General features: G+C 42.4%; 1 long non-coding RNA gene across 1 annotated transcript; it reads left to right on the top strand.

Moving 5' to 3' along the window:
* The first annotated feature begins 25964 nt into the window (after nt 1-25964).
* On the top strand, nt 25965-60963 carry LOC132249403 (uncharacterized). Its single transcript, XR_009460891.1, has 3 exons — nt 25965-26193; nt 53308-53780; nt 60521-60963. It is a non-coding gene; the product is annotated as an uncharacterized LOC132249403 (long non-coding RNA).
* The last annotated feature ends 11126 nt before the right edge of the window (nt 60964-72089 follow it).

The raw sequence follows: 72089 nt of genomic DNA, 5'->3' as shown, positions 1-72089 counted from the left end.
CACCTCCACTTGTGGGGTGTGCTTTATAGTGGAGGCCCTGGAGTGCCAAATTAGGGAGCTCCAGGCAAGAGTGCAGAGGCTGTGCACCATTAGGGATGTAGAACAGAAACTGGACGCCTATTTCCAGACTCTCCACCAGAAGAATGAAATGGATGGAGTAAAGATGGCTGGCGATGCCAAGGAAGAAATTAAAAACCACCATGAAGTCCAGCCAGGGGTTGCCTGAATGAAGGTACTCTCCAGCCCAAAGAGGCACTATACTAAGGTGACCACCCCCTGTAGCTGCACAACCAGTTCAAACTCCTTACATCAGCAGAGTCAGATGAGCCATTGGCTCCAACATTTGAGGGTGGAGGGCCACCAGCAACCACACCCAGGAGAAGGCATAGAGTAATCATGGTCATGGGTCACAGGCCTTGGAGGGAAAGGTGCATTGGAGAGGTTAACAGAAGACTCCAGCAATGGTACCATTGTGACAGGTTCGGTTTCTTCGACCATGGTCTACACTTCAGGGAGAGAGGCAGCAGCTTGTTGGGAAGGGATGACCTCCACCTCACCCTGAAAGGGAAGAAGCTCTTCTCAGCCAGAATGACTAACCTACTTGACAGGGCTTTAAACTAGGATTGCTGGAGGACAGGTGGTCAATTAACAGTTCTAGCCCAGGTCATGTCAACTACAGTATTAACAGGTCAGGTAACCCAAGGGAACCTACTCTGACAACAGCCAAAGGAAAGATCACATCCCAGTGCATAGGGAAGCCCAGGGCTTCCCATGCCAGGCTCAGCTGCCTGTACACAAACTCCAGGAGTTTGTTTTTGGGAAACAAGCAAGAAGAAGTGGCCCTTCTCCTAAGTAACAAAGTTTATGATCTTGTTGGGATAACAGAGACCTGTTGGGACTCCACCTATAACTGGTCCATAGATATAGAAGGCTATACGTTGTACAGGTGAGAACACATTGGGAAGAGGGGTGGGAGTGTAGCTCTCTACGTGAAAAAGCAGTACACTTCCCTTCAAACAGAGTTCAGCAACTAAGAAGGGCATCTTGAGACCCTCTGGGTTAAAATATGGGGAGAGCATGGGGAAGGGGATATAGCTGTAGGAGTCTATTATAGACCTCCCAACGAAGAGGAAGAGATGGATTGTGAATTCAGTAGGGAACTGGCTGAGGCTGCATGCTCCCAATGCATGGTCATCATGGGGGACTTCAACTTCCCCAACATCTTGTGAGAAGAGCACATGGCCAAATCTAACTGGTCCGGTAACTTCCTCACTTGCATTGATGAGCTCTACCTAACACAAGAGGTCTACAAGCTAACTAGGGGAGAGCCACTGTTGGATTTGGTTCTGGCCATAAGGGATGATCTGGTGAGTGACCTGAGAATCAAGGGGAATCTTGGTGACAGCGATCATGAACTGATCACTTTCTCTGTCCAATACAGGGCAGGCAAATCCCTGTCAAACAGAAATCCTCAACTTTGGGAAGGCTTACTTTCACAAACTCAGGAGACTGGTCAGTCAGACACTGAGAGACCATGGCCCCTTAGAAAGGGGAGTCCATGAGGAATGGCAAAGCACAAGGAAAGTCCATTCTGTCCCACAGGAAATGCAGTCAGCAGGTTGGGGAACCCCCTTGGCTCAATAGGGAACTTCTGGACCTCCTGAAACTAAAAAGAGAAGCCTACACCAGATGGAAAATGGGAATCATCACCAAGCAGAACTACACAGCACTAGCTCACACCTGTAGAGAGTGGACCAAAAAAGCCAAGAAAGAAACCAAACTCAAGCTAGCCACGGGAATCAAGGACAACAAAAAGTTCTTCTTCTGATATGTGGGAAGTCGGAGCAAGAACAAAGGCAACATTGAACCCCTGCTAAACCAAATGGGGCAGCTGATGTCTGACGCTCAGGAAAAGGCCAATCTCCTAAATGACTACTTTGCATCAGTCTTCTTGACATAGATCAAGTGAGGGAATACCTCGAGAGGCTCGACATCCACAAGTCAGTGGGCCCAGATGGAATGCACTTCAGAGTCCTGAAGGAGCTGGCGGACATCATAGCACGCCCTATGGTGAAGATATTTGAGAACTCGTGGTGCTTGGGAGAGGTACTGGAAGACTGGAAAAGATCCAACATGGTCCCAGTCTTCAATAAAGGAAAGAAGGAAGGTCCAGGAAATTACAGGCCAATCAGTCTGACATCCATCCCTGGAAAGATCCTGGAGAAAATCATCAAGGGTTCCATCAGCAGCAGGCTAACGGAAGTCAAATTTCTGAGCGCCAGCCAACATGGCTTTGTTGCTGGACTGTCTTGCAGACCAAACTCATCTTCTTCTATGACCAAGTGACTCATTGCCTGGACAAGGGAGACAAGGTTAATGTCATATATCTGGATTTCAAGAAAGCCTTTGACCTGGTCTCCCATGATGTCCTCATGTTTAAGCTGGAGAACTGGAGCCTCGACCATGTCATGGTCCAATGACTGGGGAACTGGCTCCGGGGGTGGACCCAAAGAGTATTAGTTGATGGGAGCAAATCAACATGGTGTAAGGTGACCAGTGGTGTCCCTCAGGGCTCAGTACTCAGGCCAGTACTCTTCAACATCTTCATTAATGATCTAGATTCAGATGTCAGATGCAGACTGGCAAAGTTTGTGAATGACACTAAACTATTCAGAGATTCATAGACATCAGGGCTGGAAGGGACCTTGGAAGATCATTGAGTCCAGCCCCCTGCCCCAGGGGCAGGAAGTCAGCTGGGGTCATAGGATCCCAGCAAGAGAGACATTGAAATGTCTCTTGAAGGAGTTCCAAGTAGGTGCTTGAACCACCTCCAGTGGCAGTCTATTCCAAACCTTGGGGGCTCGGACAGTAAAGAAGTTCTTCCTTATGTCCAGCCTGAAATGGTTACAGAGGAGTACATGACCATTTGATCTTGTCATCCCTTGGAGCGCTCTGGTGAACAGACATTCCCCCAGATCCTGATGAGCACCCCTGATAAACTTATAGGGAGCCACCAGATCACCCCTGAGCCTGCGCTTTTCCAGGCTGAAGAGTCAAATAGCTCTCAGCCTGTCGTCATAAGGTCTGTTTTCCTGACCTCTGATCATGCATGTGGCTCTCCTCTCAACTCTCTCAAGCTTCTCCATGTCCTTTTTGAATTGTGGAGCCCAAAACTGGATGCAGTACTCCAGTTGCGGCCTCAACAAGGCCAAGTACAATGGGAGAATGATGTCTTGGGATTTGCTCAAGAAGCATCTATGGATACAAGCCAACATTTTGCTTGTTTTACTAGCTGAAGCATCACATTGAAGGCTCATGTTCATCTTGTGGTCAATCATGACCCCCAAGTCCCTTTCATCTGAAGTGCTAGCCAGTGTAGCACTGCTGAGCCTATAAGCATGCCGCAGGTTTTTCCTCCCAAGGTGAAGAACCTTGCATTTTTCAGCGTTAAATGCCATAAGGTTCTCATCTACCCATTTCTTGAGCCTGTCAAGGTCAGCCTGAATCACCCTCCTGTCCTCAGGTGTGGACGCTTTACCCCAAAGTTTGGTATCATCAGCAAACTTGGCCAGTCCGCTTCTGATGCCAATGTCCACATCATTAATGAAGATGTTGAATAATATAGGCCCAAGGACAGAGCCTTGAGGGACCCCAATGGTCACAGGGCACCACAACGATTGACTTTTGTCAACCACCCCTCTCTGGGTCCGATCATGTAGCCAATTCCTCAGTCAGTGGATCGTGGAGAAGCTGAGGCCACAGTTGGCCAGTTTTGCTAAGAGGTGATCATGGGATACCAGATTGAAAGCTTTTTTAAAGTCAAGATATATGATATCAATCTCTTCCCCCTTGTCTAGGTGATAGGTCACCTGGTTGTAAAAGGAAATAAGATTGGTCAAGCAAGACCTACCCATGACAAACCCGTGCTGGCTATCCCTCAGGATATTGCCATCGGCCAGTCTGTTGAGAATGGTCTCTTTGATAATCTTTTCTAGGATCTTCCCCAGGACAGAGGTCAGGCTGATGGGCCTATAGTTTGCTGGATCCACTTTCCTCCGTTTTTTGAAGACAGGCACCACATTGGCCTTCTTCCAACCATTGGGCATTTCACCAGAGTGCCAGGAGTTCTCAAAGATCCATGCCAGGGTCTGGGCTATGTTGCTCACCAGCTTCTTGAGTACCCTGGGGTGTAAGCTGTCAGGGCCAGCTGACTTGAAGGTATCCACCCTCTCAAGGTGTTCCTTCACAAGGCCAGCTTCGATGGAAGGTAAGGAATCTCCCTCACCCAGGACTTCCTGTCCCGTAATGGGCAGGGGCGTCCCTTGGGACTGGTGAAAGACTGATGCAAAGAACCCATTTAGCAAGTTGGCTTTTTCCTGGGCATCGGTTGTCAGTTGTCCCATCTGGTTTAGCAGGTGCCCAATGTTGTTCTTGCTTTTCCTCTGGCTCCCCACATATCTAAAAAAGGACTTTTTATTGTCCTTGATACTTGTAGACAGTTGGAGTTCAGTTGCAGCCTTGGCTTTCCTGGTTTGCTCTCTGCAGGTAAAAACCAGTGCAGAATATTCCTCCTTGGAGGTGGATCCCATCCTCCATCCTTTGTAGATATTTCTTTTTAGATGCAGGAGGTCCACTAGTTCCCTGCAGATCAATGGGGGCTGCTGTGCCCTTTTGCTGCTTTTCCTCCAAGATGGGATAGTCTTTGCTTGTGCCTCCAAGATCACTCCCTTGAGGAGCAACCACTTTTCCTAAACTCCCCTCCCCTTTAGGTCATGGTCCCTTAGGGCCTCACTTACAAGCTTCCTGAGCTTGTCAAAGTCAGCTTTCCTGAAGACAAGGACTTCTGTATTGCTGACTAACTTGCCAGCTTTATGGCGGATGAAGAAGGTGATCAGCTCAGGGTCACTATCACCCAGCTTCCCTTCTATTGTTAGGTTGCTGATAAGGTCATCCTCCATTGCCAGTACGAGGTTGAGCAGTGCTTTACCTCTCATCAGCCTGTAGACTTCTTGCATCAGATAGAAGTCATCCACACACATGAGAAAACTTTGTGACCATTCGGATTTGGCCCAGTGCACGTATGATTCTTCAGCCTGGAGAAGAGAAGGCTCAGGGGAGAGTTGGTGGCAGCCTATAAGGGGATATGCACCAGGATCTAGGAGAACAGTTGTTCACTAGGGCGCCCAAAGGGATAACAAGGTCTACTGGCCACAAACTTCTGGAAGACCAATTTAAACTGGACATAAGGAAAAAACTTTTTTACAGTCTGAGTGTCCAGGGTCTGGAACAGACTTCCCCCAGAGGTGGTGCAAGCACCTACTCTGGACTCTTTCAAAAGGTGTTTAGATGTTTATCTTGCTGGGATCATTTGAGCCCAGCAGACTTCCTGCCAATGGCAGGGGGGCTGGACTCGATGATCTTTTGAGGTCCCTTCCAGCCCCTAATGTGTATGAAATCTATGTCTATGATATGAAAGAAAAGGTAAAATGAAGCAGTGAACAATGAAACTAAAGAGGAATGTTTATTTGATTTTGAACCTTATACTTTGTACAAGTAGCACAAATACACCTAAGAACTAGGGCTGTGTGAAACAGCACCATTTCATTTTGATTTCTGTTTCACCATTTAGATGGGACAGTTCATTTCTAGTTTCATTTTGTTTCAAAGCATTGTTCCATTTTGTTACATCAAAACTGTTTTGCTTTTCTGATGCTGTTTCAACACTGTTTTGCCATTGTGCCCATAATGGGGAAGCACAAAACTGCCTATAACTTTGTCATTTTTTGGCAAATTTGGATGAAAACAGCAACTATGGTAGCCCCTTCTGAGGGCACAAAGCTTGCCAAGGTTCAAGGAGATATATACAGGGATTTCTGGGAAACTGTACCTCAAGCTGCTGACAAGCAAAACTAATGTCACACGTGTGTGTTATAGCACAGGAGGGTGAAAACTGCAGGGATGATAGCCCCTTCTGAGGCCATGAAGTCTGCTAGCTTTCAAGAAGATAGGTGCAGGGGTTTCTGGGAAACTGCACCTCAAGCTTCTGACAAGCAAAACTCGTGACATATGTGACTGTGTGTGTGTGTTAAGGCACACCCTCACTAGTGCTGGGGCCTCTACACAGTACCGTAGTGTGCCCCAATGAGGTCTTCTCCCCTACAGTCTCAGTCCAGTCCACCATTTTAAATGACAACAGGTAATAACGACTTAGTGAGCAGCACAGTAGCACCAGCAGTATCTCAGGCAGCCAAACTGTCACAGTCAATATCAGAGCAATCCTTCCCCTCTCTTCCCCCTCCCTCTCCTTACTTTCTGTTTCCCTGCAGGCAAGCCCAGCTTCAAAACTTGAAACATTTTGAAACTTGTAAAACATCTCTAATGCCCTCATTTTGTTTTGAGGCTGTTTTGAAGCCCTTCATTTCATTTCAATTTTACTGTTTCAAACTCAAAACAGTTAAAACAGTCAAAACGAAACAGCTGGCAAAATTTCACACAGCCCTACTAAGAACTATAAGACAGGCTCTGAAGTATTAGAAAAAAGACAGATAGCTTTTTCTTCATTAGCCCAGTATTTAATATTCCTATTAATTGAGGTATATATTTTACTTGTATTTCTTCAAAAATCATTATTTCTAATCTTGTTTGTTTTAAATAATCTATTTCATTCTTCTTCCCACAATAGCATATTCTGTCTGAATATGGGGTCTGACACCACCTGCTCATGACAACTTCAAATCTCATTATAGAGAATCTCAATCTAGTGATGACATCTCATTGTTTGCAGTTTTGTACCACAGACAGGAAGGTTTCTAGACCAAAGGAGTGTTTTATTAATCTTTTAAAAAGGGGAAATTCAAGACAGTCTCATTGCTAACATATCCACCTGCATGCTCGCATTTTTAATTTTTAAATTTATGTCTTGTTTTAAATGTAAGGGAAACACTGGCTCCATGACTGTCAGTACATTTCCCAAGTCATTTGTTTGGAGAAGAATATAGAGCTTATTTAACCATACAAACAAGAGCTTATTGGGTAAAGGAGAGGCTTCTAGAATGTACTTTTTAGGGTGTCTGGTAGGTATAAAAAATCTAATTTTTATCCAGTAATTTAAAGTTCTTAATTGAGATACAGTGCTCACATTTATCATCTAACTATACAGATAAAAGAGTCTGTATTATTCTATAAGGGGGTGGGGATAATCTCACATAGGATGTATCTATATGAGACACTAAATGCCCAGTAAATTAATTCTACTATGTATTTGCACATCACAGCAAAAGCCATGCTGTTGTGCTAAAGCACAGTAGAATTAGTCTATTGTGCATTAGCATCATATAAAAGACGTGTGCTGGTGCTACCATGCAATAGCACCGGTTACTGTGCATTTAGTTAACACTTATTACAGGCATTAAACTTAATGCTCAGTAACCATGGTGTGCTAATGAGCATTAATTTCTTAAAGGGCACATCTACATGAGATGCATTAATGTGCCTTATCTTAGTGTACTGCGCAGTAGAGGAGCGAGTCTACGCATGCATGCCCTTACTGCACAGTAAACTAGGATAATCTAGGTTAATGTGCAGTAACATACATGTAGACACAACCTGGCACTAACTTAATGCTGGGTCTGCCCTGCCACTAGGGGAGTGACCTGTGTGCAGCCCCAGAGCTCCTGACTGGGAGCTTCTCCTGCCCTGGAGCTGGGATAGCTCTCTGGCAGCCCTTAGTTGCAGGCTATAAAAGCCTGCAGCCATTTTGTGCCCTGGGGCATACTGCACAGGCAGCCTGAGGGAGTCTGTTTTCTAACCAGGAACACTGCAAGTCCTATGTGCCTCCTGGACATGACACAGGCAGCCTCTGCCAATCCTGTCACCTGGACAGAGATGCTTCTGGGTCAGGGTAGGTGAGTCTTGTAAAGGGTACAATTGGACCTTCCTGCTCTGGTGGCTGGTGGAGGTGGCCAAGGAGCAAGAGGTGCAGGCATAGGCCTGGCAGGTGGAGGATGTTGCTCGGGAGGAGGTGTGCTGTGCCAAGCTCCTGGCCCTGAAGCAGGAACACCTGGGGATTCTTTGCAAGCAGATTGCCATTGAGCACCAGGCAGCAGAGGCTGTGGATGATGACCATTGGGTCCTGGGCACCCTCCTGGACTTGGCAGTTGTGTGCATGCCCTTCACTGCCTGGCCTCCATTCCTGGCACTTCAGACTTCCTAGCAGCCAACCACCACCCTGGGTCCCTTGCCACCCTCCTAGGGTAAGCAGTGGGGCTGGGCCCAAGGCCACATGCCTAAGAATGCAGAGGTACCAGGTGCAGCACCACAAATGCATGTTGGCCTTGCCCTCAGGCAGCCAGAAGAAAAGCCTCCTGCCCTGGAGCAACACTGGCTGTCATCACCCATGGGTGATCCTACCATCCACCATGATTGCTGTGGCCCCCAGACCCATGGGGGAATGGCCCAAGGCTAGGGTGCTGGCTGCTACCCCCAGGTTCTGCCCTTTAGGTATCCCCACCCCATAGCCCCCACCCTGGAGCAAAAAAAGGCTGAGACTTTTGTATATAGTTTGCACATTGGAAGTGGGTTTCTTATTGTTGGATGGTGGGGAGGGTGGTGGAGGGGCTCTGTTTGTTGTGGAGGGGGCTTTGTGGTTTAGGAACGGAGGGGCAAGAGGCCTCTATTTGTTGAGGGAGAAAGGAGGAAGGAGGAATGGGGTGGGGGAGTTGTGAGGGGAATAAAGTTTTTCTTTCAACCATGTTCATGTCCTGAGAGTGGTGCTGGGGGTGGGCAGGGGGCATGTGGGCAGAGAGGCAGGTGGGCTAGAGTGGGGAATGCTGTAAGAGGTGGTCTGCCAGGGCTGCCCACATCCAGTGCCCTGGCCCCTCTGGCAGGTGCACAGCTTGCCTGGGGCCTTGCCAGAAAGGACCCACAGCTGGTGTTGCCATTGTAGCTCATGTTCCCACTGCCAGGCTACCTCTGCCTGGTGCACCTCCTCTGCCCAGGCCTCCCTGAATGCCTCTCCCCAGGCCTCACAAACACTGTGTAGCACACACACTGAGACTACGATCTGGGGGAGGTTTCTCTTGGCCAACTCAAGACAGGCCATGAGGGACCAGCAGCAGCCTTTGAGATGGCCAGAGGTGCACTCAATGAGGGTGCAGGTTCACTCAAGGCACCAGTTTAAATGGGCATAGCAGGGGTCCAGGTGCCCTGTGTAGGGCCTCATCAGCCATGGGGGTAGCGGGTAGGCTGGGTCCCTGACAAGGAGAGGTGGGATGACAAGAGCAGGCCAACAGGACAACCAAGGCAGCCAGGAGGATCTGGCAACCCTGTTCCTGGATGCCAGGGTCAGGGGCTGGGTCAGCCATGGCTGAGAAGTGCAGCCGGGGCAGGAGCAGAGTGGCCACATGCTTCCTGTGCCCATGCCACGCTGCTTCTCTCACAGAGGAAGTGTCTGTCCAGACTGCACAGAGTGAAGCTCTGTTATAAAGATGGCTGCCACGTGCTGGCAGCTGGGAAAGGAGGCTAGCACTCCCCCCAGTGGCCACAGGGGGACAAGACAGGTCTGGAGGGAACCGGCACTAACTTTAGTACCAGTTCCCTGCACATGTAGACACCTGCCAAAAATCAGTTACTGTGCATTAGGCTAATGCACAGTAAATTTAATCGTGACTAATTGCATGTGTAGATGCACCCAAAGAATCCGTTATCTAATCATTTTAACTATAAAACTATGCTTTACTGGTAAATTCTCTGAAAAATCATTTTGTCCTTAAAATCCACTATAATCTTCCTATTCCAAAGGGATGGAATCCCTATTTTTATAGTAAATCTCAACTACACCACAGGTGGAAAGTATATTTTGACATAGTGGACTTGATAGAGTCCCATGCTTAATAGTTTCTGTCTTTGGCATACGCTTATATTACTCCAGTAAAAAATCTCATCCAAACTAGACAGATTACATCCAAGATTATACTTGTTAGGTATTTTAATATTCCCTTAATGTTGTGACATTCTACAGACTGGGAGATAATATGCATCCTGAGTGCTGTAATACACAAGTACAGCATTTGGGATTACTGATGAATGCTTACAACAGAATGCTTGAATTTATTGCTAAGCATTTTTAAACTTGTAGAATTAAGTAAAATCATTGACTTCACAGGTTGCTTACTCCAGGTGATACCCACTGGACTAGTCCCTTTGCATTAATTGGATCATATTTATTGGAAGATAATATAAATGAAATTCTACAATGTAAATATCATTTTTAAAATATGCAATAAATTTCAGGTCAAGGCAATCAGAATTTCAGAAATGTTTGCAAATACAGCCTCAAATCAAATACCTTTATATCAAAAGGAAGGAAGCAGATTAGATAGGCTGAAAACAATAAATTCAATACTATTCATTCAGTTCTTGGTTTTTTATCTATATCATCACCTCTACTGAAGGTTGGAATGTGCTCTATCTTTATCTAAATGTGGGAGGATTCTGATTACATTTTTAAAAATGCACCACAGATGAATTGTTTTTATTCATTATTTAATAACATCACAGCTTTCCTCCACTTTGTCTAGGGGGGCTTACCCCCATCCACCTTCTTCCTGTGTATAAATTACATGGGGAAACAAAGCAAAATGTAAATGACTGTTAGAGTGAAACAGTGGATTATGGCAGGGAATTCTATGATGGTCAGAAACTATGCTTATCCTGAATCATAATATGTTCTAGTTGACAAATGAGGGGGAAAAAAACCTTGCTTAAAAGCTATCTTTGAAGCAAAAGAAGAAAACATTTCAAGAAAAATATTTTCTCTCAAGTTTTCCAAAATCCTCATTTAGAAACAACAAAACTGATAAAATATAGATTTTAAATATAAACAAATAGAAGAATTCAGTTTTCAGAAGTTAATTAAATCTTTAAAAAAAAAACTCTCTGCTTACAGGATGCATAAACACATGACACTACATCGCTGTAGCAATGCACTATGGTGATGTAGCATCCACAGATGTCTACACATAACCGGAGCTACTTCACTGTAGTGGTGTGCCCTGCCATTATAATGTGACTCTACGGCAAAGTAGCTGCTAAAAATAACCATGTGCCATGCATGTGGCACAGTATGGGTGGTTACTGCTGTGGTGGGCCAGTAGGGGGCACTTCTGCATTGAGCCACCCACTTCACTGCACCCGATCACCTTCCAGGCTCCGCGTGCCTCCCTGGGGGTGCCTCACGTCTGACCGACCCCCTTCCTGAAGCACACCCACTAGCCTTGGGGTTCCACTGCCACCACCTAGAGCTCTGGACTTAATTCTGGCTCTGTACACCCTGGGAAACACAGGCCTAGTAACCCACAAGGGTACTTGATTCACTTCAAGAAGTTGGGATGCTTCCCTCATTTGGAAGCACAAGTAGTGGTCTCCATTAGTCTGCCGAACCAAGGGGACTCCAAGGCATAATCTAGACCCACTCCCAATAAGTCTCCCACAATAGGTACAAAGGAGAACTTTGTTGGTTACAGAGGGTAGGGTTAGAATAAGGTACAGGGTAGAGTGATGTCAGAGAAATCCCATAGAGCAAACTCCCCTGGCTGGGTAGCCTTTCGATCACGCATCTGAGTTACTGCAAGCTATATATCTAGTTAGATCTCAGGTAGCTTACTCACAAGTGTCATCCAGAGGCAGTTGGAGATTTCCTCTGGAGGCAGGCAGTTCCTTGATCATGAGTTTTGAGAGAGAGAGCAAGTTTCAGATGGTACAGCTCTTCTCTGTCTCTGAGTCTCCCTTATGGCTGCTGCCCCCTCCTCTTGGGCAGTCCTTAATTTATACAGCCCTTGTCACCTCATTTACCTGGTCTAATGGAGGCCAGCACCTGTTGGCTGTCAGCCAACCAATTTGAAATACATCACTAGTTGCCAGGCAGACTCTAGCCCACCAGGGAGGAAGCACCTCACCCAGGTATGTGATACTAGTCACGCAGGCAGAGGGAACAGGTTTCCCCCCTCCCTCAGGAATGTACCCAGCTCAGGTTACCTAAAAAGATAGGATAAAGGTGTGTATCCATCGTAATCAAATTGTCACAGAGCAGGGTTATTGGGACAGAAACAAAGGTGGCTTTCTGCCACAACTGCACCATGCTTTAGTGCTTCCAAAAGGAAGTACTAAAGCATGGTGCAGTAACAATGTCACCAAAGGGCAACGTGTAGATGTGCCCATAGTGTTACAAATCAAAAAACTAAATTAATATATATTTTTGCATCAGAATTCCTTTGTATGCTGGATTATTGTTACAATAAAAATAAACTTTGTTCAATGTATCAGTATTTAGATATATTTATTAGGGCTGTGCAACATTTCACTGGCTGCTGCTTTTCAATGCTGATTTGACTCATTTTGAGCTTGAAACAGCGAAATTGAAATGAAACGAAGGGCTTTGAAACAGCCTCAAAATGAAACAAGGGCAGTCAAAACATTTTGAAAGTTTCTAAATGTTTCAAGTTTTGAAGCTGAAGTTGGGCTTGCCTGCAGGGAAACAGAAATTAAGTGGGGGAGGGAGAGGAAGAGGAGGGAAGGACTGCTCTGACATTGACTGTGTAGCTGCCCAGTGACTGTGATCCTTCCCTGAGGTCCCTTCCAATCCCAGTGATCTGGAAGAAGGATGGAAAAACAGCATAAAAGGCAGCATTGTTTGAACTGGCCTGCTTTCTGCCTTGGGGTCAGTTACTGAGAGAAGCTCAGGAGCATTAGACAACTAAAGCTACTACTACCATTTATTTCTTACTTGTTAGGCTAGCAAGTGGGATTCTGCAATACCTTTTGCTTTCTTTCTAGACCCTTTTATTTTATTATTATATTCATTGATTGATTCTTTTCAATTACATAATTATATTGCATATTATAATATAGAATTCATATAGGAAAACACACATATACATTTATATATTCTTATTTTATTTATTATATTGCATATTATACTATACAATTTATATAGGAAGACACACATATACATTTATATATTTTTATAAAGACAAGACAGTATGAAACACACCATGAAGTGTGGTGGAAAGGCAGCTGGCAAGCCTTCAGGGAGAGGTGGAAGAGGGATAGAGGGAAAGGTGTAAGTTCCCCCCGGCCCTGGCCAAACTGAGAGACAGACTCTTTGCTACAACAAGCAGGCATGAGGCTTCCATTAGTACAGGCAGCAAGGAGAGGGGAGCAGTGTAGTGCCACTACCTGTGCCTGAGTCTGTGTCCCCACCAAGAGCATTAGCCAGAACCCTCCCCCCACCACCATGACAATAAGCAGCAGCAGCAGCACCATCATGACAGTCTCCTCCACCCCCATTTCACTTCCCATGCTGAGCTATCCAGTGCCAGAGGAAGAGCTGGAGCTGGATCTGAGTGCTGTAGCAAGGGAAATTCTGGAGAAGGAGGGGGAATCATCTGAGTTTGTGCTCCACATCCCTCAAGTTTCCCCTAGAGCCAGGTCTCCTTCCCCAGAAGGCACTTCAGAGGAGGCTGAGGTAGAGGTTGCAGAAGCAAGTGGCTCAGCTAAGTTTGCTCCTCCTGTTGCTGTGTCTCTGCCTGCTGAGAAGGGGGAAATTACAGCATCCACATATGTACCTGCACCCCAGAAGCTAGTGGGTAGTATGGTCTGGGACCATTTTGAGCTAGGAGATGATCCCATATACGCTATCTGCCTTCACTGCCAAGCCAAAACCATCTGGGGCAAGGGAACAAAACACATGAGCACCCCAGGGATGCTGATGCATCTCTGCAGGCACCACCCCCTTGCCCTTGCTCCTCCTCAGCCTGGCACGTGTGGGAGCATGCCCAAAGGGAAGTCCCCCTCTCATTCCAAAGACCCTGTTCCCCCAAAGCAGAGGCAGGTCACCCTGGAACAGTGGGGGAAAGATGGACAGAAAGCGGGGCACATTGCAAGCGGAAGCAAGATCACTCAGAGAATTGGGGAGATGCTTGCTGTGGATGGCCAGCCCTTCTCCTTAGTTGAGCAGCCAGGGTCCAGTCAGCTCATGGCACTCATGGCCCCATCATACCAAGTGCCCGCATATACCACCTTCAACAAGATGGTGGTGCCCTCCCTGAATGAGGCATGAGGGGAGTACTTGAGGGAGGAGATGCACAAGGCAGGTCCACAGGTGGCCTTACACTTCGCCTCAAATATCTGGAGCAGCTGGGGTGGAGATCATGCATACTTCTCCCTCACAGGGCACTAGTGTGACCAGTCAGACCATCAGTGGGCTCTCCTTCAAGTTTAGGTGCTGGATGAGCCCCTCACAGCAACAGAGATCATGGGGTCTCTCAGAGCTGGAGTGGGCACTCACTACATCACCAGGCAGCAGGGGAAAAACATGTCCCTGCTGAGCTTTCATGCCAGGATGAACTTGGAGGTATGGGCTGGGGCTATGGGGAAGGAGAAGACCCCAGGTCCTGGGTATGACCACTAAAGCTTCACTCTACCAGGGTTGGGGAGGCCTGGGGGGACTGCTGGCAGTGCAGCAGCCCCAAGGAATGTGAGGACTAAGGATCCCCCTGGTGAAAGGTGGGTAGGAGGTGCCATAACCTCCAGCCACCACACATGCACACAGTCCTGGCTGGAGAAAGCCCAGACCTGTCACATCTTTGACAGACCTGAGACTTTCTGGTTGCAATGGAGTTGTGAGGTTCCAGGTGAGCTCATCTTAGCTGCCTGGGATGCCAGCTGTCAGGTTGAAAAAAATCCTTCGTTAGGCTGAGAAAGCACCTGCAGTTGGTGTGTGTGCTGTTCCTGGATGGAAGGAATAGTAAAGAAGCCAGAGGCTGGCATGCAATGCAGGCAAGAAAGCCAGTCAGTGAAAATGGAAATGGAGGTATCAGGGGCTGAGGGACAGGCGGGGGGGGAGGGGGGAGGGCGGGTATGTAACAGCGCAGGTAAAAGTGCAGAGGTACCTGGGGAGTCAGATGTCTGGCAGATTGTAGTGTGTCAGAGTTAAAATATACCAGAAAATATCACCTGAAAAATTATTCTGTACCATTTTTAAAATCCCTAGCTTCAAAAAGCAACACTTCTACAAATTATATTACAAAGAGATGAGCAATATTGCTCATATCAATTTGTTGTATGTTCCCTCTGCCTGTGTTGCACAAAATATAATTAATGCTGTAACTGTAGTGACCAATAAGGAGAGAGACAGTCAGTCATAGATGATATATTTAGTCAAGATCTACTTTCTGTCTCTCAATATAATCTTACCCATAAGAAAGAGGGCTTAAACATATAATTTAATTGTACCTGGTGCTGGAACATTGATCTAACAGTGGTGTTGCTTTCTGTTGCCAGTATATTTTTGGCTGATATTTAACACATGATTTAGGATCATTCAGATATATAGATATATCAGTCATAGATATACAAACACACACACACACACACACACACACACACACAGTTCTGGGTGCCGCACTTCAAGAGGGATGTGGCTAGCATTGAGAGGGTCCAGAGGAGGACCACTCACATGGTCAAAGGGCAGTGGGGCAGGCCCTATGAAGAGAGGCTGAAGGGCCTGAATCTATTGAGCCTCCACAAGAGAAAACTGAGATGGGCTCTGATGGCCATTTAGAAACTCACCAGGGGGGACCAGCAAGAATTGGGGGTGGCTCTGTTCCCCTGTGCACCACCTGCGGTTACTAGGAATAACAGCCACAAATTGTTAGAGAGAAAGTTCGGGCTGGACATCAGGAGACATTACTTTACAGTTAGGGCTGCCAGGCTCTGGAATGGGCTCCCAAGTGAGGTGGTACTCTCTCCTACCTTGGGGGTCTTCAAGAGGAGGCTGGACAGATATTTGGCTGGGGTGATATGACCCCAGCACCCGTTCCTGCCCAGGGCAGGGGGGCCGGACCTGATGATCTGTTTAGGTCCCTTCCAGCCCTAAGCACTATGACACTATGATAGATAGCTAGATAGATAGCTAGATAGCTAGACAGACAGACAAACAGACAGACAGAACTGGATGTTGTCTGATATAGAAAAACAGTCACATGTCTTTCTTCATTAATATCCACTCTGACCCCAAACCAGGCCACACTCACTAGATGGGTATAAAGGGCTTTACATGAAGTGGATTTTATACTGAATATCTTTGTTTCTTGCTTTTGAGGTCCCCAAAGACATGATAACTACAAAGCAACCCTGAATAACAGGAATGTAGGAACAGATGTTATTTAGGCACTTTCATATACTAAAGACTTCTAAGAATCCCTGATGCCCAATTATCTAAACAGTTATTCTTAAGTTTCATTCAGTGCATGATAAATGTAGTCCCTTTAAGTTGAATTTTAAAAAAGAAAGTAGTTAGTGGCAAGTGATGTCAATCAAAAGAGACACATAAACACAATGGGTATCACTTTATCTCACAGAGCACACATAACACAACCAAATAAGTCTGTATTTAAATGAGATCAATTAATTCTGTAATAATAATATAAGTACCATGTGCTCAGAGGCTAATTATTATCTGATTATTTCAGTATTATACACTAAAGCACTATAATGAGATGTAGAAATTGTATGTTATATGGTAATAAATCCTTTTATTCCAAAGTAAGTTCAACTATAATTAACAAGAAAATTAAGGCCCTGTCTATATTCAGACTTGTGACAATGTTTGAATCTATTTTCAGATATGGTTATTGTTGTAAAATAAGTTGAATCATAGTCTCTAAAGTCAATGAAAATTTTACCCCCACACACACATAAGTAGTGAGAGAAAGGTCAAAGAAATTGTAAGTCCCTTCTTACCCTTCTTAAAGATATAGACTGTATTTACCCTGACCTCCACAAGTTCTCTAAGAGGATAGCCAGTGGTTCCAAAGTTACCTCAGCTAATTCCTTCAGTACCTTAGGCTGCACCCCATCTGGCTGTGCCAACCTGAAAGAATCTAACTTCCCCAAAGAAATTCCTAACTTGTTCTGCCACTTCTCTAGGCTGTTTGAATCCTTCCCTATCTTTGCTGACAAATGTGCTAATCATCTAGAGCACTTATATGCGGGGAAGCTGCTCCGACGCACTGTAAATCCAGCAGACTCAATTAACCGAGTTACTGACTCTCAGGAGGGTAGGCTTAGGATCCATAATGACCTGGATAGACTGGAGAAATGGTCTTCAATCAATCAGATGAAATTCAACAAGGACAAGTACAAAGTCCTTCCCTTGGGATGGAATAATTCCATGTACAATACAGACTGCGGAATAACTGACTAGGCCTCAGCACTGCAGAAAAAGGCCTTGGGTTACAGTAGACCATAAGCTGGATATAAGCTAACAATGTGGTCCCGTTGCAAAAATAAATAAATAAATAAATAAATAAATAAATTTTTTTTAAAAGCCAACAGCATACTGGATTGTATGAACAGGAGTGTCACCTGAAATTCAAGGGAAGTGATTCTTCTCCTCTATTCAGCACTGGGAAGGCCTCACCCAGAATACTGTGTCTATTTTTGGGCCTTGCACTTTAAGAAGGATGTGGACAGATTAGAAGAAGTCCAGTAGAGAGTGACAAAATTGATGTGAAGCCCTGGGAAGTATGGCTTATGAGGAAAGAGTAATTTTAGGATAGAGATGGGCTTTTTTCTGTGGCTTCAGGGGACAGGACTAGGAGCAACAGACTCAAGCTGTAGCACAGGAAATGTAGTTTTGATATTAGAAGGAACTTTCTTACTATAAGGGTGGTCAAGCATTGGAATAGGCTATCTAAAGAAGTTGTGGACACTCCACTCCCAGAAACTTTCAAGAGCAGGTTAAACAGACACTTGGCTGGGATAGTTTAGTCAGGGATGCTCCTGCCTTGAGCAAGGGTCTTGACTAGGTGACCTCATGAGGTACTTTCCAACCCTGCTTACCTATGACCCTGATTTGGAATGTTGCTGGCATCACTGAATCATCAACCTCTGTTCCTTCCTTAACCTCACCCCCTGAATCCTGGGTTAATGACAATGAGTATATCCAATTATTTTCAGGAGGGAAAAAAAGGTCACCACCAGCAATTTCAGATTCTCAGAAAGAGGCTTTTATAGGTTTCTTTCCAAATTATATAGACAGTTCATAATTATTTTGAGTAGACACCCTTTTTTCTCAAGGCTGCACCCTCAGTAGGATTCCAAAGTGGTGATCATACTCTCATACAACATGCTATTCTTTTATTTCTTGTCTACTGATAAAAAGCAGCTGTAGTATGGTTCATAAAGACCAAAGACCTAGTGTGACTTCAGGTATGGGGAAGAAGATGACCATCTGCTCACAATCTTCCCTGCTAAGTGAGAAAACATAACAAATGTCATCACTCTGGCAGCCAAACTTCAATCTTCAAATGGCAAAGTAAAAGACTCTTTCAAGGCCAAATAAATCATTACATTGGACTCTCAATGTGGATTATGCAACTCAACAGTAAGGGACAATCTATTGCAAAGAATGAAGTAAAGTGTAAATTTTTGAAAACAAGCGACATCAATGTCTTGACACTACAGGAAACCCATGTAGCAGCTCCCAGACCCTGTACTAAGATCTTTGGTGTTACGTTAGTTGTGTCACAATATCATCCTAAATGTGGCCCTCACATTGTATGTTTGTAGTGGCACACAGGATGAGGTGATAATGTTGATCAATGATAATGACAATGATCTATCATCATCAAGATTGGTAAAATGTATGCGGTAAATGTGTATATGCCTCCATGTGCATGTTGGCTATATAATGTGTTGCCAGCACCTAAACACCCATTAGTGCATATCAAGACTTTGATAGCCACCATACCATGAATGAAAAATTGAACAAAAATGAGAAGACCTGCCGTACTGGGCATCTGCAGAAGAGTGCCACCTGCTACAAGATGCCAAGCAGCCTGGAACATTTGGATCAGCGCAGTGGAGGATGTCATACAATCTGGATATCTGCTTCATCTCCCATAATGAAAGTGGCATTCTGCTCCCAGCAGGACTTTGGGTACAGATAAATGTACATTTTAATCATTTCAAAAGGGAAGAGGAAATTGTTGCCTGGGAGCGTGCAGCAGCTGTTGTGATCTGTTACATCAGCATGACCCTGTAGTGATAAAAGTGGCTTAAACCACCCAGACTCACCCCAACACAAGCACGATTAAAGTTGGAGTGATTTTGCAGTGCTTCTACTGCTACATATGTAGACCTAGGTGCTGCATAATAACAGCTTGTATCAGTGTCCTTTGATATTGATACAATTAAGTCTGTCTCTATTCTTACAAGGACTGGATGAGGTAGGACTGAGCTATACCTGAGACAGCTTATCCATCTACAACTTGGCAAGATAACTACAGGGGATGTTGCAGCTAATTAACAGGGGTGTCTGGTGGCTCTTGAGTCGGGGGGGCAAGTGCCCCCCCCCCCAACAACAGTCAATGACCAGGGTGGGGGGGTGGTATCCCTTGGCGGCCAATCCTGCTGACTGGGGAGGTTGGGGGTCCCCCGTGGCCAATCTCACTCACCGTAAAAACAGCTGCACTGCTTCTGGAACTCCCATGGCCACTTCCGGAAGCAGTGCAGACACTTTTGCTGGTGGCCCCGCTCCCCAGCCAGCACTCACGGTGGGGGGGGGGGAGGGGGCTAATTAAAATCATATTCCTTAGGTCTATCTCAAATCTTTCTGGACTCAGCTTTTAACTGTCCTTGCCTATCAATACCAGAGCAGAATATTTCTAGTTACAAGACCCCAATGCTAGGACACCTTACTGAAGATTAGACTAAGCCTGGCCATATTCATATCCATGTACAAAAACTCTGTTTGATACTACCTTGAGTTTTTTCCCCACAGAATTTCAGAGAAAGAGGAGGGAAAAGGAGAAAAAGAAGCCCCAGGACCTCAGGTAAGGCTGCTGGGGCCAGCCAAGGTGCTGACCCCAGCCTCCCCTACCCCACCTGGTACAACTTGTTGTTCACCAGAGCACACATGCAGAAGCATTCCCTGAGGAGAACTAGCAGTGATACAAATATGTGCCGCTGCTAGTTGTCCCCAGGGAACGCACATTCCCGCTTATGAGGATGCCTCCATGAAAGCCAGGCCATCTAGAGCAATGCTCTGGCTGCCAACCAGGCCTCTGTGCTGCTGGACCTGTAACCCTGCTGCTCCAGGCCAGCAGGTAAGACTGCTGGGATCAGCACTGGTGCTGGCCCCAGGTTCCAGCTCTCCCTGGCTGAAGAACTGGAAGGATCTGGGCAAGGGCAGTTTGCCTGTTGCAGGACAACTTGTCCCCCAATGAAGCACATGTGCAGGGACATGTACTGCAACAATCTGTGCCACTGCAAATGTATGCCTCTTAATGTCTGGATGTGGTGTAAGGATTTATTTTTGTTGATGGAGCCAGCAAACAGAGGCAGGAAACAGGGCAAGCATTTTTCAGGAAGTTTGCTGAGAGCAAGAGGAGGAAGGGGAAGGGGAAGAGAAGCCAGGCACTAGGCACCAGATCCTGCCCAGGGGAGCTAAGTGAGACAGAGCTGCCCGTGCTTTTGACTCACTGAATGTTTGTTTGGTGGGCTGTGTGTGTTTGGGGTGTGTGCTCTGAGAAGCTGGGAGTGTTGCTAGCTGAATATGAAACTGGAGATAGGCCTGTTGAAAATTTCTGGATTAGAGTCAGAGGGGAGAGCAACTAGGGTGATGTCATGGTGTGAGTCTGCTCCAGACCAGGAGGAAGTGGTGGATGTGGCTTTCTTCAAACAGCTAGTGGAAGTTTCCCGGTCACAGGTCCTGGTTATCATGGGTGACTTCAATCACCCTGACATCTGCTGGGAGGACAATAGAGCAGTGCACAGGCAATCCAGAAAGTTTTTGGAAAGTGTTGAGAACAACTTCCTTGCACAAGTGTTGGAGTGACCAACTAGGGGCCATGCTCTTCTTGACCTGCTGCTCACAAACAGGGAAGAATTGGTGGGGAATGTAGTAGTGGATGACAACTTGGGCAGCAGTAAATATGAGATGATTGAGTTCAGGGTTCTAAGAAAAGGAAAGATTGAGAGCAGCAAAGTAAGGACCTGGGACATCAGAAAAGCAGAGTTGGACTCACTTAGGGAACTCATGGGTAGGATCCCCTGGGAAGCCAGCATGAGGAGGAGAGGAATCTAGGGGAGCTGGCTATAGTTTAAAGAAACCTTACTAAGACTGCAGGAACAAACCATCCTGATGTGCAGGATGACTAGGAAGTATGGCAGAAGACCAGCTTGGCTTAGCCAGGAACTCTTCAGTAAACTAAATCGCAATAAGGAAGCTTATAAAAAGTGAAAACTTGGACAAACAATTAGGGGGGAGTATAAGAGCATTGCTCAGGCAAGCACAGATGAAGTCAGGAAGGCCAAGGTGAAACTGGAGTTGTAGGCATCAAGGGATGTGAAGGGTAACAAGGGTTTCTGTAAGTATGTCAGCAACAAGAGAAAGATCAGGGAAAGTGGGGGTTCTACAGAATGGGGATCCTAGTGACAGAGGAAGCAGAAAAGGCTGAAGTACTCAATGCCTTTTTGTCTCAGTCTTCACAGACAAGGTCAGCTCCTAGACTACTGCACCTGGCACCACAGGCACCTGGGGAGCAGATGAGCAGCCAACAGTGGTACATGAACAGGTTAGGGACTATTTAGAAAAGCTGGATGTGTAAAAGTTCATGGGGCTGGATGAGATGCACCTGGCTGGTGATTTCAGAGCTGCTGGCTATCATGTCTGAAAACCCATGGTGATCAGAAGAGGCCCCAGGTGATTGGAAAATGGCAAATATAGTTCCCATATTTAAGAAATGGAAAAAGGAGGATCCAGGGAACTACAGACTGGTCAGCGTCACCTCAGTCCCTGGAAAAATCATGGACCAGATCCTAAAGGAATCCATTTCTAAGCACTTGGAGGAGAAGAAGGTTATTAGCAACAGTCAGCATAGATTTACAAAGGGCCAGTCACGCCTGACCAACCTGATTGCCTTTTATGATGAGATGACTGGCTCTGTGGATGTGGAGACACCAATGGATGTGGTGTACCTTGACTTTAACAAGGCTTTTGATATGGTCTCCCACAACATTCTCGCAGGCAAGCTAAGGAATTACGGGCATGATGAATGGATTGTAAGGTGGATAGAAAACTGGCTGGAGCATTGGGCTCAGACAGTAGTAATCAATGGCTCAATGCCAATGCCTAGATTATTCTTCTCTATTCTGCAGTGGCAAGACCACATTTGGAGTACCGTGGCCAGTTTTGGGCCCCCCACTACAGAAATGATGTGGACAAGTTGGAGAGAGTCCAGCAAAGGGCACCAAAAAATGGTTTGGGGGCTGGGGCACATGACTTATGAGGAAAGGCTGAGGAAACTGGGCTTATTTATTCTAGAGAAGAGAAGACTGAGGCAGGATTTAATAGCAGCCTTCAACTACCTAAAGAAGGGTTCAAAAGAAGATGGAACTTGACTGTTCTCAGTGCTGACAGATGACAGAACAAGGAGCAATGGTTTCAAGTTGCAGCAAGGGAAGTTTAGTTTATATGTTAGGAAGAACTTTCTAACTAGGTGGGTAGTAAAACACTGGAACAGGTTACCCAGAGAGGTTGTGGACTCTCCATCCTTGGAGGTTTTAAGACCCAACTAGACAAAGCCTTGGCTGGGGTGATCTAGTTGAGGATGGTCCTGCTTTGAAGAAGAGGTTGGACTAGATGGCCTCATGAGGTCCCTTCCAACCCTAATTTTCTATGATTTTATGTTTTCCCATGCCTGCTAGCCTGTACCAGTAGCTCAATTAGTGCCTGTATTATTTCAAGAGCAATACGAAACCTGAACCTCCTGTCTTTTTATGTGAATCATCATCAGGATCTAAGTTCTTCAGGAGCGGGTGGGATGATTCTGAATATAAAACTTTTCTTTTGTCTTATTTTTTAAACATATTATTCTTACTGTGTACTTCTTAAAGGTACATGTACACATGTACTTACAAACCATGAAGACAATGAAGCTTTCCTTAGGAGCATGCATAAAGTTGATTCAAAGCAGTATAGATTGCTTCTATACATTTTTAAGTGTTGGACATGTAAAGTTTGAATAATGACAAAGAGCAAGAGGAAAAATAATCATCTTTCATGAGGGTAAAGCAAATATTCTTTTTCAAAACCTGGTTGGTTTCCAAAACCGCCATGAAGGAGCTCTAATATATGTAATGAGCATTTTCAGCCATTTCTATATGGCCTCCAATGCTAGCCTTGGGTGACCACAAGAAGCAAGCCGGCTCTGTAGAGATCCAAATGCTCAACTCTGCCCAGATGTGGTCCACAAAGATGTCTTACCCACAGGGCTCCCCATACATCCAAAAATTTGGCAGCAGTGAAACAGTTGCAGCAATTGCTACTTGCCTACTGCCAAATTTCCAAAACCATGGGGAGCCCTGAAGGCCAGATAACATGGCCCCAAGTACTATATAAGACATTCAGGGTCCAGCAGAGGTAGTTCAGGGCCTGATCCTGGAAGACTGAGCCAAGAGGAGGCAACATGGTCCTGATTTGGGTGCTCAGGCCCTGCAGAAGTGGCACACAGCCTGATCCAGGTGCATGGGGACAGGGGAGGAAGTGCAGAGCTTGATCCTGGTAAGGTAGTATGGGACCTGATCCTGGTGCCGAATCTGGCCCACAAAGCAGCCCTACATTATTCATCTGGCCTGTGGAGCCAAAAGGTAGAATACCACTGGTGTGGACAGGCCACAAGCATGAACCTCCAGTTATCTATCTGCAGAGCTACTCCAAAGTACTTAGGCACATTCCAAAGGCATTTACATTGCTTAATTTGTGGGTCTGGATGTGTATATGTAATGAGTGGATACAAATGGTTAGGAGGGTTAGCAATGATCCTGAACTTCATCTACTTCCCAAATAGACATGGACTTTGACAGAGAGGACCTAAAATTTCATTTGAAGTAACTGTTGACCAATTTTTTGAAAGTATCTCATTTTTTAAAATTTAGTATTGCATAAAATTTGATTTGAGTTTCTCGTGCACTTTGCTTGACATCTCATGTATTAACAGAGTAGGATGGAGTTTTTCATGGACAAGACATAGACTGTTTATGACATTTGCCTCCAAGATAAGTCATACAAGGTAGCACTGGGACAGATTCTATCCTACCTGTTAGGTGCAAAAATGGGCATGGGTGCTTAGGTAAAATGTTGTCCCACCTGGCTTGATCCCTAAAAAACAGTTAATACAAAAGATGGGTGGATTCTTCTCCTCCTTGCTACTACATTGTGACTCAGTCTCAAGGGTCAAATGACGGTGCATTACAAAAAGAGATACAAAATGGATTGTCAGACACTTGAACAGTACGGAATAGAATCACATGTATGTACCTGAGGACACTTAGATACCCAAAAGGTAGAATACAATCTGACCAGTTATGTTTTGTGATTGTAGACTCAATTTCTCCCATTGGCTTTTTATTTAAAAATGGGCAGAGGTGCCCATCAGATTGCTAAAGCTTCTAATTTCAGGGTGGCAGAACCTAGAAAATAATGCTGAGACACTTGTTTGGTGGGATGAAATAAAACCACAAACTCTTCAGCATGGGCCACTTAAGGCAGCTTTGTTGAAAATTCCACCAAAAACAAAAAGTCCTGTTCTTATTAAAACTTGTGTTGAACTGTTTGTAGCCTTAAGCCCCAGCATGAGGGTGAAATCCTGAGCCCACTAAAGTCAATGGAAAAACTCCCACTGGCTTTAATGGGGCCAGAATTCCCCCCATGCTTTACTGTAAAGATGTTTTCATGTATTAAGCTAGATTTAAGGGAATACCACTGTGTAGGATATACCCAGTTGTATAACACACTTAGTTCTCAGGCCCTAGATTTGGTATAATCTAAAACAATTAGAACATAAAAGGGGAAAACAATTCTAGTTCCAAACTTTTTTGGTGGCAGTTATTTCTTAACTCCATCACAGAGTTATCAACAGAGCACTTTGCCTCTGAGCTCCCTCTGCTCTCTGTCACTCCAGAATCTTGGAGGCTTTTGGGAATACGCTCTCCATTCATTTAAATGGTTTTGCTTGTCAGTTACTACTGATGCTCGGGACTGAGATCTAAGTTATAAAGCAAAGCCAATGGGATGCATAGCAGAAAAAGACTAACATTTTGGCTAGTTTTTTTTTCTATATTTGTTATATTTATTATCATTTATTCTTTATACAGAACTAATAGTTATTCATAGCATTTTAATATCTTTGTAAGCTGTCCAGTGTTCCTATGGTTCTGTTGCTAAGACTGGTGCCACTGTGAACCTATCCTCAAAGTCACAGTGGTGTCTTGAATGTAAATAGTATCTCACATAAATAAAAGACACACAAGCTGCCTGTCAGCATCAAAAGTAGTCTTAATTTTTCTGCTATAGAGTTAACATGGCTACTGCCCTCCTGTATATTATGGGAGATTGGTGAAATAGATTGTAAATTCGGGCACAAGTGTAGTATAATAACTATTGCACAAATTAGCATTAATAAACACATTTTTAATTAAAAATGTGCTCTCAATATGACCTTTCCTCAGCTTGTTGGTCCCAAGAGGTGACGCCATGTCTTTTAGACTTTCTTTTGGCTGGTGACTATGGAATATTTTGTGCAATATTTTTGTGGCTGGTTTTGTGTTTTGTCACACAATTCATTCCCTGAACATGTGTCTGGGTTACTATTTAAAATGCTATTAACAGATTAATCACATCTTAAGTGTAATGTCTGCCCGTGGCTTAAGTCCAATGAGGGGACAAGAGTTCTAGTTGCATAGAAAAAGAAAAGTCAGGATCGTAGGAATGTTATGAAACATGACATGGTTTCCACATGGCCTGCATATGTGGGGGAAGAAAGAAGAGCCAAAGATTGCATCTGCATTACAGTGCTGTGTGACAGAGAAAAAAAGCTGGGCAGAGCGAGTTAGACAAAAAAACCACGCAGATCATATTTAGCCATGTTAAGCTGAAACCAAGAAGTTCTGGAGACTTTTGAGAAACAAGTGGAGATGCAAGATTGGAGTGAGATGGATCACTCGTTGGGGGGACATTTGTGACAACACAATGACAATGGCTAAAACTGGGATGAAATTACCTAAAGAAGGATATAGAAGAAGAAAAACGAATGAAGTCCCACAGAAAGAGCCACAGCAAGAAGGAGAAAGGTAGGGGGAGAATTAGGAGAGGATGAAGTTGCAAGGACATTAGAGGATAAGACTCAGAAGGAAAGTTTATTTGCAAGTTTATTATTGATAGAAGCATAGGTAAATATTCATCAAATCATAGTAGATACGATTGCCAATACACACTACTGGAATAAGCACAGTTAAGGTGGATATCAGATTATGTGAATCTTCCTATTTTCAGTGGTGATTTTCCACTGTTAGGCAATTGAACAATTTTATATTGGATCCATACCTATATATTATTTATGGTTGGAAAATAAAACAACAAGCCTTCTAATTATGTTGTTTAGATACCATTCACCATCTTTTTTGCCATCAGTACAGATTATAGAACTGTACATGATAAATACTGGAAAAATGAAAATAAGAAACTGCAATAAGTACTTTATTTACTCAGTTCTAAGATGAGGTCCCTCCTATTTAACATTGGGGGAGCCCCTCATTTTAGAATTGAATTTGAGGGTGATGGGGGAGCTGACAGTTGCTATGGCTCAGGCTCCAATTTCTACCTAGGGTTGGGGCCATAGGTGAAGCTTCTGCCTCCCCCACACCTCAGCCACATCTGCACCCCACATCTTCCTGCTGCAGCCTCTTTTCCCCATCTCCCCACCCCATGTAGCTCTGCTCCCCTGCTTTCCCCTTTCCTTCCCCCCTGACCCTTGCTCTATGCTAGCAGGCTCCATGTATACTGCAGCCTGGTGCAGTGAATATGGCCCCAGCCCTGCTCTAGCAGTGGCACACAGCCCACACAGCTGCTGCAGGGTGAGGCTGGGGCTGTGCTTAGTGCTCCAAGCTAGAATAGGGATGGATCCTGCCAGCATGGGCAGGGGAAGGAGGGCAGGATTTAGAAGCAGGGAGCAGAGGCTGCAGGAGGAGCCAGGGAGTAGAGGCTGGAGGTAGAGGGGAACAGATACTGGGTGGAGAGTGGGAAGAAGAGGGTGGGGGAAAAGGGGGAACAGAGACTGGGGAGATCAGGGAAGTGGAGGCTGGGGTAGGAAGCAGGGGACAGAGGTTGGGGGAAGGGAGGAACAGAGACTGGGGGAGCAAAGGTTGGGGGTGTGCAGAGAACAGAAGCTGAGGGGGGTCAGGCAGGGGGCAGAGGTGGGCAGGGGGGCAGGGACAAGCAGGGGACAAGCTGCTTGTCCTTCCCATACCATGTACCTCCCCACCGCTTGCCCTGCTGGAGTGATGGGAGGGATGAATTAAAGACAACCCTCCAATAATTAGATTCTATACAGGTAAAATTATAACATGTATACATTTTCCATGAATAAAATCTAATTATTGGGGGACGATCTTAAATTCAAGGTCATCTTAGACTTGAGTAAATATGGTAATACACAGAACAAGTGAAGTGTTCAACTGTGAGTGTAAATACAAATTAAACAGACTATTTTAAGAGACAACATCTATTGTGGTTGTACTTATCCACATCTGAAATCTGACTTCAGTTGGCAAACTAAAAGACAAAATGAATTATATATAGATGAATGAAGTTTGTACTTTTACTGGAAAACCATAGAGTACAAAATTAACTGTGGATTAGAAGTTCCTGTTTGACTTGGGTTGCTTCCTGTTTCAAGAAATAATACATCTCTTAACTGGAGTGGCAAGCTTACAGTAACCTAGGTTCATGGCATGAAACTCAGTGAAGGTATATGACAGGCCAGTTCCTGTGATCAAATGATGATACAATACTGTCCTTTCATGTGCATATATTCCTGGTCCTTACAGTTCGGAAGGTAACTTGAAAATGTAAACAGAAGCAAAGACTGCCTACAGACAGCCTCAAACAACAGTTCTGGAACAAGTGAACTTAATAAGTAGTGAGCTCTAAAACTAATTATTGTGAGGAAGGTGCTGCTAACAACATACCAGCGAGGACTCTATGGCAGGTAACTGTCTAATACTGCCCCTTCACAGTAGTGCTGTAATGATGTGGATGGAGGCCCCACCAAGCACAACATTTTATGCTCAAGTAGCTGAATTATCCCTCTCTAAGGACAGATCTCAGTGCACCAAAAGACAGGGAGTGTTGGGCAGGTGAGCTGAGGGGCCCAACCTATTTAGAGAGGCTTAGTGCTTCCTCCCACCCACCATCACTGCACTCTAAGAAAGACTTCTGTAGGAAATCCCTACTTATATGGGAGGAAAGTCTCTGCACAAAGGACTGATGACAAACAGACTTGGTTTGGATACCATGAAAGACTACCTTTATAAAAAATAAAAATAAAAAAGGAAAAAAAAAAGAAACCTGTTGAGTTCAACATTTTATGTACAAATTCTTTTCACCACATACAAAGCAATATCCATCGAATACTCTTCACTTAATGAAAATCAAAAGCACTTAAAGAAGATGAATTTCACATGAGTAGTTTAGCACAACTTCATCAGTGATGAAATGCAATTAGTCAATGGGAAAGCTCAAGACATATGTGATCATTTGAAAGCTGTTAGAGTCCCTGAAAAGCTGAACTCTGTGAGAGGAGTATCAGCTGATGTTTACCTCCTTTAAACATAAAATTATTTACACTCATTATTTGGGAGGAAAAAGACTTGTGTTAATGCAGAAGTCACCTAGTGAAGTGATTTTTATGCCAGCTGCCAAGCTCTTATGCTCTAAAAACATCTAGGCAGAAGGCATTTGTGAAGCCACAGTGCAGCTGTCCTGTATAAATACTGCACAAGCTTATTTTCCAAATTAAAAGAAACTCATCTAAAGCCATTATAGTAATCCATAGTCATTCTGACATTCTCAAGTGAATTAGAAAAGCGTATAACTTGTCAGATATCTTAATGTTGATATGAAAACAGAGACTCCTTTTTACCCATGCTGGGATTGTAAAGCCAAGTGCACCACTCAACTATCACAGCTGATGTTTCCACAGCTAAAGACAGACCTTTTTGGCTACTGCTGCTTATTGACTAGCAAAGGTTCACATAGGGGTGAGGCAGCACTTCAGAACATGCCCAGCTTCAGGATCAATGAACCAATGCCTTCTTCTTATACAGAGTGTTTGTTATTACTGTCCGTTCTGTAAAGCGTTTCCCCATTCTTTAGATCAGTCATGCCTAGGTTAGGTGGGAGCCACCTGCTTTTCATCCAAGTCTTTATTTCATCCAGATGCTAGACCAGCCAGGTGATCATATTTTTGGCAACTGTTAAGAGGGAAGAAAAATGACTAGGTGGATATTGTCAGAATATTAATAGCATTTGAACCCATAATATCTTGCAGTTTCCTAAGTAGTCTGATGTAGATGTGGACTAGAAAATGAAACTGAATAGAACCGAGTCTTATAGGAGACAACATTTTGAATTGGCTGGAGCTGTAGGGGACCTTAAATATAAAAGGTCTCTTTGGGGGCATGCATCTGCCTATCACAGCCCACAGAGACCTAGTAGATAAGAATGAATGCAGCTGGCAGAGTCTCTGGGAACCGTTGCTGTATCATGAAGTTGGGCCAGTCGAAAGCTATAGTGGACTGTGTATAAAGCAACTGAGAAATCTAGCAATGCTCTTGGTCCATCATCATGTATTTGTCATTCACAAACAAGTGCAGCTAGTGCCATATCCAGATCCTAAGATAGACTGAGAGAGATCAGTATGTTTTTGGTGATCAGAGCTGCAAGAGGTTGCTACTGTTTTCTCAAAATCTCTCTCTACAAAAGGACGCCAAGAGACAAGGAATAGCTGGTGGTAGAGTTAGAGGCCCACTCTTTTTGTTTTTAGTGCTTACTGCAATATTGCCTGTTTCGTACTGCTTGAAGAAATTAAATATTTAAGAAAAAAAAAGTAGAGAAACTCTAACTTCAGTAAAACAGGTGTTTCTTATATGCCTAGGTATTTTCTTGCCAAACACAAGGAAGGAGTGTACAAAACATCAATAAATGCCAGATCAAAAGCAATATGCCTGAAGTAATTTTTGCATTTTCATCTTTGTGAACCAAACCTGAAATTTAAAAAGGAAAGAAAAGCTCTGCCTCAATGAGTACACCTTGCTTTAAAAATTGACTCTGCGTTGCGCATGTAATTTTCAGCTCCAAGTAAATTTTGTATTCCAAAGCTGATGAGATTAACATTTTGCCTGAACAATTTTGAAACATAAGTTGAAAAACAAGTAAGAGTAAAAAAAAAAAAGTTACCCAAACCTTGATGTGGCTTGATAGACAATTGGCTTCCATGAAGCAAAATGTAAAAAATAAATAAATAAATAAAAGGATTCCTAGTGTGATCCCTGCCTCTCTCCTTCGTTCAGGGACAACAAAACACAGCTATAGTGCATTTGTGATGGATGTTAATTTTTTTTTTTCATTTTGGTGTCTCATTTGCTGTTTTGTAAAGAAAAGAAAAGCAGATAGCAGCAGAGCAATTGGAGAAAAAAAAGAGAGAGAAAAAGAAAGAAGAAGAAAAGAAAAAGAAACACAGCTTTAATCTTGGCCTGATTGGCAGCCTGGAAAGCTCTAAATAATTTAACAAAAGACTTAACTTCTAACAGCATAGAAGTGACACAGACAGAGAAACCTTCAAACAGGTGAAAGAGAGCACACAATGAAAAGTGAAAACCACATTCAGTTGCATTCCACTCATCCCAAACGCCACTTCATTTTCTCACTCTTATGCCCCAGCCTTGTACAAAACCTTCCTGGCAACTGTTACAAGGGATAAAGTATTGTTTTCTTCTTCATAAAATTTCAAATGTTAAGGCTGAAAGCAAGAGTCTTCCAAAAATTGTCTCATATCAAATATAAAAGCCATTTGAAACTCACAGCTGTTCCCACTACCAGAAATTCAGGCAACCTGTAGGAACCAAGGTAATAAGAGATAATGTAGTTGTGAAAATAGCAGTTGAACAAACACACATTTCTGGGTATACAATTCAGGAAAACTTCTAACTATAGCCATTTTTAAAAATTGAGTTTTTTTCATCAAACTTTCTTTTTTATAAAAGTACCTGCCTTTCATGAAGAATGTCAGCTTTTCATAGGAAAAAAAATACAAAACTGTTTGAAGGAAATTTGAGGGTTTTCAATGAAGTAAAAGCCTTTTGCAGAAAGCGCTGATGAAAAATGATTCTTTAATTTTTAACACAATTTTCCATAATGGGGAGGGAATCATATTTACCAATGATCTGCTATCGTTTTATTTTAGCTCCAGACCTGAGTGCATGTATAGGAGATCTTAAAGAGTTCCTTGAGCAAGACATTCTGTAGCCTTAAAACAGTATCCTAAATACAAATTTTATTACATGGTGGGAGTTTACCTGGTCAACATTTTTCAACAAAATTAGGGGTTTTTTCCCCCTAAAATGAAAATTTTCCCATAACAAGTTAACTATGGTAGAGATTTTCTGGGTTTTTTTTCATGAAAATGCAAAACCCAAATGTATATTGGTAGTTTCTTCTTCTTCTTCTCTCTCTCTCTCTCAGGGGTTCACCTTAAAGCATGTTAGAAGCTGCACTGCTCATCCTTGTCTACTGGACCTCACCTCTATAGCACTCACAAAATTATGTTCTTGAATGTTTGAAAGATGCACCAACTTTCAAACATTCAAGAACATCATTTAGTGAGTGCTATCGAGGTGAGGTCCAGTAGACAAGGTTGAGCACTACAGACACTTGGCACAGACAATGGACAGAGCTGATGTTTCCTCATGCTGCAACATAACTTTATGTGGTTTGAATCCAAAGGGCTAAGTTTGGGTCACTATATCCATGAACGAGATCTGCTGACTGGATTGATAGATAATGCATGATCCAAAGAGTAACACCGGAGCTGTCTAGTATACTTTCTGGAAAGTGGACCTCTTCACATAAGACAGGCGTGTTGGTAGATGTACCCAGGTTCCCTAAGAAAGAGGAGTGTGCCTGCGTCTGAAGAGAGGTAAAGCAAGCCTGGTGGGTTGGTTAGAGGAAACCTCAAGGTCTGCACCTATTCTTTCAGAAAATAGCACTCAGCCTTCTCCAGCCTGTTGTTACTAGCCCGTTGTCATGGTTGCTTCATGTCACATCTTTCTAGAAACTACACCACTTCTGTGACACCTCTTGCTAAGGATTGGTTATCCAGGGAGAACAGCTGGCAAGGCTGCAATACTTCAGAAAAGGGCCTGGGGTAACGATGGACCACAAGCTGAATAGGAGTCAACAATGTGCTTTTGCTGCACAAAAAAAAAAAAAAAAATTCAAAGCATACTTGATGGTGTTAACAGAAGTTTTGTGTGCAAGTCAAGGGAAGCGATTCTTTCACGCTATCATCAATGGGAGATGTCTGAGCATCTCCAGAGGGTGATCTTACTCCTATAAAGAGAGGCTGTGAGGTGCACTGTAGGGTACTTAAGTTGGTCCTACAATAAGAAAAGTAATAAGCAACCTTGGAGGTATATAACTAGTCTGGGGCCCATATTAAGAGTTGTGACTGATTAACTCTTTGTTGATCTTCCATCCTTCGTTAAAAAAAAACCCCATGCATTGCTCATCTAATTTATTTCAATGATTGTGTTTAGGGTATCAATAGGATATAAAAGGCAAATCCAAACAATGTGGATAATCTTTAGCAAGTGCATATTTATAATAAAAAATAACTGGTGCGCCAGAAACACAGAATGTTATCTATGTTTATTATTGCTTAATTAGCTAATCATATTTATTAGCAAAATAATAGCTTAGAGATCTTACTTTTCCATCTAAAAAAAGTATTTTGTTCCACATAGTTTATAATTAAATGAAATATCATTAGAAAAGAACAGCTGAGACAATGGTCAAAGCACCTTGGAAGCAACTATGAAGTGCAATATTTATTAAGACACACGGTAGGGTTAATGATAGTGTGCATGGATAAAGAAACCGGTTATATATAATAACAATAAAAGTGGATTAGTGTATCTAAGGTTGTTTGCACAAGATTCAGTTCCATTTTCAAGAGACTTCAATTTCCTTTCACATAAACTCTGTGAAATACTGTATGTGACATGTTTATGGCCAGCTGTTTTTATGAATGTTATACTTTCAGGCCCCTTAGAAGGCTAAGTGCAATGCTGCCCCCGCAGCATGATAAACAAATAAATGGATGATCATGACAATTATTTGCTACTGCAGAAGAAAAACTAATTCCATTGCAACCACACCAGATAACGTGCTATGTGACACATCTCGCAGCACTTAGGCCTTCTTGATGCTCTCAATAACCATCACAAAAGCTCAGGTCTAAGTAATAACAACAGTGTTTCGAATCTTCCATTGATTGTTTTCAGTTTGTTTCATAGACCTGATATGTAAACAAAATATAAGTCCCAAAATCAATCATCAGATTAACTGTGCATGAACCACAAGTATTTTAAATATGTTCTCTCTCTCAAAGGGCTTGTAATACCTCACCAAAAAAAAGTCTGTTATTCTTTTCATTTTCTCTTTGAAAATGTGCTTCATTCTGTCAACTGGAAAACATTATAACTGGAGAAAATTATATTTATAAATTGTGACTTATCTGACTATAGAAATACGCTTTTATTTACTATAATCATATATTAAAATAATGTCCATGGTCTACTTTAAAGCTGCAAAAGCACTTAAAAGTAAAAACATGACTTCACTCCACTCCTCTCCTCATGCTTAACTACTTCAAGAGCTTGAAATAATGAGGGAGCTGCTTTTATATCATATGTGCTGCAGTGCACAGGCACGAGAAAATGAGATACATATGGAATTTGTTGCTTAATTGTCTTGTTTTATAGCTATCAGCTGGGTCATGTTGTGTTTGCAACAATAATATAGAGTCTAAATACCAATTATAAAATTAGAAACTGAATATAATAAGAAGGGGACACAATGGGAAGGTCAATTAACTTACACAGATTTTGCTTCCACAACTCACCAAGAGGTATCACATGCAGCCAAGACGCACCAACTTAGCATCATGAAACCATCAGAACAAATTCCCATTGTCTGCATACAGCCTGAGCCCTGGACACTGTTTCTAGTAGCATGTGAATGCTTCCTTTTCTCTATTAACCCTTATAGAGCTGTCAGATATATTGCAGATCCATTAACATTGTATATTAAGCTTGCATTTCATTTCTTTTATATTCTTAACAGTAATGTAAAAATAATTTAGAAAGTTAGAAACTTGGAATTGAGTTAATCAAAGAACTTGCCTTGACATCATCTGTCAAAAGCCAATAATAGAGGATGGCCACTTCTCTTTCTTTGACAAACACTTAACATTTTTAACTACAATCTCATTCAGAAATGTAATTAACTGAGTGACATCTATATACTGTAGTATATCACCCATGCTCCTTGGCCATGTGTTTGTTACCTTTAGGTGAAGAGTGATTTTTTTTTAACCTCATGTTAACATTGGTACAGACGGGTTGCTTTCTGCCTTCCTCTATAATGTTTGCAGTGGAAGAGGGAGAAGCATGTTCCTCTTCCTTGGATCTCTCAAGCTTTTTTCAACAAACTTGGTAGCAGCAAAATGTTGGCTGCCATTGTCCCCCTGCTTTATCTGTACCAGATTAGGGTGTTATGTCTTGTAGTTGTGTCAGGGTAGACTGTATAGTTTTGCTAACAGGTTAGACAATAGATTTGGATAGGAATTATCCTGTCTCAGGCAGGGGTTTGGTCTAGGTGACTTCTCAAGGTCCCATCCAGCTCTACTGCTATAAGATACTATAACTTTATGATTTTAACTAATTCATTATTCTACTTGTTTAACATTCACAGCCTTATTTATTTGGTGTTCACATCCTGTGAGACATCTCCAGGGGTAGGTCCAGAGTGGGTGCAGTGACACAGTATAACAAAGAGCTTGGGGCTCCCTGTTACTTTAAAGGAGAGAAACTGCAGCTGATAGAGCTCAGGCAGCTAAACCCAGGCCAGCTACCTGAGGCAAGGCAGAAAAGAAACACTGTTTCTTTGGCAGGGAGCTTCCCAGCAAGAGAAAAAGGGCACGCTTGCAGGTAGTCATAAGAGTGGAGTTCTCCTAAGTGCAGTTCTCATGATGTCTTTACCCACAGAAAAGACATCTGTGGGCTGTCAACTTTCCGGTAAGGCCCATCATACTAGCTTTTACCCATGGAAAGTTTGGCAGCGTTTTTCACATGAAGAATAAAGCTGTGAATTCTCATGTAAAGAAAAGAACTTTAGTAGCGTATTTAGGATATTCTAGGAAATAAAGATTGGTTGCTTTGCACTTAGAAAGAATACATAAAACCATTGTAGTCCTAACACCTGTATTCAAAATCCTTTGTAACGCTTCTAAGATGGTTTTATGCCATATATGTGTTGTATACATTAGCTAAAGCACTGTGCTACACAAGTTTTATTATAAAGGAAATACTTGTATACCCATACTTTCACCATCACAGGTAATGCAGCCACCTTAAATTATTGCCAATGAAACCTAATTTTACTGATAAGGAACTGAGGCACAATGAGGTTAATATCAGAAACATCCACCAACTCTGCCCAATTTGAAGTTCTTAGCCCCTGAATCTTCAGGAAAGAAGTACTGTTATATAGCAGTGGTGCTCAACTTTTTTGCCCTTAGGTTGGATGGTCAGTATTTAGATCCTCGGTGAGCCAGAGCCAGTGGATCTGATCAAGTGCAGGGGGTGGAGCGAGTGTGGCTTGCTCCAGCCTAAAGCAGGGCATGGCCTGGACCTGAATCTGCTGTGCAGGGGGGAAGGGGATGAAAGGGGGCATGGCCCAGCCCTGGTCAAGCCGAATGGGGCTGGGGAATTTGGTAGCATGGGAGGGTGGCAGTAATGATTGCCACCGTTCCCCTACCACCAAATTTTCTGACCCGTGGAGAGCCCTGCAGGCCAAGTGCCATTTTCTGTGGGCCACATTTGGCCTGCAGGCCAAAGGTTGAGCACCCCTGTTATATAGCATTTTAAATGTGCAAAGTACATCTCCCACTAACTTCAGTTGTTCACTCAGCCATTCTGCTAATCAGATCCCAGATTGTCAGGTGAGACACTCAGAAAATGAGGAAAAAACATTAGTGGTCACTTGTTAAAAGTTACATTTATATGACTTGCTCAGCAACAGACAGGAACTCTGTACCAGAGAAAAGGGTAAAATTGTATGCTCTAACCAGTAGGCTACTGCTCAAGTTAGGCTCCACTACCACCAGTCAAGTTCTTCAGTGAGAAGGAATCCCAGTACTGAGCTCAGTGTTACTAGACAGCCTACCACTGTTGGATCTAGCTTTTCTGGAGCCTTAGACACAGGGATCCCTTAATGATCTCAAACGGTCTTGGTCAGGATTTTGATGCCTAAACATTGGGCTCAGTCAAGATGGTGGCAGTTCTAACCATGTACAATAGCTGAACTTTAGTTGCTGAAGTCTGTTTTCATGAAAAAACATAGATTCATATATGTTTGGGTCAGAAGGGACCTCAGTAGATCATCATCTGACCCCCTGCCCTGGGCAGAAAAGAGCGCTGTGGTCAGATGACCTCAGCCAGGTGCATGTCTAGCCTCCTTTTAAAGACCCCCAAGGTAGGGGAGAGCACCACCTCTCTTGCAAGCACATTTCAGATTCTGGAAACCCTCACCGTAAAGAAGTTCTTCCTGATGTCTACCTTGAATCTGTTCTCTGGCAGTTTGTGGCTGTTGTTTCTAATTACTCCAAGGGGTGCCCTGGTAAATAGAGCATCGCTTATTCCTTGCTGGCCCCCACCCCAAATAAATTTGTAGGCAGCCAAAGAATCACCTCTCAGCCTTCTCTTGCGGAGGCTGAGAAAATCCAGGTCCCTCAATCTCTCCTCATAGTGTAGCATGAACTGAACTAATGTAGCTGATGTTAATATAAAGTGTGATAGTAGTGAAATGTAACCACATTAGTCTTGCCCTGCAAGTAACTTGAAAATTTCATTTTGTATTCTTTTGCTTGACATAAGTGAATTAACTCTGTATGCCCTTTTATGAATGAGTGTATGTGAAAGGGTGAATGGTGAGAGAATGGCATAGAGACAGGAAAAGAAGATTTAAGAGAAGGCTAGATAGGCATCTGGCTGGGGTCATGTGACCCCAGCGCTCTTTCCTGCCCAGGCAAGGGGTCGGACTCAATGATCTGTTGAGGTCCCTTCTGACCCTAGCATCTATGGATCTAGGAATCTAGGAATTTAACTGTTTGTAAGCAACAAGGCACCAAATGTATAAGTTACCAGCCAGTGAACTAAATAATAGATGGCTGAAGAATCCCTTTGAGGGAAAGTATCACCTCCCTGGACCTGTTCATCATGCACCTGCTAATGCATGATAAAGCAATGTTAGCTTTACTGATTACTTTGTCACATTGACGACTCATGTTCATCTTAGAATCACTATGACTCTGAGAGTCCTTTCCACTGGTGTGCTGCTGAGAAAGTCCTTCCCCAGCCTGTAAGTGTGTTGGTGATTCCTTTTCCATAGGTGCAGCACTTTGTATTTGTCCTTGTTGAACTGCATCCTATTCTGTTCTGCCCACTTTTCCAACCTGTCCAGATCCACCTGGATTCATTCCCTACACTCTAGTGTGTTAACTTTACCCCATAATTTGGTATCGTCTGCAAATTTGGACAGAGTGCTCTCCATACCTTCATCCAAGTCACTGATGAAGGTATTGAACAGCACAGGTCCAAGGACCAAGCCTTGTGGGACTCCATTGCCCACATCTTTCCAGGTCGATACCAAGAATAGGATGAGATACTGTATCAAAGGCCTTCTTAAAATCCAAGTAAATTACATCAACCTCAACTCCTTCATCTAAGCATGTTGTGACCTGGTTGTAAAAAGAAACCAGGTTAGTCAGGCAGGATCTACCGGCTATGAATCCATGCTGGTTGCCCTTCAGCATTATTTTTCCTGCTGGACTCCCACAAATGTGATCCTTAGTAATTTTTTCAAAGGTTTTCCCAAAGAAAGAGGTGAGACAACTGGTCTGAAGTTACCCAGATCCTCCTTCCTCCCCTTCTTGAAAATAGGGACCACATTAGCCCATTTCCAGTCCTGTGGGACTTGACCTGAGCACCATAAGTGCTCAATGGCTCTGCTATGACACTGCCCTATTCCTTCAGCACCCTTGGATGAAGATCATCACCATCATCATAGACATAGACACCTATGGACTACTGTGGACTAGCCAGGGTTTTGTAGATAACCCACTTGGGCTTAAACAACTAAACTGTACCTCAAGTGGAAATGAGGTGCCTAAGACCTATTTGGATCTGCTCCTAAGTTGTTATTATGTTTGACCTTGTGTCATGATGCATATGCATAGGAGAGCATATTCTAGGTTCTTGAAAACCTTAATCTGGCATTCATTTCCTAACTGTTGAGGGCTTTGTTTAGCAACCTTCATGACTTCTTTTGCTCTACTTGTTTTGTGCATAATTGTTTTTAAAAAAACAAACAAAAAACAAATAGGGGGGAAAAGCCTATGACATGGCATCATGTCAACATCCATATTTTGCCAACCTTGCTGATGAGATGTGTCACTTGAAATAAAGTAACTGACAGCACTGGAAAGTTTTCATCCTCCAGTACCGGGTGGGATGAGACATTTTGCTATTGGGTGTCACAGGTATTGTCTGATAGCAGAGGAATGCTGAGGATCTAGCCCCAATATCAGGCTCTGGGGAAGAATGTGCTCCAATAGACATTATCTAATTGCCTTTTGTTAAGAAGCTTGACTCATTCTACCCCATCTCCAATGTGTTTCTATCTTTGTCAGTCTAGAAAGTATCTTCCACTCATGGTCTGTAGTACTAAAGTCTTCTCATACCACTCTGAGTCTCCTTGTCTAGCCAGTCCTAATCTTACTTTCACTTTCCTCAACCCTATATTCTCTCTTCCCCACTTCCTTTCCCAGTCTCTTTGTCCAGTCATTCCCTAAACACCCCCCACCCAAGTTCTTTGATGATCTCTCTCCCTCCTTCCCCAGGCTCAGATTGTCCCCCGATCCATATTCTCCATTCCCTTGACTCCCAGTCCCAGTTTTCCTTCCCTCTGTTCCTTATCAAATCTCAAGATCCCTCTGATTCCTTGCCTTAGTTACTTTTGTCCAGCTAGTCCCAGTTCTCATGGTTCTCCTCAGCTCTTTATCACCTTTGTCTACTCAGATCCCATCTCGATCGATCCACTTGTCTGGCTCCTTATACTAGTCTGTTTGACAACCACACCACATTTTTCATCACCAAGTCCTCATTCTATCTCCATCTCCAAGTACCCCTCCATTTTCCCTACTGGATCAGCTCCAGTCTCCTTGTACTTATGGTCCTATACTCTACCAACACCCCAACTCCTAGTCTCCAGAATTGTTCTCTAAAATCCATCTTAGAAAGAGCTGAATTGTTCTTCTTGAAGGTTTCCCAGAGAAATTCAACCTGAGGCAGACATCCAGCATATACAATTCTACTTTTAAGCAAATGATAATGATAAACAAATGAAAATAGGGTCTTACAATAAGAAGTGTGTAATAACCATAACAGGCTGCTACCATGTATAACTTGGTATTAGGAACTAATATCTTTTCTTTACAGAGTTAAGAGCATCTTAACTACTACTTCTACTATTACTATTACTTCTTGCTTCTTCTGTGCTTTCTGGATACAGCACCATAACTAAAGATCAAACAAGGCTAAATATACAAAGCCTATAAAGTTCACAATTAAACACAGGAAGCAAGATGTAGCATTACTTGGATATTGTAATACTGAGGGAGTAATTGAGGGCTTTAAAATTAATTTCAGGAATCTTTACCATTATTTTTGGTTGGTGAACTCCTACCTGGACACAATATTTCAGGATTAAAAAAGAAATTGAATGGTTTTGCAGCTCAGATTCAGGATAGTAGGAACATAAAGGGTCAAATGGAAAGCATATCACTTGAGTTCTGCACTTTTCATGTTTCTTTATTCTATCCTTTGCTTAGCAGTAGAAATTTCACTTGTGCCAACACCCACACAGTATTTTTGTCACTACAGCAATGTGCACAGCAATGTGCGAATGTACCACATCTTGTTTAGAAAACATGTGATTTTGATTTTTCAGTATAATGAACATATTGGTAGCTGCTTTGGTTTAACATTTTACTTTCTTCACCATGCAGAAGCATCACACAGATGAGACCAAACACTTTTATGATTGCCATTTCATCCTGACAGATGCAATGCAGAGGCACATAAGTGGCACCTACTGAGAACAGTAATGGACTTATTTCCTGGGTTTTAAATCTTGACAGAGCATTTGGAATCTGGATTCAGATGAAGACCATGAAAAACGCACAAATCCAGACATCTCAGTTAGAAAGGCAACAATACAAAAATCACTTGCCAAAAATGTTTTAAATATTTTCAACTCATTCTTCATTTTAAATATTTAAGGGTCACATTAGTGACTCTTGCTAACTGAGAAAAAAGCCTTACTATTATTACTGGGCTCAATTAATTGGATCACCAATAATATAATTGTGATTATGATTAAATCAGTTATTTGGAATTATATTGTTTTGTGTATCTGTAGTTTGGCTCTTCTCTTCCATGTGTCCTACAATGTCTTCTCATCATCTTCTCTTGTTTTCATGTAATACACCTGCAGCTTACTCACTCCAGTTATAACACAGTCTTCCACTGGAAGGTTCATGTGCCTGTACATGAGCAAGTTTCTGGTCTTCTACAGGCCATTCTTGAAGCAGGACATTGATTAGTCAAAATGGGTTGTTGGGGTCCCTTGCTGCTTGGTCAGGTGTTTGAACAGCACTACCTCTCTGGTCAGGGTCTTGACCAGTGTCACCATCATAAAGACAGTATGATTACTCTCTTCCACACCTCCCTGGTGTACAGACAGTTCCAAAGGAGGTGGTTAATGGTCTCCTCCTTCCACCAGTAGGTTTGCCTGGGGCATGCCAGAGAGCATCTCTGTCCCTCTCTGCTTCAGCACCCACATGGGGAGTGCCCAGTGGGTTATCTGCCAGTTTAAGTGCTTGTGTTCCTTCTGCAGGCCCTTCTAGAAAATATATTGCCACATGGCCTGGCATTTGTTGCCAGGTAGTGTGTCCATGACAACAGTTACCACTTTCTGCATCTTCCAGTGGTTTTTCAGAGTCATTGAGACTTCTTTTTGTAGTTCGTATCTGGTCTGGAACTGCTCCAGGATTTTGATCCCACCACTGATCCCAGGGTCTCACCTGAGACAATGGGTTAGCAGTTCCATCATGTATGTGGATGAAGAGGATTAGGGGGAGTGAGCAGCATTGCTAGACACTTGACTCCACTGCAATAGGTGCAGTCAGGAAACTTTTCACTAGAACCCTGCTGCTGACTTTCATGTATAGTGTCTTTATCCAGGTGACAAAAGTTGGGAGGGAGCCCATCTTTTTCAGCATCTCAAACATGAATTAGTGAAACATTCAGTCAAAGACCTTCTCCAAGTCAAGGTTCACCTCAGCAACATCTAGGCCCCTCTTCCAACAGTACTACAGCACATCTCACAGTTGCAGCAGGGCTTCATGGACCTGCCGCCCCAGCACGGTGCATGACTGGTCCTTGTGGATCACCACACCTATAACAGACTTAAAATGCTAGGCCAAGACTTTGACCATTAGTTTATAGTTAAAGTTCATCAGTGTTATGGGCCTCTTGTTCTTTAGCTCCTCCCTTGTCCCCTTCCTGTTAAGAAGGGCTATGAGGCCCTGACCCATCCCAACCCCTAGGTGGCCCTCCTGCAGCTACTTCCTATACACCTTCAGTAGGTTCGGGTCCACTCCTCTATCAGCTTCTGGCCCTCATTTCTCCTGAGGGGCTGGGTGAGTTCCTACAGGCAGTCCTTCATGGTGCCTGGGTCCTCTGGGCATGCCAGAGCTCTCAGTAGAAAACTGTTGCTTTCTTCAGCATCCCTTTATTCAACCAGTGGCTTCCCCCAGTTCTGTTCACCAAGCTGGTTATGGCCTCCCTCCTAGTCTTCAACTTGCTGAAGAAAGCAGATCACTCCTCCCCTCTCCTCATCCCACATAAGCAGAGTGGATCCTGAAGAAGGTTACTCAATCACAGTTACAGCTGGTGAATTGCACACCTAGCTCCAAGTTTCCTTAAGTTTTTATGAGAAAGCTTCCCTAAGTTTTTAGGAGAAAGCATATAACTTATTGATACTCTTAACAATAGGACCTCATGTATAACTGGGAAAATTATTAATAAGGAATAAATTATCAAATGGTTTTTGCCTCTTTTTCTATTTGCAAATTGCCTGTGAATAGATCTTTATTTTCCCCAAATTTATTTATTTGAAATTAATCACTGAATAATGTATGGGATTTATGTATATCTATAGCTTGCTCACAAGAAATTAGCTGAAAGCCTACAATAATGGAGAATTGAGCTTTTCGCATAGGTCACAAGGTACATTTCTGTTCTATGACTAAATGAATACAACTGTCCAGATAAAGTTTCTGAATATTAATTATTATGAATTTGAAATTCACATTCTATTATTATTCTACAATATTCATTTGTAATTCACTATATCAGTGAATATTTCTTCTCTATATCACTGTAAGGGGATAACCTCTCCCAGTCTCCACATCCTGGGTCAGGGACAAGGGGGGGGGGGGGAGGGGGGAGTGGGGTTAGTCTGCCTATCCCTTCAAAAAGTCCTGAACAAGTAAGTAAGTGTGAGCAAAGTTTTTACTCCATTCCTGCCATCCCAGCTGGCCAGCAACCCCTGATTTGTGCAAGGGGAGTGTAAGTATGTCACAACCAAAAATGAGCTATAAGAAATCATTCCAGTCCAATCCCAAAGCGGGCAGGGATACAACTGTAATGCCTTGAGTTCCTCCTTGTTAGTATATCCTGTAGTTAAAGCAATCTTAACCTTAGCTGAACTAAGTTATTAACTGATTACATAAGATAGAATGAGAAATTAATCTATTTTAAAATTAAATTATTGGAAATCATCTCCTTTACTTTGCATCCAGAACACTAATCTCAACATTCTGCATTTGGCCTGTCCAAGTTGCTGACATCAAGAACATCTGGGGCCACATGCACAAGTGAATTTTGGTGCCTAAGTAGGATCACATTCCACCCTGCTTCTGTCCCTGAAAAAATGTTAATACATCTACTTTTGTAATGCAAACATCTATTTTTCAGGGACTTCAGCAGGATAGACTAGGATCACATGTAAGTGCCTAAGTCCACCTAGATATCTGTTTAATGGAATAGATTATGATTCCAAGCAAGAGCAGGAAATTGCATTCCTTACCTTTCCCTGATACCTCTTGGTTCGATCAGAACCCTGATCTCAAGCTTCATATTTGTATTGGTTCTATAATACTAACATAGTATCACTTTAACCCAGATCAGTCAATTACATACACTTAGGTCCCTGCCACACATTACATATATTACACAATTAACTGGTTAATCATGCAATAAATTTAGACTAGCCACATGTGCAAAGTAATTATTAGGGCTGTGTGAAGCTTCGGTCCCCAATTTGATTCAGCGGAGATTCGGCCAATTTGGTGGCTGAGTCTCCAAATCCATATCATATCAGAGGACCCATTAATCTCTCCAAATTGAATAAGAACCCTCTGTGAGAGAGAGATTCAAAGAGATTGGAAAGATTCGGTAATTTGGACATAGACACAGCTTTAAATGTTTTTTCTACGTACCTCTAGGTAGCAGGCGGCTCGTCAATGTTGCGATGCTGGGGCACATGGATTGTCCCACAGAAGCACAGGGGGCTCCCCAGCATGCTTGGCAACAGACCTGGAAGTGGACCAGAAGCACTTCTGGTCTACTTCTGGGTCCATTGGGCAGCATGCTGGAGGGCCTCCCACCACACCCCAGGTGTGACAGCTGAAATTATGTCTATGTGATAAAGGTGCTTGCTGAAGGCCCTATGAAGATTAGACCAGGTATTTTTCTGTATTTGTTTAGATATTAAGCTATATGTTGTTGCTAAAAGCCTAATTAAAGTTTAAGATGTAGTGAGGCCTTGTATAAAGTAAGACCTAGTAAATTTAGCAAAGCCTTGAAGTAGTAAGGCCCTATGGCATAGTTAAAATTACCTTATCAAAGGAATGCAAGGCTTGTACTGCTAATTAACCAGTCTAAGCACAGTTAAAGTAAAAGGAATCTGAGTGGTTGTACGTTATCAAAACCATTCAGAAGGTTTAAATTGGCTGGAATATCTGAAAACCATTCAGAAGGAAGATATAGCTCTGTTTAAAGGATTAGTTAGCTGTTGCCTGGATCAGTGGGTCTGTGGACCTCGAGGAGCCCAAGGACTGCATTCCAGGGTCCTTCCCGGTACCCGTTCGAACAGTCCTGTTCAGGGATGCCTGACTTCACTGAACTTTGTGGAAAGAGAAGCTTGCTGCGTATCAGGCATCAGAGGGGACTGCTGATAAGTTGCCGACACAAATTGTTTTTGTCTGTCATTGTTTGTCTTGTTACTACATGTAGTTGTGTTTTTGTTAAGTCAATAAACCTTTCTTACCTTTCTACCCCTGACCATACTCTCAATCCTGAACCCTTCGCAGGCGGCTGGAACACCAGGCTCAGCAACTAGTGCCTCCTGGGTCTGGGGGGGGGGGAGGAGAGGGGAGGCACCCAGGGTCCTCCCATGGCCGATTGCCAAGCCAGGAGGGCATGGGGGGTCCCCCCACTGCATTTCCTAGAGGACCCAGAAGTGAACCAGAAGTACTTTTGGTCCACTTCCAGGTTCACTGCTGAGCACACACCCCTCCCCCTTGTCCCCCCGCACTCCATCTGCCGCAGCATCACAGCAATCACAAGCTATGTCTGCTACCTGAAGTTATATAGAAAAAAAAAAAACTTTTAAAGCTGCGTCTATGGCCAAATCGCTGATTCTCTGAATCAGCATCGAATCTTCAGATTTGGATTTGGCCAAGTCAAATCAGAGACAGTGATATGAATCAATGAATCAAATCACTGTCCCTGATTTGGGCTAAATCCGAATTGAATAGGGCCCATTTCACACACCCCTAGTAATTATCATCCCATAAAAATGTCTATCCAGCTACAAAAAGAACTAGTTGACTACAAAGTTAGTGCTTGAAGATTTGTAACAACTGTAATTGCAAGTTTCTATCCAGCTTTAATTTGAATATGTAGCAGGGCCCTTAATTTCTTATGACAGTTATGTTGTCAGTTTAAGGTTTACATTTAAGCTATATAGAAATTGTGACGATCTGTCTATGTTTATATTTCTTATAAGAGATACTGTAACTAAGTTATAGAGGTCAAACATCACAGGCAAATATACTTTGCAAGGATTCATTTGTCTTCTGGGTAGAAAGGGAAGCACTTATTCACTTTGAACATAGAAGAGCTGAAGCTGAGTTTAAATCACGTCAACATGTTATAGGTTGGTTCAAAGAGCATCAAATGCAGCACTGTAGGCACTGGCCTGAAAGTACAGAGGAGAGAGCAAAGGTAGTACAAATACATGTTGTGTTTTAAGAGGCAATTTATACACATAAAAGAAGAAATATTCTTAGAGGATAAGAACCTTTATTGAAATAGTAAATAGGCCAATAAATAGACAAAGCTGATGTGCAGATTGACCTGTTGTCTTCTGTAACATGAGAGATTATGTAGCAAATAATCACTTTATAATCATGCTAAGATTACATGCAGCATTTAACACCCATTCAGGCCTTATTTTGAGAATGTGAGTGGAATTTCCTGCAGAAAGTTAAATTTCACTTGTGTGAATGGGGTGTTCTTACCTACCTATCATAGCACAGACACTTGAGTTCTGGTCAGGCATACTTGGGTCCTGGTCAGGCCACTTAAGCCCACACTGAAACCTGTGTTGCTGCAGCTTCATGGCTCTAGACACCTGAGTTAATTGTAATCAAGCCACATCAGATATATCTACAAGTGCTGCTATCCTACTTCTAATTGCAGGGTGGACATGGTCTAAGTGGACAAATAAACTCCACTGGTCCTGTGTACCCAAGAACAAGAATAACAGCCCTGATTTTATGATTGGCTAAATGTTGCTGTCAGTCAGCTAGAAATTGCCCCACAAAATAAAGTTTTATAAAAAAAACATTAATTCATTACACCTAAAATATTTTGTTTCAGACACCTTGGTTCTGAAACATTTTCAAGGGATCCAACAGAGTTCTCGTGGTGTCTTCTTTGGTTTTCAGTCACATTTGCTCAGGGGTGGGGAATGTTGCAACCTGCATGTCCCTGATCTTGGCACAGACTGCTAGCTGGTGTACACTGGAACCATATCCCCTTTGGGGAAGATGATGCTCTCCAGATTTTGGCGTGATGGAAGCCCCCAGCAGCTACTCTGCAAGATTGGCATTAGCAGTGAAACTGTCAAGAGGGTGGATTTCACTAGGCAACTGCAGGGTCCAGCTTGTAGGCCAACTGTCTTCCTGGTAATATACCAGGTCATGACAGGGATCATGATCCTCAGACAGTTTTTCTACACCAGAAATATGCCAGTGAGGCCATTCCCAGCTCTTGACCAAGCCAAAGATCAAGAGACTTTACTGAGCATCTTCCCAGCTTCAGGCATGTATTACTGGGATATGCTTGGGAACACTGTGGCCAGACACATTATTGCCATAGTGGAGGCAGGCCCAGAGATTACTGGATTACTCCAAAACAACTTGAATTTTCCAAGAAGTTATCTGGCCACCCTGAAGTTTATAAATGGTAGAGAGTGTGCTGATGCTGCATACATGAGAAGAAAAAAAAAATCTAAACAATACAAAACAGGCCCACGTCAGAAAGGCATTTTAGAGCTCAAATTTGGAGTCCATAAAGGAAAAGAACATGGAGCTGTACATGCTATGCCAAAGAAGGCAGCCCTAGAAAATGCCTGGGTTAAGTTGTCCACTGGGCCCTTTGGCCCATCCATCACACTCCAGTCAGCTTGCCAGGCCTCTGGTCCTGGCAAGGCTATTTTCTCTGGGCCCCTGGCCCTAATCCCTCCTCAGGCTTAGGCCCCCTTGGCTTGAGCCTTCCCTGACCTCAGCCTTCTCCTCTCTGGGCCTGTGGCCCTCGCATGGCTACTGTAGCCCTATCCCTGGCCTTAGGCTAGACTGCTTCTTCTACACCAGTCTTCTCCCCTTGGGGTCCCTGACTCCAGGACATACTGCCTCCACTGGCCTTCTCTCTCCCAGCCTTGTTATGCACCAGCTCACAGCCCTCTGGGTCCCTGACCTCAGGCTAGGCTGCTTGACCCTGGCCTTAGCCCTCCCAACCTTGCCCAGCACTTCACACCAGCCTCTCAGCCCTCTGTATCCCAGACCCCTAGCTAGGCTGCCTGCTACTTAATGCCCTACCAAGCATGCCTCTGTATCCTCCACACCTAACCTGTAGCCACAACTCAGTTGTCCAGGAAACAATAATAACATAAACATACGTATAATGACTGTACAACAAAATCCTCCCCACAATAGATCATTATTTCCCTGCAAGCTATAAGCCCCACCTTAGCCTGTCCCTTGTAGCTCTCTAGGATGAGTTGGGTCCATCAGTCAGTCTCCTCTGGCCATCTTGTTCAGGAGGTCCTCTCTATGCAGCCTACAGGGCCAGACTGACTGCCTGGTTTCAGGCACTTGCCTCCAATGGTTTCAGGGTGCCTTCAATGCTCCACCTCTTCCAATTAGGTTACTCTCCAGTCACCCACAGTGGTTTCCATTTTGGCCTGATGACCCAATCTGACTTTCTCTGCTGTAGGTTCTCTCAGCTGCTCATACCTGCTTTTTCTGGGATGACTAAATATCTGCCCCTTACCTGCTCATCTTCTAGCAACTAGCTGGTCTTTGCCCAGCTACTGGCCCTATGCACTAAGCTTCCAAGATAGTCTCTCCCCTAGGGGTAGATTCTATCCTGACTATTACTGGCCTGCTTGCTTCTCAGAAGCTAGTCCTTGCTCAGCTGCCAGTCCAACCCAGCTAGCTTAGCCTGTTGTAGCATCTCCTTAAGTAACAAGAGCCTCTGGCTTCCTGTTACATCACAGGGGGAGCACAAATCTTTGCACCCATTCTGGTGTTAAAAACAAGTCAAGCCCTGGATCTCATTAAAAGGGTTTACCCAGGAGAAGAACAGGGGACCACAACAGCTGAGGAAGATTTTGAACACTAAACTTCTGATGATAGAGGAAGATTTTGACAGAGTACTGCAATGAGGAGGAGGTGCACTTTATGTAAAAGAAGCATATGATTACTCAGAGTTCTAGTATGAAACTGGAGATAGGCCTGGTAAAAGTCTCTGGGTTAGGGTCAGAGGGGACAGCAACAAGGGTGCTGTTGTGGTGAGGGTCTGCTGTACACCACCAGATAGGGGGATGTGGTGGAAGAAGCTTTCTTCAAACAGCCAGCAGAAGTTTCCCAACCACAGACTCTGGTTCCCTTTTCCCAATCACCCTGCTATCTGCTGGGAGGACAATAGAGCAGTGTGCAGACAAGCCAGGAAGTTTTTGGAGCTTGTTGAGGATAACTCCCTGGTCCAAGTGCTGGAATAGCCAACTAGGGGCCAAGTTCTTCTCAACCTGCTGCTCACAAACAGGGAAGAATTGGTGGGGGATGTAGTAGTGGATGGCAACTTGGGCAGCAACAATCACAAGATGATTGAGTGCAAAATCCTGAGGAAAGAAAGGAAGGAGAGCAACAGAGTAAGGACCCTGGACTTCAGAAAAGTAGATTTCAACTGACTCAGGGAACTCGTGGGCAGGATCCCCTGGGAAGCCAGTCTGAAGAGTTCAAGATAGCTGGCTGTACTTTAAAGAAACCTTACTAAGACTTTGGGAACAAACCATCCCGATGTGCAGGAAGACTAGCAAGTATGGCAGACGACCAGCTTGCCTTATCAGGGAACTCTTTGATAAACTTAATCACAAAAAGAAAGCTTATAAGAAGTGAAAACTTGGAGAAACAACTAGGGACGAGTATAAGAATATTGCTTGGTTATGCAGGGATGAAGTCAGGAAGGCCAAAGCGCAATTGGAGTTGCAGCTACCAAGGGACATGAAGGGAAACAAGAAGGGTGTCTACATGTATGTCAGTAACAAGAGGAAGATCAGGGAAAGTGTGGGTCTCTTACTGAATAGGCAAGGCAACCGAGTAACAGAGGATGCAGAAAGAGGTTGAATTAGTCAATGCTTTTTTAGCCTCAGTATTCACAAGCAAGGTCAGCTCCCAGACACCACAGTCTGGGAAGCAGATGAGCAGCCAACAGTGGTGAAAGAACAGGTTAAGGACTATTTAAAAAAGCTGGATGTGTACAAGTCCATGGGGCCAGACAGAATGCACCTGAGGGAGTTGGCTGATGTGATTGCAGAACCAGTGGCCATCATCTTTGAAAACTCATGGTGATCAGGTGAGGTTCCAGACAATTGGGAAAGAGCAAATATAGTGCCCATATTTAAGAAAAGTTAAAAAGAAGGATCCAGGAAACTACAGACTGGTAGCTTCACCTCAGTCCCCGGGTAAAATCATGGAGCAGGTCCTCGGGGAATTCATTTCTAAGCACTTGGTGGAGATGAAGGTGATTAGAAGGGATCCTAGTTTTATCTGAATAAAAAAAGTAATCCAAAATTCTCTGATTCAAAAACCCCTCCAAATCCACATTTTTCCCATGATTAAAACAAAACAGCACTATATATTATGTGTATTTCGGGTTTGTTTTCTAAATCAGAGAATTTTGGATTTTTCATTGGAGAAAACTAGGATCCCTGGTGATTAGGAAAATCAGTATGGCTTCACCAAGGGCAAGCCATGTCTGACCCAGCTGAATGCCTTCTATGATGAGGTGACTGGCTTTGTGGATGTGGAGCAACCAGAAAATGTGGTATACTTTGAATTTATCAAGGCTTTTGATACAGTCTCCTACAACATGCTTGCAGGAAAGCTAAGGAAGTACAGGTTGGATGAATGGACTGTAAAGTGGATAGAAAACTGGCTGGATCATTGGGGTCAGAGGGTAGTACTCAATGGCTCAATGTCTAGTTGGCAGCCCGTATCAAGTGGAGTGCCTCAGGGGGTTAGTCCTGGGGCCAGTTTTGCTCAACATCTTCATCAATGACCTGGAAGATGTCAGAGAATGCCCCCTCAGCTAGTTTGCAGGTGACACGAAGCTGTGGGGAATAACATACATTGGACGGCAGGGCTAAGATTGAGAGAGACCTAGACAAATTGGAGGATTGGGCCAAGAGGAATCTCATGAGGTTCAATAAGGACAAGTGCAAAGTCCTGCACTTAGGACGGAACAATCCCATGCCCCATTACAGGTTGGGGACTGACTGGCTGGGCAGCCGCTTTGCCTAAAAGAGCCTGAAGACAACAGTGGACAATAAGCTGAATATGAGCCAACAGTGTGCCCTTGTTGCCAAAGAAGACTAACGGCATACTGAACTGTATTGGTAAGTATGTTACCAGTAGCTCAAGGGAAGTGATGATTCCCCTCTATTCAGCACTGGTGAGGCCACAACTCGAGTACTGTGTCCAGTTTTGGGCCCCCCACTACTGAAAGGATGTGAAAAAATTGGAGGGAGTCCAGCAGAGGACAATGAAAGTGGTGAGGTGGCTGGGGCACATGACTTTTGAGGACAGGCTGAGAGAACTGGGCTTATTTAGTCTAGAGAAGAGAAGACTGAGGCAGGATTTAAAAGCAGCCTTCAACTACATGAAAGGTGGTTCTAAAGAGGATGGAGCTTAGTGCTGGCAAATGACAAAATAAGGAGCAATGGTTTCAAATTGCAGCAAGAGAAGTTTAAGTTAGATGTTATGAAAAACTTTCACACTAGGAGGGTAGTAAAACACTGCAACAAGTTACCCAGAGAGGTTGTGAAATCTCCATCCTTGGAGGTTTTTAATACCTGGCTAGGCAAAGCTTGGGTGGGATGATCCTGCTTTGAGCAGGAGGTTGGACTAGATGACCTCTTGCAGTCCCTTCCAACCATAACTATTTGTGCTTCTACGAGCTGAAAAATACCATGGTAGGGGGTCAGACTTGATGATCTGCTCAGGTCCCTTCTAACCCTACCAACTATGAAACTATGAAACCCATCCTGCTATTTGTATGGTTTGGCAAGCTCATGTCACTGTAAGGTTGAGACTAGAGAAACTTGTTGCTCTGAGAATTTTCCAGTATGTAGAAAAACAAACAGGGTGGGTACACTCACTAGTCACTGTAAAGAAAAACAAAAAACGGATACCCTACTGTTATGAATAGACACAAAAGAACTAAATTAATGTGTAAAAAGGAAACATCTTCCACTGTCCTCAAGGGGAAACACTCTGGGAGACATGGCTTTTGCCATATATCATCCGACTCTTGATGGATCGGTAGAGTTCTGGCATATGCCTTTATGGAAACAGTACATATTTGTATACATGAATTTCCACTTTGAGACATACTGTTCTACCTTAGGCTAAGGAAGATGTAGGGATCTCTACATTTAAGAGACATTAGAGTTCTACACTTGCAATGTTTCACAAGGAAGTTCAAGAAACTGTTGATGATACAAAGGATAGTAAGGTTCATACAGAAGAGATTGTCTCTGGGTAAAAGAGTAGAAGAGAAAGATGAAAGGCTGAGATCAGCTTTGGAAAAAGCTGGAACAAAACAGGCAAAATCTCTTTATAGTTGAAATAACATGTGTGGCCAAGAAGGTAATACCATGAAGGGTTCAAAGAGGCCATGATAGGGCTGGGGCCATCACCAATAGAGAGTTGTCTGCCCTGAAAGGGAAGGATGGAGTTCAAAGATTCTTTGGGATGGTGAATTGAGTAGGGAATTTTTTGTCTAATTTAGCTGCCAAAACCAGATACCTGTTCAAAGGTGTCCCATGGACATGTCTGCCAAATCCAAGAAAAAAGAATGCAAAAACCGAAGGAGTTAGTTAATAATACTGCCGTCCTTAGATCTATGACAGCAACAGCAAAACAAAATTATCCATAGATACTTCTAAGGAGGGCCTGGCAAAACAGGAATGAATGGATTTTTCTACCCCTGGACAACAGTGATATTCCAAGAGATCTGCAAGTCCACATGGCATCACATAGCACTTCAGAAATATATTAACCAGCTAGCAGTGGTCTAGCTGATAGATTTAATTATAAGTATTTGAAATTCTTCATTATATTAATAGTGTTTGTTAATTATGATTACTGTTATGCTTGTGTGCTAAGGAAAATGTGAGGAGCTCTACATTTAAGAGACGTTAGAATTAGCCTGCTGAAACTAGTTGTATTGTGCAGAGGTTGATTTTCTGTTACACTGATGAGCTAGAATTCAGACACTGAATGAGGCAGACCTCTATCATGGAGCACTTTTTGGACAAGCAGAGATATTTCTATGAGCTGATCGTTCAAAACAGAAAAATGTACTTATTCCCTGCAGCTTTCTTCAACAGAAGCAGCTGTATTAAACACAGTAGTTGTTGGCTCATTTGAGGCCTAAAGCTTATGCACAAACTTTTAATGCTGACTCTCTGCACTCAGTATGGTGGAACCCCTGTTAAAAGTAAAGCAGTAAAATGCAGAAAGTTTCCATGTATTCAGAGGAAAAATATTAATGGAAGGTTCAACCAATCCAAAAATTAAACTCATAATATTCCTGAGCAAATGACTGCTCTTAACAGTTATTTACTATATTTTATAGCACAGTGTTAACCTAAGTCATAAAACATAATGACTTGGACTGAAAATGTGGCAGCACATTTTAATTTTCATTCCAGAACTACTAATGCACAGAGTTTTAACTTTGACTTTGGCATTTTTAATGTCCAGGAATTTGTTATAAATTGCTACAGAAATTAGAATTAATTTCTACAGCAAAATAAAAACAGATTATTTTCCTCTGACCCCCTCTGTACCTCCTGGAGCTATAAAATGGTTTCTTTTGCATGATGCCTATGAAAAAATACAGAATCCTTTTCCAAAGTAATGTTATACAGAGAGATGTGCCAAATGAACTGATAATAATTGGGATAGTTTGGTAACCATGGTAGTTATAAAAGGGAAAGAGAGTGCATGTTCATAAGCACAAGTTTTCAGCTTGTAACTAGCATGCTGCTTTTCTCAACCTTTTTGATGAGCCTCCTTTATTTTCAAGTTCCTAATGAACACACCAAATGGATCCAGACCGTGCCATGACAAGAAATACAAAACCTGCCAACACATCTCCACCACCCCCACAATTACTACACCCCACAACAGAGCCATCAGCATCCCTGGATCTTACAGCTGCACCTCCAGAAATGTGATATATCTCATCCAATGCACCAAATGCCTTGATGGAAAATACATAGGAGAGACCAAACAACAACTGCGCACCAGAATGAATGCACACTGGAAATCTATCCAAGACAGAAATACCCAGTTACCTGTGGGGGCACATTTCTCACAAGAAAACCACTCTCTCTCCAATCTCTCAGTCCTGATCCTCAAAGGAAACCTACAAAACACTTCCCAGAGATGAGCCTACAAACTCCACTTCATCAACCTCCCGGATACTAAAAATCATGGACTAAATATAGACATTGGATTTATGACACATTATAACCTGCCTGAGAGCTGACTCCCCAGGTACTTCTCCATTATTCATTCCCCTTCTCTCCCCCCACCTTCCCCCCCAGCCTGTCTCTCACCCATTGACTCCTCAATCTACATCTTTACTGACTACCTGTCTTGTATGCACACCAGCCCAGCCGCTGGCTTCTTTACTTCTCATTCTATCCAGGAAGAGCACACTCCAACTGCTGAAACTTCCTTAGCCTGACGAAGGGTTTTTGAACCTGAAAGCTTGCTTGAAGATTGTTTTCCAACTATTTAAGTTGGTCTAATAAAAGATATCAGATTCACCCAATGAACCTTGCTGACTGATGTCCAGTGGTTGGTTGTAGCTTCTCTCTTGGGCACCTTAGAGATCTTAAACATTGCTCCTAATACTTAACTGAAGATAAAGTCCTATAGAAGGTGAAAATCAAAATATAGATGAGACACTGGAGGAAAAGAAACTGACAGGAAGTTCCTGATGGACATTTTTGGCTACAGACATCCTGTATAGACAGTTTCTTTTTATTGAAATCCCAGGAGAAAAGTTACTGTTTATTAGATGTTATGATTCTGTTTAATGCACCTTTAAACATAAAGGTCCAAATACAACTCTACTTTCAGTTGGGTAAGATGCATTTTTGGCCACTTAGGGTGAGGTATAGATCCGTCTTCCATTGGGAAGGCATATAATCCTGTATAAATCACTAAAAATGGAGGCAAATGACACTCACCTTTTAACTCAATAATCTACTAGTTAGAGCACTCACACACGAAGAGGGAGACCCTAGTTCTAGGCACACATCAGCCAGAGCAAGTTTCTATTTATATCTACCTCCTAGTAATTTGTCCTACCTACTGTATTATGGACTAAGTGTTGCCCAGAGAATCCTCCAGTCCCAGCGGGCAGCCAAAAAGAGAAGACATGCAGGGCCAGGAGAAGAAGCCTAGCTCAACGGGATGAGTATTGCCCTGGAAGGGAGGGGAACCAAGCCTAGGGCCCTTCTTTTGCTTCCAGTGTTCTTTCTACATTTAATAGTCACTAGATAAAATGCATGGCTAGCAGTAAGATAGCTTTCCCTCTCCTCAACTGGGAACAAAAAAGGCAAGAAACCCTTGCCTTCCAGGACAGTGAAAAGTCAGGCTCCCTTTTTCTGGCTCCATGAATTTTGTATTCCTTCTCACACAGTGGCCAAGCTTCTATAAGAGAGTAGTCCTCAGCCCACTCTAACCCATAGCTTGCTGAGTAAGATAGTTTTTCCTGGGAAGGAGGAGATGTCAGTTTAAATCCCCTCAAGTTGAGGAGGGTCTAGAACCCGGGTTTCTCATGCCCTGAAGGGATTTTTCTGGCTCTCTCTATGTAGAGAAGATGTGCGCAGAAAAGATCCTAACTGCTTCAGAGAGGTTACCAATATTTAAACAAGGAATATGGAAAGTGCTATTCATTCTGCCCAAGACAAAAAAGGAGTATTATCTGTAACAGTTACATAATGCTAAAAGGGTGCTTTCTGCTAATTTTGAATCACACAGTCTTTATTATCTTTCAGGCCAAATCCCATTTTGCAAGCCAATATAGTATTAATCTGATCCAAATGTCCTTCATCTGTATTGTCATATATTCTATATCTCTATTTTGAACAAAATAGAACAGCCATTCACATGAAAAACATATTGTAATCAAACTAAGCTTGGGGGTTTGGCTTCCTCAAACTTTATCATTTTATCTAGAATTTTTTTCTTCAAAAAACGTTCTTGTGTTATCATAATTAATAGACTGACCTGTTTTTGAATGTCTGCTATTCATATTTTAACATTTCAGCACATTCTTCCAGTAACATTTTGCAATAGAATGAAAGAGCTAAAGTAATGTCTTAACAGTATAAATAACTTTTTTGATGTTAATAGAGGGAGACAGAGGAAATTAATCTCAAGTATTAGAATACACTTGTAAAATTAATAAAAGTAAACATAAAAATGTGTTCTTTCTAGGGAAGAGATCCAAAATTAGTATCAACTTATTGCTTTTAGTCATCTTTTATTTTATTTTATTTTTTTAAACAAGGAAATGATTGCTAGGGCACTGCACGGCTGTTATCCATGTCTGCACATTATATTGCATGTCTTTTCTGTTTGTGTATGTAATATGATGTAATAGTCCTGTTTCTTCCTAGTTCTTTGAATTTGATATGCAGCCATAATCTTTCAGAAATATAACAATGACTGCTGAAATCTAAAAGTCATTGCTGATTTAATACCCAGATTCCACTATTTAAAAAAATATTTTGTGGAAACTTTTGTTAAAAAATATGAATAATTTATTTTTACAATTTTAAGTGAAGGCCATGACATCATAAAATTCTTCCTTTGCCAATTTATTACAAATCTATTATAGCTGCATTTTACGTAGTATTGAATTATGCACTTATGTCCTGTTTGCATTGTTGTTCTCTTAATTGCATGCTTGTGTATAAACACACACACACACGCACACACACAAACTTTGCTTTAGACTTTTTCCTAATAATCATCATTTCTATTTACTAATACTTTCTTTCTTGACTTTTCCTTCTCCCTATAATAAAGAGTAATTGATGTAGCTATCTATTTTAGGCATAGATACCATAAACATTTACTTGCTTAACTTTTAGCTTCAGTACAACTACTTGTGGCCCCATTTCAGAAAGGCACTTACAATTCATCCTGTTTCAAATGCTTTGTTGAATAAGAATGCATGGATGATTTGTTTAAAGTTAACAAGGTGTTTCAGTGTTTTATTGAATCAGACCACATGTGCAAAGTTAAAAACATGTATGAATGTTTTCAGGATCCAACCTTACAGTTTTCCAGAGTATCCATAGATAGACCCCAAACATCTATGAGAAGCTTGTATCAGGGTACAGATAAATTGTATCATGAGATCTTTTCTTTTCCCTTCCTTGCTAATGGTAATATTAGGAATAACATATATATGCAGTAGCATGAACTATATAAGATGTCAATATACAATTAACATGGGAATAGAAAATGCATACTGCAATTAAAGTTAGGTTAAAAGTACTAATATTTCTTTTAGTAAGCTATATTTACTTGTTTAGTAATAGTTATTATGAAATTATAGTATTTTCTAGGCTGTTCTGTAAATAAGAACCTCTTTATTCACCAAGGAAAGCAGAAAAAAGCAAGCTGTCACAATATAAAATTCAATATATAAAAACAACAAATATGTAAAATATGCTAATTTATTATGTGTCATTGTTGCCTGCAAGTAACATAGTTTTTTAATATAATAAGCATAAATTCATTAAACACTACTATTATCGCTAGGAAACAATATAAAATAGAAAGTATTCCTATTGTTTGTGTGATGTATTGTTTTAATTTTTTTTGTTTGAATGCTGAATGGTGTGTGCCATATTAAAGGAATTTCTATGTATGCTGCTCTGGTTATACATTGAAGTAACAGGGGGTAATTTTTTTTTCACTTGCATCTGAAGTTGCCACCTAAATTCACAGTTAGGTATCTAAGGCCACATACAGACATTCAGTTTCTCATGGGATAGTCATTGCTGTCCCAGGAGAAACCATGAATATACAGATGTTCAAGATTCTAATCCCAGAGCAAAAAATGGTCACCCCAGGAAAAATATAACCTGAGAACAATCAGGGGTTAAGTCACTACCAGAAGACTTTCTCCTGGGAAAGCAGATGTTGATACAACTTATTTTGATTGAAGCTTCAGCACAATCCTCTAGCATCCCAGGGTGCTTTGCTCTCCCTCCACTGGCTGCTCAGCATTAGCACTGCAAGCTCTCTACTCTTTAGGGGCTCAGTATTCAAATGTCCATTTGGGAATATCTAGATAAGTTTTTCTATCAGGAGAACAAATCCAGGAGAATTCTCCCAGGTCATTTGAATGGGTGTATGCAGTATACAGCCTTAGTTCTTAAGTCCCACACAGACCCTCCATGCAGCAATGCCTGCACCACAGCCTGGCCTCGTGCCGGTGTTGGAGACTCGAGCTACCACACTGCAGCTCCCAGCGTCCTGTTCCCTCATGGACCCTCCATACAGTGATGCCTACACTGCAGCCTGGCCTTGTGCTGAAGTTGGAGACCCGAGCTGTCAAGCTGTGTCCCGGGCCCTTGCAGACCCTCCGTGCAGTGATGCCTGCACCACCCACCGTTTCTGTCCAGCAGCAGAATCTTTCAGGCTCTTTTGGACACCCACTGGGCAGCTCTCCCAGCTCTTCTTGGCCCTGGGACCCCTTCCATTTTCATCCGTTGCCGACTGCGCCGCATGCTTGGCATGTAGCTGCTTATATCCCCTTCTGGGCTCCACCCCCAGATTGAAAATGAATGAATAAGGGGGCTAGAACTGCAGTTCCCAATTAGGTACACTCCTGCCCCCCTCCTTTGGAGTAGAGGGGGAGTGGACTCTCCCCCTGGTTCTTCCCCTGTCGGTCTCTGATTGGTGGGTTTAACCCCACCAAGTGTATTTTTGGTCTCTTAAGCCCAGAGAGCTGGGCAAAGCCCGGCAAGCCCACCACAAAAATATATATTAATTCTGAGAGGAGTAAAATATGTGGATTTCTTTTGTATGTAAAAAGTAATTGAAAATGACTTCACTGGAAAACAAAAGCCAAAATCATTTAAAAAAAAAAAATCACAAATTTTCAGCTGAATACTCAGAGAAAACTCTTTTTTAACATTCTAATTTAGAAATCTCCTGGTCTTTTGATTTTAATGTTTTCAACTAAAATTTTTTTACACAAAAAATGTCTCCATTGAAAATGTTCATAAAGTCCAAACTAACCGTACTTAGAGTTACTAAGTGATAGTCCTAGCCAGGAAAGGTTTTTGGGGGTTTTTGGAGATCTTTCCTGGCATGGATTTAAGTATTTTTAATTCATTTTTAAAAATTTATCATAAAAATAATTATAATTACTCTAAATTAAATTTTCTTTAGGTTTTTATTGTTGTTCTAGGTTTGATTTTTTTTTTAGGAGACTATAAAAATATCAATGTAGGAATGTTTAATCTTAGGGGCTTTTCAATTTTATTATCCAAAATTCTGTCAGATTTTGACTCCCTTCTGAAATTTTAGGGTTATTCTTAAAACACTGATATTTCTGTAAAAATTCACAAAACTAGCATCAGAATTATTTACATAGCTTAATTATGGTTATCAGGATGATTCTATATTATGTACAAACTCTTTTTAAAAAATGTTATTTAGTTTTGCAAGCCCAGCACTCAAATTTAGGAAATGCCAGACTTATGGTTGCCCACATAATGGTAATTCTGCCTTCATGTGGGTCCAGCTGTTGTGTTTAGGGATGAGAGAAGAAACAGCCGCCAGATGATCTGAATGTACTGCTTATTGTAGCCAAACCAGAGCAATCACATACTGGTACAGGGACTTGTACAACACAGTTATGGGGCCAGACAAGACTCAAGATAAAGCAGCACCATGTGTATTATATGGAAATCTTGTAGGTGTTTCTGTTGAGCCCTCTGTCTCAGTACTACAGTACTGCATCATTCTGTGCAAAGAATGAGGTAGGGGTGCAATCGCAAAATAATATACAATTATGTAATTAAAGGTTGTCATAATTCATTTGCACAAGGGGAGCTGGGCAAATTAACACTGAACAAGCAGCCATAAATCTGGAAACTTGTAATTCTTAGAGCACTTGACTTTTAATTGCTCAAACTAAATAACATTCTTTTTCCATGATCTTCTAATGCAACATCTCTGCTTTAAAAAAAGAGAGAGATACAAAGATAAAAATATTTTGTTATACACAGTTGTGATAACTCCAACTCTCCCCATCAACAGTTCTGAACAAAGATTGAACACTGAACTTTTACTGCTACAATAAAATTTGAACACTTACTCTAGAAAATCCCCAGCCTTAGCTGGTAGTAGTAAAAAGCTGGTACCCCCAAATGTTTTCTTGGAACCAAGTATTGCATTAGAAGAGTAGTCATGGTTTCTTTCTGTGCCACAGTCACACATTCCTTCTTCTGCATGATCACTAAGTTGAGGGAGATCCTCCCCTATCTGGTGGACCCAGGAAAAGATAGGCTGCTGAGGTCAGGGGCTGAGTCTATGGTGGAAAAAAGTAGAGGCAATCTGACCCATTCCTCTTTCTTCTTCACCTGGAAAATTGATTCCCTTTCTTTGTTTTCTTCTTTTCTCTCTTTCTTTCCTTCCTTTCCTTTTCCTTTAACCACCTAGAATATTTCTAAATAGAGTAGAACAAGAAAAAGGAAAGTGATATCTTTTAATAAAATGAATTTCAATACACTCAGTAACAAAAATAGAAATAAATAAAAAATTGGAAGGGAGGAAGAAATCCAAAAATTGGAAGATTTTTGAGAAATAAATTCTGAAACATTACCAAATGTTTCTTCCCCCCCCCACCCCTTTTCTTTGAATTGCAGATTTTTAAGTTAACGGTGTGACTGATTTCAATGTTTGAGAGTCTAGCACGGACTTTCAAGCCTGATCCTACAAACAAGATGAACAATGTTGCCCTTAATATTAATTTTAGTAAATAAACAAAAAGACAGTCACACATGGGCTTACACTCCACAATGCAACATTTGTCTTCACAAATGCTGCATGAAAGTCATGCTGACTATATATTCCTTTTTTAATACCATACATATGAAACAATACTACAAATGCAATACAAACTTGTATTAAAAGTGTTCTGTAAAGAATGTCACAACATATTAAATATGTTTTCCTTTCTTCTTCTCCAACAGCTTACAGGAAAAGAGCTAAGATGACATCAGGATAAAAAATGGAATGTTTTGATGGCTGCCTTTTTATATTCCTGTTACTGTTCCTCTGAATTAATTCTTTTTAAGATACTTATTCTTTTATAGGAAACAATTACTAGTAATTTTAAGAATCAGTCTCAATTTGTGTGTTACTTGCAATATTAATTTCCTGTTGTTTTTAACTGTGTTGTTGTATTTTAATATAAAACAAGTATAGTATATACTTTATGTGATATCCATCTCTCATTTCAGATATTCCCTAATTATTCCATTTTTTAAAATGACATGGTACAAAATATATTGATGCATTATGGCAATCATAAAAGATGCAATATGTTTTTTAAAATTCCTAAAACTCAGACTGACCAAATAAAATAAGCTCTGGTTTCCTGGGATGTGACAGCCAGATGTAGCTCTGCTTTTTATTTTAATATAGCAATAATCCATATTGGCTTTATGTTATTTCCTGGAGAAAACTAAGTTTGCACTCAAAAATGAAACATTAATAATAGCTTCAAAATTAGTACTTGTTTTTAGCAGGAATTATGTCTTGTAGAGTGCGTGTGTGTGTGTGTGTGTGTGTGTGTGTGTGTGTGTGTGTGTGTGTGTGTATGAGAGAGAGAGAGAGAGAGAGAGAGATTTATAGGGGGGGTCTTTTGCTTTTGTTCCTGGTTGGGTAGAGGTTGTTGTTCTGAGGGGTTTTTTTCACAGCTTTTAAAAGAAGTCAACAAAATTCATAACATTCAGAAATGCATTCATTTAGTGGAATCATTCTCTTAACTTACATTTGGCTAAAAGGTCTCAATGGTATTATTAAATGGGTTTTGGCACGGAGCACAGAAAATGGTTTCTTTTTAACAAGTTTGTTTCTTTAACAGGTTAACTTACTCTACTTTTAATGCATAGTTAATATATTTATTGGTATTATTATGTTTTAGTGCAAAGAAAATGAGCTATTAACAGGCTCTTTCCATTAAAGAAGAGCTTTTATGGTTTTTAATTTTCATGTTTTACATTCTCCATTGTTGGTAATGCCTTCTTAAAAATTTAAGGCCAAACTTTGGCCTCAGCATGTAGACAGGTCCTATTAAAATAAATGGGCCAGATTCTACCCCCTGTTATCTGAGCTAAGCTTGAATTGACTTTAAGTTAGCATTTGAACATTACATTAGAAGAGAAAAACATATGAAAAGAGGTTTAAAATGTACCCAAAGTCCATGAAGAAATAAAGTATCTCATATCTGCCACAATGTACAAAACAAGATATATGAAAGCATGGTCCTAGTTTCACACTCTATACAGGCCTCATCCCTGATCCCCTAATAATGGATGCTCTATACCTAATGTCTGTCTACCCAGAATGAGTAAGAATCAGAACACCTGGGCTTAGGGAAAAATAAGCCATTATTGAGTAGCAGGACAAGTAGCCTCTTTGTGCTGATCAACAGACTTTTCTCTCTAATCCTGTGGTGCTCAACTTTTTGGCCTTGAGGAACAGCTGAGTGGTGAGGGACCTGTCTGCAGGCCAGATCCAGCCTTGGGGCCAGCACCACACCCTCCATGCCCCACATGCTAGGATTGCCTGGGGTCCTAGCACCACCACCTCTCTGTTGTACATGCCAGGATTGAACCCTGGGGTCCCAGCACCACCCTGTCCTGTCCTCTGCATGCTGGTATTGTTTCCCAGGGGCCCAGTGCTACCACATCCCATTCCTGTGCACTAGGATTGGGTCCCAGGAGCCTGGCATGCTCACTCACCTCCCCTGAACACTGGAATTGGGCCCCATGGGCCCAACACTGCCCCTGCTCAGCCCTGCACACTAGGATCAGCAACAAGATCCAGCATGCAGGGTCCTGGGCTCTCCATGGGTCTGGAGATTTGTCAGAAGGAGAGTGATAGCACTGCTCTCCTGCTGCCAAATTCCCAGACCTGTAGGGAGCCCTGTGATACAAATGGCACGGGGCTACAGGCCAGATCTGGCCCACAGGCCAGAGGGTGAGTACCCCTACTGTAATCCATAGGGACAGTTTACATTTGTAAGGCAAGTGCAAGTGTTAGCTATGAGATGCTCAAAGGTTTGTTATAGCCATATGCATATCCATGAAAGGAATATTTCTGGATTCCAGGATTTAGCCAGGGAAGGCATAGGCACAGCAAACTACAAAGTAGGGCACTTGCACATGTGATGCCATTATCATCTACATGTAACAAAAATGTCAGTTTATGTGGCTTTATGGCATCACAGTGTACACATGCAAGACTTTGGGGGTTTTTAAATGACTTTGCATCATTGCAAACTAAGCTATATCTGGATGTAGTTTAGTATGCAACTTGGCAAATTGCAACGATGAAGCTGTCAGCTTGCCCCCTGCCTGCAGTAGAGGTGGGCAGGCTCTGCAGAAAAAAAGATCAGGCTCCTCACTACTTTTCCCTTCAGCAGGCGCCTGCTGAAGGAAAAGCTGTGAGGGACCTGATCCCTTTTCTTTTTTTGGGTGGAGCCTGCCCAGTGCCCACCTCTTTTGCAGCCAGGGAGTAAGCTGCCAACAGGATGAACAGCCCTTGAGCTGCAGGGGACACTGGTTCTTCCCCCCATGGTGGTAAAACCCCCCAGGGCCATCCATGTGGGCTGCTAGCAGATCAGATGCTGCTCCAGCTCAGAGTCAGGGAAGAATTGGATTAGGCCAGGCGCTGCCTCCAAGATGGGGCAGGACCCAACCCACTAGCAGCCCACCTAGGCAGCCCCGGGGGGCCACCACTGCTGCAGAGGGGAGGACCGGGGCTCCCCACATCTCAGGGGCCACTCAGCCCCTCCTCCAGAGGGTTTTCCTCAGGCCAAAGGATTTTACATATTTTGCCCAGATAAAAGGCCTCAGCTTTCCATGAGCAGAGCACATGGCCAAAATAACAGGAGCCACCTTGCCCACAACCCCCCCCCCGCCAAAAAACCCCCAAAAACCAAAACACCCCAAAAAATCCAACCCCTCCCCCCCAAAAAAACAAAAAAAACCACATGCACAGAAGACCCTCACAATACACAGCAACTAAAAGCACATACTTTGCCATATACAACCCAAGTGTGTGTGGGTGTTACATCAATGAAAAAAAAAAGTCAGTAATACATCTGTTGAAAAAAATTATACAAGTATCGTGGAAATAGATCATCACTCTGGTGGCTTACAATTCCTTTCTCTTGCACATATGAAGGTTGTAGTATATAATCTAATGAAGATCACCTGAGCTGCCACCATACTTCAAAGCATGAAATAACAGCCTTATGGAGAAGACAACAATGCACTGAATAGTTGGTGAAGAACATGGGTTATCTGATAGGAGGGTGTCTACACAAGGCACTACAAGTGCAATAGACTAATTCTACTGTGCATTAGTGTGGCAGGCAAAATCAGTGCTAATGCACAGTAGACTAATTTTACTGCACATTAGTGTCACAAAAAAACATTCAGCAGCACTAATACACAGTAGTGCTAATTATGGCACATTAAGTTATTACCTGTAATTACAGGTAGTAACTTAATGTGCCGTAATGAACATATAGATGCATGTCAGGAATGCTGTATTGGCCATCAACTTGTACAGAATGGGGAAAGCTTGTCTTGGGTCAATTATGATGAGCAGAAGCAATGGCATCTGTGCTGCTGTTGCCTTTCTCCTGAAAAACAACGCACATTTTCTCTGTGGATTCACAATTGAAGATCATTAGTAACTTCCTTGCTGCCCTAGTTTCCCAAATACAGTGGTAACTGCTTGATGTAATGACTCTTAAAGACTGAAGAATCTCTCTTTGTCCATGGATGGGACCAATTTCATAATACATATCTTGGTCATGAGTTGGGGAATATCTTGGAGATTCTGGAGTTACAGAATTACAGGGGTATAATTTGCTGACTATTAAAGAGGTGAGTGGCCTTGCAGCAATTAAGACTTAAGACTTTTGTGAATGTGCAATATTTTGCAATAATCTGCTTGTATTTTCCTATTAAACTGTCTTCTGTTGATTCCTCGCATATGTACACTGCTTTTTTTGTATTGCCTAGCATCCCTCTTCTGTCATGTTGTAAAAAAAAAAATTAAAAAAAAAATACCCTGAGATAATGCATGTTCGTAGCCATGCCAAACCAACAATTATTTTCCAGTTCTCTGAATTCTATTGCTTAGAAGTTGGTTAATTTAGTGGACAACTTTTGGATTTGCTGATGGATATACACATCCAGAAAAATATCTGTTCCAAGATTAGTTCTATTATAGAACACCCTCTGAATTAAAGGCCTAGCTTTCCATTGTAGTTACATATGTTCTATGTATGATTTAAAGCAGTTCAGCAGCAAAATCACAGGTCAGATTTAGTCCCTTTAAACCATTTTCAAAATTCAGATGAATCTGCTATTTCTGATTTTGACCCATCCCCCATCTAAAATATGCCTTTCTGCAAAATTGCACTCATTCTGCACTTGATGCAATGAAGCTGGGACAGGCCAATGAACAAAGGAGAATTACATAACATATTTACTTGAATATAAAACAAGGATTTTTCTCCAATCAGCATGGAGAAAAATGTTCTTCATTTTATATGCATATACAAGGAAAACTCATTAAATACATTTTCTGTCATTAAACTTCTGCCAAAAGCACCACAGAAACCAAACCTAAAGCTGATAAATGCAGCCAATGTACAGCATGACTATAAAACACGTGGCTCATATTGCACAAACAGACTAACAAGAACTACTACAAGGATAGGTTAATGCAAGCCCATTTGAATGAGATATATGGGAGTGCCCATTGATCTCAGTCCTCTTCTGTGCAAACTCTTTTTCAAGTCATGGTGAGCCACTGCACTGAATACATTTTTACTTCTTCACCCCCACAGCTGAGTTGTGCCTTTCTTTCCCATTTCCAATGATTCCTGTTTCTTCACCAGCATTAAGAGTCTGGCAAACATTACTAAACAAGGCCCCAAATAGTTTACCCAGAATCCCTCTGTTGTCCCCCCCCCTTCCTTCCCTGCAGCCTGGCACACATGATTAGTTTGGTCTACCCTCTATGAGGTGAAGTGGGACTGGTTGCCCTGTGCCTCATCTACACATAAATTTTGAAACATCCCAAGACTTCTGACAAAAATATCCAGTCCCATTTGTGAACAGGGGCTAATTAGCAAATGGATTCTTTGTGGGGGGGGCAGTATCTGGAGTACACACACACACACACACACACAGAGAACAGTGCTGAGCTGTGGGGTTACCATGGCTTGAAATGCTGTCGACTCTGGTGGGGCCCAGTCCAATGACCTATAAAGTAAATCATGAGCCTTCAGCTTTGCATTAATATCATGCTTGGTTTGTACTGTAAATAAGTAAGCACAAAGGTATTGCTTAAAAGTGTGTTTAATGTGTGCTAAAACTTTTAGCAGTTTCAAAAATGATAAGACACATCAATTCTAAATGAACTAAGTCTATGTGTACCTATAGTATTTTGCCTCTATAGTATGTTTATTTCAAAATTGATTTTTTTTTCAAAATTGCCCTTCACTTCCATGTGCTCAGGGAGAGCAGGGTCTGACAGTAAGGTGGAGGGGGGAAGGAATTACAAGGGGAAGAAGTTTGCGGGGGGGGGGGGGCAGAGGGCAAGGGGACTGCCTGAATCCCCCAGATTTATTTTCTCTGCTGTAGCAGTGGGTAGGGGACAAATTCAAGGAAAACCTCCAATTAGTAGATTTTCTACCTGGACAATTATAACAAATGTATACATTTTCCATATATAGAATCTAAGTATTGGGGAGGGGGTCATCTTATATTTGAATAAATATGGTAGGTTCTGCATTAGCTCAGAATACTATTTCTTTTTTCTTTAGTTATCCTTGGTGAAGGGAATTTGCTCCTGTTCAACCTCTTAAATCCACATGGAAGTAAATTAACAATATAACCTTTCAATTTTGGATTGATTAATGCTGAGTGCACATCTGGGGACACAGTTTGGACTAATGGAAGCCACACAGATGCAGGGTTGTGTCTCCTCACTCTCGTATGAGAAATCTTCATAAAGAAGATGTGATCAGTACTCACAGCTGGACAGGCAGAGTTCTCCTCCCCTGGGAGGCCATATAGAGAGAAAGGGGGATAAGCATTGCTGTTACCCAGGTGAAAAGTAAAAGCACCTGTTTTGAGCTGTCTCATCAATGATAGCCAGGGCAGATGTAGAGCAAGATTATTCTCTAATACTTAATTGTTCATAGCAATCTTCAGTCCAACCTTGGAGGACTACATACCCAGCTCACCTCATAATGTTCTGGAAAGTGTCTGCAGACCAATAAAAGCTGTTATTTTCTGATAGCCTATTCTGACTTCGTATCTGCTCGCATGCCTTAAATAACTGTAGGTTAACGTGGCATGGCGATGCCTATTTGTGCTATTTGCTTCCTCCCCCCTACCCCCACTCTATTTCTTAAAGTTCTAGCCTTATAATCATTATAAATAGCTTGTCTATTTCTCACACTCACTGCTACTGTAATGATTTCCATTATGTTATCAATATTGCCAGTTACCATTTCAAAAATTAAACAGCAAAAAGTTTTTTTTTGGGGGGGGGGGGGGTTAATATTTCAAAAGTGTAAGGTTGCCGATTTTACAGATGGCAACCCTGAGTGCCACAGGATATTTTGATCTTGATTTTGTGCTTAAAGTACACAATTTCAAAACATAGACTTCAGAGACAGGATCTGACTGCCTGAAAAGGTATGCTTTAAATACAAATTGTGGTTGTTTTAAGTCACAGTATTTTTGAGAATGACTACATGAGACCTTTGTAGATGTCTTTATAATGAGCTTCCACATTAATTTTAAGAAATCAGTATGATGTGCCGCTTGCAGATTATAATGTAATTCTGTAATACAAATTAGATCAGCTTTGAATGTCTTTGAAATGTAGTGTGTTAAAAATGGTATGTACAGGTTAAAAGATACAGATTCAGAACACCAGGATTTACATGAAATTATCACACATACTTTGATAGAGCCCTAGACTGATTCAAAAGAGCAAGTTTCATATGAAGCTGTCTCATTTTCTTTGATAGGCACCTTGATCTTTATGCAGTCATCTATTAATTATATTACAGATAAGGTAAATAAAAGTGTTGAAATATTGAGATCACAGTCTTCTTTTTTCTTGTGAAGACTAAAGGTATGCTTCTATGAAGTCAGTGAGCAACAGGGATGATAAAGGTATTCTTTAACTGTCAGACAGTATTTATTTTGACACGTGACTGAAAGATCTGGAGTTCAATAGCTAAGAGCACAACTAAAAGGCTAAAACAGATGTCATACAGAGTAAAGTTACTATAAAATAATCCATGGATTTCCTACAGCCAATATAATAGTTTATATGCAGTTTTCCTAATTGGAATTAGTTCTCCAGTCACTATACCAGGGGTCCAACTCTGATCACCCCATTCAACTCTTACTGATACCCCTGTGGTCTCTAGTAACTGATTACTGCACAGGATTGGACTGTATACTCGTTTCATGTGCAACTTGGAGGATATACCAATATTAGTTCTAGAGCAGTCCATAGACTAAACATAGAAAATTTGCTTATTTCATCAGCACTTATGATTCAGCAATGTGGTTTTGAGATTTTTTTTGAACTTTTTTTTTTTTTTAAACAGAGGACACACAGCAGCTAAGCTATAATAGTTATATAGTTATAGCTATGGAGTACTCTGTTCCAAGAAGGTAATTTAGCTAGCTGTTGTTTAATCCTGAACTTTCCATAGCAAAGTCCTTTTGTCTTCAGTACATTTAAGCATGTAGGAAGTGTTAAGCTATAAAGGTATTTAGCTCTGTATCAAAGGAATTTTCAGTGGAACCAAATATGTTTATACCTTTTTAACATTTTAATTGAAATATGTTGCCTTCCATATATACAGGTGATAGCTGTTCATGGTAAATTGCATCTGAAAAGTCTATTCAAGGGTGCTGCTTGCAAACATTTAAAAAAAAAAAAGGCACTTTACTTTAAACTCAGCATATTCCTGACTTCCCAATCTGAAAGATAAGGATTTTTATAGCCATGGTGTTCAAATCAGGCCCCACCCCCTGTGAGCAGCACTGCCAGAGCTGTTCACAGGGGGTGGGGCCACACAAACCAAGCCCCAGCTCTGGCTTCAGCCCTGGGCCCTGCAAGTGGCACCAAGCCCAGCACTGTCCACAGGGGACAGGGACGGGAACAGGGATGGGGATGGGACTGGGCTCAGTGCTTGGCCGGCGCAGCCCCATTCTCTGTAAGTATCACTGCCAGTGCCAGTTGCAGGGGATGAGGGTGTGCCAACCAAGCACCAAACCCAGCCCCATCCCCTACAAGCAGTGCCAGGCTAGGCATTTGGCAGCACTGCTCACAACAGACAGGGCCAGGCTCAGCGCTCAGCTGGTGCAGCCACACTTGCAGGGGATGAGGCTGCTCCAACTGAGTGCCAAGCCTGGCTGAGCCCAACCCTGTCCCTAATTTTTTGATGTGGCACAGTGTATAAGTTGAGTATGATTTTTAGGGCTCAAAAATTGGGCTTCAAAACTCAACACTGTGAAATATGATATCAGATGGAATCAGCTTTAGATAAAAGTGCCAAAAATTTCTGCTGAAGTGCTCCATCTATACAGATACTGTGGAGCCAGGTCAAAGTAACACAGTACTTCTTTTAGTAAAGCAGTTTTTTAAAATATATGCAAGCAGTCTGAGTATCTCACAAGAACTATAACGCCATTTAATCAGGCACAGAAGTGACTTCACCACCCTCAGTGCCATAAATGAACCAGACTCCTTGCCTGTTCAGCCCTTGACCTGTCTGCTGAGGCAGCTAATTGTGCAATGTTTATTGTTTATCAATTTGTTTACTTTTTTGTGAAATTAGAAGATGATACAAGCATGTTGCTTAGTCATCAAGAGGTCAGTCTCTGCTGACCTATGGGAAAGTGAACCAACCACCTACTAATGAAAAGCCATATATCTTATTACCAATACTCCTAATCCATCTTGACACCTTTCACTTGTAATTGCTTATTATTTCATTATCAGTATTCATTAATGAGGTAGTTCCCCTTTAAAGGGGCTTTTTTTCTTTTTGCTCTTGTAGGTTTGAGTCACCGCCTTTAAAAGATTGCTTCCACCATACATGTGCAGTCTCTCTTATCATCTATGGAATTTGTGCTAAAAATGTATGAAACAAGCAAACAGTTCTTATGCTCTTAAAATGGAGTTTATATAAATATTATAATAATAAAACTATTCAGGATGCTGCCCAGTATTTTTTCTATCCTAAAGGTCTTTTGTAAACTCACTTTGTAGTCAGGACAGATGATTTTTTTTTGGTACAAGTTTATTTTTCTCAAACTGAGGAATGCAATTAGGTGACTTTTATCTAAAACCTAAATCTGCTGACTGGTGGTTGAAGCTTTTGGAAAGCGATGAAATGGACAAGTTTTAATCTGAAGATTGTACTGGATAGTAAATGTGTAGATGTTTTTATAATAAATTCAGCATACATTGATTCTAAGCTCAATTGTGCCTTTTTCTAGCCAGGCCTATTACATAGCAAAAAAGGTGCAAAAGCCTTCTGGATCTCTGTAATGCACCCATGGGTGTATATGGCACCTATGGGTACCAGGATGACACATTCATCTTTCTGGGCCTCTCCCCGATAGCCACTCTTGCTCCTCTAGGGTCTTCCCTGCCTTGCGATCCTACTTACCACTCCTTGATGTAATGAATGGACAAGAGAGGCTCCTTTAAGGACAAATAGGGCTTTGGGAAGTAGACCCTAGTCTGGGCCACAGCCCTTCTGGTCTCGTCCCACCACTTTGACTGAGCCTTTCGGGTTGGGGCCCACTGCCCAGGACCATAAGCATTTGGCTCAGTTTTAGCTGTGTTCTTGTGACCTTGGGTCTCTTAGCCCTGTTGCAGCCTCTATGAAGGCCTCTGCAGCCATGGGTATCGTCTTCCAAAGTTCTGAGTCTACTCCCTCTCTAGGGTTCTGGGTTTATGCCTCTAGTCTCTGTCTTACAAGGAATATGCACCTCAAATTTGGGGCCTTCCCAGGCATCCCTATCAATGGCCTCCACTTCCCCTATAGCCACAGTTTGGTCCACCAGAAACAAAAAGAAAGGAATCAAAACCATGCGTGCCTGCTTCAACTCAAAAAAATATATATTATGCTTCCTCTGGGGTCAGCTTTACCATATAATGGTGCTTGCAAAACAGAAAACAAATTGTTTGGGATACTCATCTTGCTCTCTGTGTGACCTCCAAGGTTTCCTCCACTATGGTTACCACACTGAGTCCTCCCTTTGCAGTCCCCAGATTCTGCCCCTGGGCTCTTCCAGTAGGAGCTCTGTCCCCTGTGGCTCCTACAGCCAGATTGCCTCTCTCTGACTTGAGGCTTGGGCTTATAAAGCTCTTCCTAGGTCAGCTGACCCACCACTTCCACTCCAGGTTCATCAGGCACTGTTTCCACCTGAGTTGGGTGGACATTTTGTTTCATGTTTCTCCACCTGTCAGCTTGGCTCAAGGAAAAAGGGAGATCCCCACCCTCTTTAGTAGTAGGATAGGGGCCCTGTTACACACTCCACAAGCAGTTGTGAACATGAAGGAAAGGAAGAGAGGATGAAACAAAATGTCAGTGAAGAAAAACTCACAGAAAGTTATCCAGACCTGGCCCCTAGGAAAACAAACATTTGAAGATCAAGTTCCAATACTCATATTCACACAGGATAGCACCTACACTACAAATGATTCCTTTGAAATCAATAAGACTATTCACAGGGCAACAGAATGTTGCCAGAATCTGACCCTGAAAAATGAAGATTACAATATGTAAGAGGGGAATGGCTGGCAAGGCCTGTTAGGTAAGTATGCACTATAAAATGGAGTTATATGATTAACTAATGGTGATGTGCTCCAGAAGAGAGCAACTCCTGCTCAGTGCCCTGAGTGTTGCTAACAGGAACTCCTCCTAGTTGGATAGTCCTGGAGTTGGGACTGTGAATGCATGGCTGTACCTGCTCTTGAGCAATACTGGTCATCTAGATCCTTTTGAAAATTGCACCCATATAAAATCTCAGCTGATATCATAGGTGTGTTTCTATGGACAGCAGAAATAATTCAGTTGCTTCATTATGTTCCCTTACATATAATTATTTTTTGATCATGTTTCTAAATATCCTTCCATTCCTTACAAAGTACAAAACATGTCATAGATCCCTAGAATCTGATCACAGGAACAGTGGTGTAACAAGCAGAGTTGGCAGCCTGGATACACTGGCGGGGCGGGGGAGGAGAAATAGCAGGGGGAGGGTCTGAGATCTGCAGTAAGAGAGCCATTAAAATGTTACATCTTTGTGCCTACTTGTTGGAGAACAGAAATTAACTTTCTCCTCAATTGTGTACTACTTTATCTTTTAAATGGCTTAATGTAATTAAAATATTTTCTATTAATTCTCTCAAGAACTTGCTTACTTTGTTCTTTTTTTTCATTGGGAAGAAAAACAGTAC

The sequence above is a fragment of the Alligator mississippiensis genome, chromosome 3, assembly GCF_030867095.1.
Source record: "Alligator mississippiensis isolate rAllMis1 chromosome 3, rAllMis1, whole genome shotgun sequence".
Classification (NCBI taxonomy): domain Eukaryota; kingdom Metazoa; phylum Chordata; order Crocodylia; family Alligatoridae; genus Alligator; species Alligator mississippiensis.
Note: the sequence above shows the minus strand (reverse complement) of the source record. Positions and strands in the feature narration are given on the sequence as shown.